The sequence below is a fragment of the Aplidium turbinatum genome, chromosome 4, assembly GCF_918807975.1.
Source record: "Aplidium turbinatum chromosome 4, kaAplTurb1.1, whole genome shotgun sequence".
Taxonomy (NCBI): Eukaryota; Metazoa; Chordata; class Ascidiacea; order Aplousobranchia; family Polyclinidae; genus Aplidium; species Aplidium turbinatum.
In genome coordinates, this window is record NC_137475.1 from 29,554,499 (window position 1) to 29,607,188 (window position 52,690).

The 52,690-nt window shown below is 36.9% G+C and overlaps 2 protein-coding genes across 3 annotated transcripts; one reads left to right on the plus strand and one right to left on the minus strand.

Annotated features, from left to right (window-relative positions):
• Positions 1-13,836: 13,836 nt before the first annotated feature.
• On the plus strand, positions 13,837-40,206 carry LOC145768319 (tyrosine-protein kinase RYK-like). 2 transcript variants are annotated; one of them, XM_082579797.1, is made up of 15 exons: positions 13,837-14,061; positions 25,379-25,545; positions 26,126-26,185; positions 28,740-28,929; positions 31,745-31,810; positions 34,636-34,789; positions 35,244-35,332; positions 35,583-35,679; positions 35,795-35,898; positions 36,016-36,153; positions 36,473-36,606; positions 36,891-36,961; positions 37,405-37,564; positions 37,782-37,918; positions 38,367-40,206. In XM_082579797.1, exons 1-15 carry the CDS (start codon positions 13,986-13,988, stop codon positions 38,476-38,478), a joined length of 1,755 nt encoding a protein of 584 aa, XP_082435923.1. In that variant the 5' UTR covers positions 13,837-13,985; the 3' UTR covers positions 38,479-40,206. The 2 variants fall into 2 exon arrangements, with proteins under 2 accessions (XP_082435923.1, XP_082435922.1); XM_082579796.1 differs by lacking the exon at positions 13,837-14,061 and adding an exon at positions 15,687-15,816.
• On the minus strand, positions 39,880-48,565 carry LOC145768320 (protein D2-like). Its single transcript, XM_082579798.1, has 3 exons — positions 48,416-48,565; positions 43,941-44,145; positions 39,880-40,327 (listed from the first exon to the last, which is right to left on the minus strand). Exons 1-3 carry the CDS (start codon positions 48,539-48,541, stop codon positions 40,119-40,121), a joined length of 540 nt encoding a protein of 179 aa, XP_082435924.1. The 5' UTR covers positions 48,542-48,565; the 3' UTR covers positions 39,880-40,118.
• Positions 48,566-52,690: the final 4,125 nt, after the last annotated feature.

The following is a 52,690-nucleotide window of genomic DNA, read 5'->3' on the forward strand; positions in this document are numbered from 1 at the left end:
CTATCGTTACTTTGGCCTCCAAGCACGCAAATTTGGCCGCCGAGAAGGAGCTTTCGGTAGGCCACGATGGCTGCCGGAAAAAAACACGAGTTTTAAGGCCTGCCTTAGTCAACAATTTGGGTCGATCCTTTCCTGAAAAGCATAGGCTAACAATATATACTGCATCATGTTAGCATCAAAAAAGGTTTTGCCATTTTTTACATCATAATAATAAACCAGTAGAGTAGTAGACTACTATTTCTGGTGCTTTCGTGTGTATCTCTAGTTTTAGAAGCACTGTGAACACAAATCAACACAACACTTCAAAACTAACCGCAGCTATATCTTCTTAAAAACATCGTCCATTTTCTAGGAATAGGTTGAATGCCATTCTTTGCTGCGTTTGTCTGGTTGAATGGCGGTTACCAGGTTTCAGATCCAACTATTATGGACAATTGCCATAGCACCATCCTCTCCATCAAACTCTATTATATGATATTGTTCCATTTCTGTATCTTTCGTCCAAGAAAACCTTGTATCAATAATAGGCTATGAACAAAACTACAGTTAGTTAAGAATAAACCTGTGAACAAAACACATGTAAAACAAATAATTCGTCATATGGTTTGCTCCGATCTTAATTTTGTAATATAATATATACAAAAACTAAATTAGTAATACACAATCTATACAGCAACCAGTATATACCTGTACCACAGACTAACTTCAGACTTAGGTTTTTATTGCATTGTAGCACTAAAGTAATTGCATTACCGAAATCTCTATCAATGTGCCTAAAAACTTGCTGAAAAAACACGATAGCCTAATTTGTTTTGTAGCTATTTCCTTATCTACTTTTGCCTTAAGTTCATTAGTTATAGTTACATCTTAAATGCAATAAAACATGTTCATATAAATTACGTCTCACATTATTTAGTGGTTTACCGCAAGTGACTAGAATACTGAATACCAGACACCATCAAATCAACCACTTAGTGAATTTGTTAGCAACACAATTGCATATCGCAGTAACCTAACGACTAACGAGGTCCCTAACCCTAAGCTTTATTACACAGCAGTCTACCCAATAACTGAGCAAACAGGTTTCCACTCAATCGCGTGTTTGAAATGGCACGTGACTTCAATCAAGCGCAGCTAAAACGGAATGAAGCGCGGCCTTTCGTAAGAAACTCGACAGCGCGTTGTCAGCAGAAAACGAGCAAAAATCGAAAGCGCGTCTCTCGCACGAAAGTCGACCGCGCGAAGCCAGCAGAAAACGATGAACTTTGAAGAAAAAAAGTCATGACGATATTCGCCATGCAGGCGCTGGCCTACCGCTAACGATTTTCGATGTCGCCAATGTGAGCGCTCGCCGCCCTGATGACGCCAGCTGCACGCCAACTATTGCTACCTGGGCTATAGTTCCTCTTGAAGTGATATATAAACTTGGCTATTCCGAGTGTTTTGATACCAATTTTAGCTCTTTGGGACATTCGTAGCCAGAGTTAAACCAAATTTGTGAAATTGGGCCCGATTGTCATGGAAACGGGCCGTGGGGCTTGCTAAAATGACAAAATTTTTCAAAAACTTTTTTGCCACTTTTTCAGTTAGACCATTTGGCATAAGAAAATTACTAATCAAAACAAATTTAAGAAAAAAAGTTAAAAAGTGTTACACCCTAATGTAAGTGCTAGACGTCGTTTTGCGCGTTCAATTGTTATGGAATTTCTTACATAAACATTGACAAAGTTTTCTTTTTCCCATTGCTTAATAGCCGAAGAAAGTGTCTCAAAACTGTAATATAATGCTCCCTTCGTAATCATGATGACGATGGATTCATTGACGTGTAGTTTCGATCAGCAAGACAGCAAAATCAGCAACTACCGCGGTCCACTCTGCGATCAAGTGTGCAGCACAAGCCAATACGCATGCGCGCGAAATTACGTATGAGCGTCGTCGGACGAAACGCCTGAGCGCATTAAGGTCTTGCTCGAGTAAACAACGTCTTGCTTGAGTGGTGCTTGTAAAAATAGCTTCAGAGTCTAGTTTTACAATATGTTGTAAGAATAGCCACTTCGAAATAAAAAACAACAAAATGTTTCCATCTTTCACTTCATTTAAATGTGATTTGGGCTAAAAGTTGGGGCTTTAGCACTACACTGCTTTTGCCAAACTTTTCATCAATCTTTCCTCTACCCGATTAAAAAAAAAATTTTTTTTAAAGTTACGCATCAAGTCAAGTCAAGTCAAGTCAATTTATTTTGTTTTAACAGCGCCATATATTAACAAATAATCAGAGTAAAATGTAATTGTCAAAACAATGCATTGTACAACTGTTGGTTAGATTATGGCGCAATCAGGATGGTAGCGAAAGACCATAAGCAGTCATCTAGTCAGCCACCACCCCATCACAGTAAATCTAACTACACATTCATACACACTAGTGTGCAGAGGCAGGCACACTACTTCATTGAATAAAAAGGGTTCGCCACTGAGATTGAAAAACAACTACTGTTGGTTTGAATCTGCATTCTCAGACTGAGTAAGCCGAAGATGAAGATTCAAACCAACGACCAAGAATTGACCAACCACCAATAATTAGTGATTGTGTGCTATAATAGGCTACAGCACTTGCGAAAGTTTTCCTGAAATAACGAAGAAAAACGTGGATACCACCACCGCATTGCAACAATTTTTATGTGAAGCATACAAAAACAGGGCAATTTGATACTAATAACTGTAGAGAACAAAGATTAATAAGTACGATATGATGATATAGGCCTACTGTAAAGGTAAGTTATCCTTTGTATTGAGCACTTAAGGTACGCATGTATATTCATGTAACAGTTGGTTTTTGAGATTTTTTTTAAAGCAATGGAACGGTAAATCTTTTATATCGTGAGAAATTTCACTCCACACTTGCACACACAAGAAATGGAGTGTTTTTTTGCCAAAGTTTGTTTCAAACCTGGGAAGAAAAAATCTGGTTTTAGCCTTATGTCTTGTATCATGTTGATGTATGTCGTCTAATTTAACAAAGTAGCCAGAGAAACATGCTGGCAAAAAATTATTTTCGTACTTGAACATGAACTGTGCATATGCCAGCTTTGCAAGGTCACTCACTTTTAATACCTGAAATTTGCTGTACATGTAGGTCGTCGAAGTTTTCCTTTCACCAAACAAACACGCTCTAATAAATTTGTTCTGAATCACTTCCACCTTGTGTACTAACGTTTTGTTGGCCCTACCCCAATTAATTATCGAATATTGAAGATTTGATTTAAATAATGAAAAGTAAATTAATCGTAATGTGGATAATGGGACATAGTATCTGATTTTGTAAGCAATGCCACATACTTTACTCAATTTTGTGCAAAGGTCAGAGATATGGGCGTTCCAGTTCAATCTGTGGTCCATCGTTACTCCAAGATATTTTACTTGATCAGTTTTGTTAATGCTTTGGCCGTTTAAGGTGAGAGAGAACGATTTTGCAAGAGGAGGATTTCTACAAATGATCATAAAATTAGTTTTAGTGTAATTAATCGATAATTTATTGGTTCTCATCCATACATCAATCTTTTTTATTTCTTCATTGGCTTGTTGTTCTAGGCAAGTCAAATTATGGTGTGTCATGTTTAGGCTGGTGTCATCCGCAAAAAGAGTAGTCATGAAAGAGGACGCAGTAGGTAGATCGTTCACATATAATAAAAATAACAAAGGACCAAGGACTGACCCTTGGGGGATGCCGCATTTGACCGTCGAAAAGTTTGATGATAATGAGTTAAGTTTGGTGTATTGTTGTCTGTTGGTTAAATAAGACTTCATCAAGTTCCATATTTTTCCACGTAAACCATAACAATATAATTTGTTCAATAAAATTTCATGATCAACAGTGTCAAATGCTTTACTCAGGTCAAGAAAAATGGAGCACGTATAGTTATTGTTATTTAAGTTTTTTAGTAAATGATCATATATGTGAGTTATACTGAGTTCTGTCGAATCGTTTGTCCTAAAACCATGTTGACAGGGAGTTAACATATTATTTTTATCCAGAAATTTAATCATTCGTTCGTACAACAGCTTTTCAAGAATTTTAGAGAAAGTGGGCAAAAGAGATATTGGCCTGAGATCGGTTAAAGCGGTGGGATTGGATACCTTTGGTATTGGGATGATTTTAGACAGCTTCAGTGGATCTGGATAGGTCTCTTGAGCAAAGCAGTTGTTGTATAATCGAGCAAGAATGGGTGAAATAATACAGTTTGCAAGTTTGATGAATTTTGTCGGGATATCGTGTATTCCAGGAGAAGTTTTTGTTTTCAATGTCATTATGATGTTTGAAACCTCACTGGGATTGATGTCTTCAAGTAAAAAACTGGATTGGCATGTTGTTGTTAAAAAATCTGAAGAGGATACGCCAGTCGGTTTAATTTTACTTGCCATATTAGTACCAATATTGGTGAAGTGCTCATTCAATAGGTTTGCAAAGTGGGTTGATTCAGTTTTGTGTAAAATGTTATTTATTTCCATATTGGTGGGAAGCGATGACGTTGACTTGGATTTGCTAGTGATCAATTCGTTAATTACTTTCCATGTTTTCGATGCATCAGCTTTGTTTGCTTCAAATAAATAAGTGTAGTGTTGTCTTTTAGCTATTCTTTTTATATGCACCAAGCGGTTATTGTAAGCTTTATATTTCTTTACTTTCATGTCATCTTTGTGCTTATAGCACGCTCGATATAGTCTGTTCTTTGTCTTTATGGATTTAAGAATTCCTTTTGTGATCCAGGGTTTGTTTTGCAATTTGACTTCTTTACGGGATAATTTCCTTACAGGTGCGTGTTTATTGAGTGTTTTTTGGAACGCATCTATGAATTCACAGAATTGTGTGTTGACGTTGTTTTTTGTGAAATCAAGGGAGTTCATAGCAACATGCATTTCAGATAAAAAGTTTTCATTGTCAAAATGCGGCATACACCGTGTCAATTTCGGAACTTTGGTTTTAAGGAAATTCAAATTAGTTACGCTCAAGAACACTGGTAAATGATCAGAAACATCATATAAACAGATACCGCTGGTTTTGTGTTGTTTTTCAATGTTTGTGTAAATATGGTCCAATAAAGATGGTTCACTAATTTTAGAAAATCTAGTTGGATGGCTTATCACGGAATTACAACCTATGGCCACAAGTGAGTCCAAATATTCTTTTACTTTAGGGGTTTTATTTTCATGCATAAGGTTGATGTTGATGTCTCCGCAAATGATATACTGTGATTTCGTCTTCTCAATTTCCGCAATAGTTGATATTATCCTGTTTTGAAAACTATCAATGTTTGGTCCAGGATGCTTGTAGATGACACCCACGACTGCGCTGTCTTGAGAATTACTTTTTATCTCGATCCAGAGGTCTTCACAATTTGGTACATTTAAACTAATATCATTACGTATAGAATATGCAATGTTATTTTTAATGTAAAGTGCAACGCCACCAGCATTTGTAGGAGAGTTTTTGTGTAAAAATTTGTATTCGATGAGGTTAAAGTTATCAACACAATTGGGTTTTATTTTAGTTTCAGAAATTGCAATAATATCTGGTTGGTGATTAATTTCGGCCAAAAATTCTTCGAGTTTGTCTTTGTTTTTACTTAGACTGCGGGTATTGAAGTGGAACAAAGAGAGCTTTGTTTTTTTACTTTCTTGAAAGAATTTTTTAGTATCTGATGTAGAGAGGTAGTTTTTGGAATCGAAATTGATGTTAGTAGTGGACATTACAACAAACACAATAAAAATGACTGACATATACATGTGCAATGAATAATTACAATATGACTGGTTAGGCTACGGAGTGACTTTCAGTTGATAGACGAAAAACTTTGAAAAATAAACACTATTATTGCGTTCTGAAATATTTAATTTTGCAAGGATTTTACTACTAAACAAATAAGTAAATAAACCACCAACACGTGCATTTATATCTTATAGTCAAAATAACAGAACTGAGAAATTACTTATGGATGACAAGAGAAACAATTCAACAGAAGAACTTGTAATTAATTAAGACTAAATAAAACATATAACAAATCAAGTCGAAGTGGTGTGAGCAAAACTTGGAAATAAAAGCACTATTATTACGCCATAATAAAAATGTTTTACAAGAAAGTTGAAGATTAGCCTTGCACCGTACGCATTAAGTTAATTTTTTTTAAGTAGAAATTTACAACAAAAAGTTAGTGCAGAACTACAAACAATTGGCCAACAAAAGAAAATTAAATCAAAAGCGGAGTTGTAACACAGTCCAAATTCAATCCTTCTTTAGAAATTTGATTTAATAGTCATAAGAACCTTTTTCTGAGTCAATGGTTACTGTACCAAGCCTGGACAGGGGGTGGAAATGAAGGTTGACTACGGTTAGGTGGAATATAAAGAAGTCCAAAAAGATATCTTGTGACTTTTCTTCACTTTGTCTTCAAAATTCAATTATCTATGAGCGATCCAACTGAGAAATGCAAATGACAAAATGACTGTCAAATTCAATGAATAGCTTCTAGCTGGCCTAAATCAAGCTTTCTTCGAATTGTTCTGTCTCTGCGAGTTTTTAATCAATTTTGAAAATTTTTGGACTGAAATGACCGCAATTAAATTTCTTTCTTAATTTGTCAAAATCTAGCTATTCTCCAGGCCTAAGTTTTTCTTTAGTCCAATTTATATATTTAGACCTGGAGAGCAAAATCTTTGCTGCTAACTTTTTCCCCGCGCTTTTTTCTCTCATGGTTTTATTGGTTTTATTGGTGCGTAATCATGGTTTTATTGGTGGTTTACATGGTTCTCATCATGGTTTTATTGGTGCGTAACGACAAGAGGTTAATTTCTTTTTATCTCAAAAAGTATTCGCCAAAACTTGTTTTAATGTTCAATAACAGATAGCCCACCCCAGAAAACATGGGGTAGAGCTAAAAATTATCCAAATATGTTGAGCGGTTCTTGAGATATTGCCATTTTCTATTGCTCCTTATCTATGAAGCCACCTAGTGGCTAAGGTTACTTCACTTATAACCAAGGATGCCAGAGCTTGGTTTTTCCACCTAGATCTGGGTTTTTTTGACCACATCTGGGTTTTAAGTTTTTTTTTTTCAAATTTAGGTGAATCTAGGTTTTTTTTGTTTTTAACTTTGTACAGAGCTTGCACGGTATTAAGGCACTGGGATCCTCGGTAAATGGTCCACACTGCAACACAAAAATGATTTTAAGGTAATGTTTTTTGCATCAATTACTGTAGTCAGTGAGGTACAGCTGGTATACAGTAGTCTAGCGAGTTGTTGTGAGCAGGTTTTAATTGATACATATATTTGTCATCATTTATTACGCTTCTCAGGGGTATTGGTATTAGGCTGCCTAAGCTATAAGACTCAAATACGACTGTTAGTGTAGATCTAATGTTATAAACTTAACTGAACTCTTCTACAGTAACGGTATTCTTACAAAAACGAGTGATAAAAATAAAAAACCCAAAACGAAGCAAAAATTGTGGTATGGACAATCATTCGAAAAGGACTGGCTAAAAGTTCCTGAATTCAAAGATTGGTTGCAAATGAAAGAAGATGCTTCCAATAAAAACAACAGTTATTGTAAATATTGCAAAGCAATACTGAAAAATGCTAATAAATCAATGTTGTTAGCTCACAGCAAGACTGAAAAACACAAACAAAACTACAGTGCTGCTAAGTCTCATGTGAAAATCAATACGCTACCTTTTTAACACAAAATTTAGCCACCCAGTCAGATCAAATTGCTAAAGCAGAAGCATTGCTTGCAGGTTATTTTTCTGAGCATCATGTACCATTCACTCACATTAATCATCTTGTTGATGTTTATAGGAAAGCATTTCCTGATAGTGCGATTGCAAAAAATAGATATGAAATAATGAAACGCAAGTGGTGCTAAAAGCACATCAGGCTTTTTTAACCGCTTTACTACATATTTTCTGGACCTGGGTTTTTTTTACCTCATCTGGGTTTTTTTCAGCACACAATCTAAGTTTATTGGAAATCTGTCGCTGGCATCCCTGCTTATAACTGTTACTTCACTTATTAGCTTGTGTGATTTTCATCAAGTTTGCACCAAATGCACATCAACTGGAACAACCTCTTGACGTTGTACTGGAAAAGGTGTGGAGTGCTGCTCAAAAGTGCCTTTGTTAAGTAGAAAAACAGGACACTGACCAGTGACCACCTGGTCCTAACATGCCCATTAACCAAAATCCCAGGTGGCTTCGAAACTGTACACGAGTGTGGTACTGCATTTAACAACTGGCTCGACCAAAGTACAGACAATACTTGAGATGTGCCAACCATAGGACACTGTTACTACTATTTGAGACAGTGAGAAATCTTTATGGCTCGTGTGTTGAGACTTGGGACCTACAAAATTGCAATGAAAAAATACAATAAAAACAAAAAAACGAGCTCGTTTTTTTTTAAAACAAAAAAAAACGTTTTTTTACATCTCTAGTTGCCACTCACCATCTGGAAGCTCTCTAACTCTCTTTCCCATTCTCGCCTTTTCGTGGCTTGATTTCTATTCTAGCCATTTTGGGAATTGGACATGAGTGCAGTACTGGCCTGCAGTGAGTGAATTAGTTCATTAGTTCTCAATTCTTTTAGTTGAAATTAAGTAATCCGTTGATTTACAGTTGAACTTGAGTAGCAATGACAAAGGTCACTGAGCTGAGCTTTTAAATATATACTTGTTTTTAACTTTTTATCACTTATGGCTACCTTTTGGTGACATTGTAAATCGATTTAAATTAGAAAAAACTTGTTTTATTTGTGATTTTCATAAAGCTTTGGAAATTTTGAATAGAATTTGATTAATCCAACTTTATCTAAAAAAAAAGTAAATAGCACCTATGGTTTTTTTATTACGCTTAATTATATCTCACTTTTTATTATTTTGTTTTTCTGAATTCATATGGTCACACTGAGCCGGTTTTATGTAACTTTTTGTCACTCTGACTCATTCCTTTATGACATCACACTTTCATTTTGTTTATTGTCTTGAGACTTCATAATTTAAAAGCTTGGGAAACTTTTCATGTCTTGAATTTGGTAAAGTTTAAATCGCCCTTGTTGCAAGTGTTAATAACTTAATAAAATTGTACAGTATGCACGTTTTTGTTTTTTTGTAAAACTAAGAAAAAAAAATGTAATAGGGCTATGTAGCCTATGTATTTTTTTAAATATTTAATCGTATTTTTGCTTTTTTTCAAATTTGTGTGGTTACTCTGAGCCGGTTTCCTGTAATTTTGCCTTGCTGAGTCTCTTATAGCGTCACTTTTTTTTAAATGCTTTTGATGACTCACAAAGCGAAAGTTCAGGAAACTTGTCTTCTTTTGAATTTTTTTCTTTGTGTTAAAAAGTTTAATCGCCCTTGCGCTTGTAAGTGGTAATTGTAATTGTAGGACTATTTTCCCGAAAAATAAAGTTTTTTTTTCTATTTTGCTTCTAGGTTTGGTGGCTGTGCAATTTTAAGATAGTGGTAACACTGTTTTATCGATGTATATTTTAAACTTTTGGGTTTTGCCATCTTTCCCTTTTGTTGGTGTCAAATTCGTATGTTTACTTTGCCGTTTTGTACATGTTTGCGCCAGCAGCAAAAAATGAATTGAATTGAATTAAAATTGAGCTTGACGTACAGTTGGGTATGACTATGATAAGCTTAAGCTAGTGGTACGGTATCCTTCCAGTTTAGAAAAGTTAGTTACCGTATAGCCTATGCTAACCTAATATGGTCATAATAATAATAATAGAGCTAGCTAGGCTGTGTATACAACATGTATAGTGTACATAGTCAGACTGAGTCAGTACGGTATCATGAATAGGTCTAGTATCCTGAAGTTTTTCATCAGTCGCAGATGATTGCGAGGACGTTACTGACAAGGAGAAAAAAGAGATGGCCTAGCCTGTAGAGTTAACAAGTTACCACATTAAGGAAAACCAAACTAAATACAAAATAAAATTTTAGATGGATATAATTCGTCACTAGACATTTACCACCTGTAGGCTACATTTTTGGCGTTAAGGATAGGTTAAGGAGTCCGGGTGTAAAAGATGAGAGTAGTAATTGGTAAATGATGTCCAGGACTCCAGGTGGTACCGGTAAATATCCCAGAACCGACTAACTAACAAACAGTTTTTTGCTGGACCGTGAACAATGGAAGTAAACCATGTTATTGTAAAAAATGTACACTTTTGTGTAGCCTACTTGTTCTAATAGATTGGGTATGTCAACTAAATCAGCTACTGCCTACAATGTGTTGTTTTTTGTAGCGATTTGAATACTACCTCTTCTTCAATTCACTGATTTCTTGTTCTTTCAGGTTAAAACGTAACTTAGGTAAGATTAAAATAACTTTAAAGTTGTATTGGCACCTCTTTTAACTAAAATAACGTCAAAAATAACCTTGTATATGAAGGAAATTTTGAAAGATTTCCGACTGAGAAAAAAAGGGATTTTTCAGGACAAAAAAGGAAATTGAAAAGGATTTATCAATTGTCAGAAGTGGAAGCACTGTTTCCAATATAAAGTGAAAAAATGACTCGTTTTTGGAGATTTTTATGGAAACAATGGACGAAAAAATAAAAGCTATAGAATGAGCTATATACCTACTTATCTCAGTGTTGTAAAGCAGGCTGATGACACTTTTAAAATACTGAATTACTTAATATTATGAATCAGTTTGTAACTGTAGTTTTCACAGTTCTGTATGTTAGAAGTGTGGTTAACTGTTTAAATTAACAAATACAATTTTCAGAAGTCCTTGAAAAAAATGATTGCAAATACTCACATTGACTAAATATGCAATGAATGAAAGAAATAAACCAATTTTACAAGAATCTAAGACAAACACCAAAGGAGGTTGACTGTTAACATGTTCATCACTGAGACAGCATTTCTCAGGATTCATCCTCCGAACACTCCTCCTGATCAAATTACACCAAGAGGTTAGACTGTTTTGCAAATGCCAGCATTTGATGGATGCAAAATAGTACTACATCATAGGTATATATCACTTAGGGTCGAATGCAGAAAGGTAGCTCAAACTAAACCTAACTTAACGCCAACCTCTTCTCAGGCAAGCGGAGTTTCAGTCAAGCTCGGTTTAAAACTTGAGCGCGCTGCAGAAACTAATTTGCAAAGTCGCTTGGCCAAGCCACCCTTTGAGCTGCGCTTCATAATAAAACTGGTTTTAAGTAGCAGTGGGCTATACTGGGGTGATTTTTCAAAAACAACAGAACTAGAGTTTAAAGGGTGCCTATGGACATACCTAGGAATGTGCAAAAAAAATTTTTTGATTTCGTGCAAATTCCGGATGGAGTCCGGACTTTATGTGAAAAATACAAAATGGCCGCCATACAAATTGACAAATCTGCAATAAATCTGCTTCCTGTCAAGCTTTTGGGCTGATTTTGGTGTCAAAAGAAGCAGAAAGTTGAGCCTGTTAGTGTAAAAAAACAATAAACACTTAGTGTGTATGGGAACTACAAAACAAGGGGAAAAAAGTGCCTTTTGAAGCTTTTTTCAGCTTGTTTTCTGTCAAATTCTTCAAAAATTTTCACATTTTACTTCATTTCAGACTTTTAGATTTGAGTTATTAGAAATTGCATGTCAAATTCTTCAAAAAAAACGAGAGCCGAGACTGAAGTCATACCTTCGAGTAGGCAAGTCAATTGTCGCCTCAGTTGTAGTCCCGGCTCTAGTGAAGCTTGTGGCTAGGGGTGGTGATGGCAAGACTACTTCCATGGCAGACGAGTTTAGCCTGGTGTTGGAGGAGAGTGGTACTCACAAATCCTTCTCGCTATAAAGACTGCAGATTCACAAGATTGGGTCACACTGCTGGTGCGTTGGTTGATTGTGTTCTCCATTTCAAGAAGCTGCTATCCAGAACTAGCAAGAATAACCTCCTTGTCAGAGCCTGTTCCCTTTACCTGGAGAATGAGTTCATTGTGGCATCACTAAAAGCATTGTCTCACTTCTGTCACAAGGTGACAATCTTCTTCTTCTTCAATTGCCTTGCCTGAACCAGGCATCGACGGCCTCATATGAATAATTAGACCAAATGTTCTTATTATATGTTGCATGGATGATTGTTTCTGTTTTGTCGTTAAATTGTCCCAGATGTGTTTGTCTTTGTCTGCCAGGTGCCCGCTTTCCAAAAATTTTACCAGGTAAAGAGAGATGCTCCAGTTTTTGCTTTCTTATTACATGGCCGAGAAATTTATATTGTCTGGTTTAGAGCATTGCCAACAATCCGACCTCGTCAGGATTCTTCCTAAACTACATAATGATCTTGAGAGGGCTAATCTTGAAACCAAGACACAGAAAGAATTGATGAAAACTAAACTAAAGGAACGCATGAAAAAGAGCAGGAGGGAGGGAGATTTCCTCAATCACCTGGTGGATCAATGTAAAGTACATGGAGGGCCAATTACAAAAGTAGAAGAGCTCCGAGCTCTTCCAACAGCATCACCATCCACGCTGAAAAAAATCCTTCGGATGGAGATTCAGTACCAACGGATGATTCATCCACGCGACAGCCAGGCAAATCCCAGCCTCTACAAAGTAAACAGCTTGAATGTAGATACCATGCTGCTGAACCTAGCTGTCATTCTTGGAACTGAGGATGAGGATGTTGGGACCATCTTCCCAACAGAAGATGAGGTATATGCCATCTTAACCTCTACTGCTGCAACTTCCTCTGGTGACACAGATCAACCAGTGAAAATGTGTATTGCAGCAGCAATTCCTGAACTCCATAAAGAATACCCTATAGGAACGAATGTGGCTGTGGTGTAGGACTGAGAAAACATTCAACGTCAGTGGTTTTTGGCAAGGGTCTGCCATTTAAACAATGATGGCACTGTAGAATGTGACCACTACCAGCGGGTTAATGATAAGAACAATACCATGTGGAAGAGACCAAAAAGAGATGACATTCAGAATGTAAATCCTGTTCAAATCATCCCTGTCACAGTAGAGACGGAATAGGTGTTCCAAGGTGTGACGACCATTGTGTCGTTATCAAAGTGTATAAATGTTTCTCAAATATCTAGTGTATTTCATGACATTTTTATGTGAATTTCATATACCGGTAACAAGTTATGTGTATATAGTGTTGAAATTGTCATTATTATTTTTGGATGCAACCAGTAATCTCAAGTTGCACCAACAAACGTGAAAAAATTATGAAAAATATTGACCAAACTATAATAGTTTCAAAGTTTTAGAGAACATCCAAGCATGCTGGGCGTTTTGTTGCTCTTTTAAAGTAACAGGCTCAATTTGCTGCTTCTTTTGACACCAAAATCAGCTCAAAAGCTTGACTGGAAGCAGATTTATTGCAGATTTGTCAATTTGTATGGCGGCCATTTTGTATTTTTCACATAAAGTCTGGACTCCATCCGGAATTTGAACAAAATCAAAAAATTTTTTTTGCACGTTCCTAGGTATGTCCATAGGCACCTTTTAAACTCTAGTTCTGTTGTGTTACTTGAAAAAAGTCAAAATCACCCCAGTATAGCCCACTGCTATTTTAAGCGACGTTTTTGGCGCAAAATGTGACGTCACTCGACTTGCCATGGTGATTTTTGAAACCTACCCGACAAATAAAGTAATTGTCAGTTTAGGAAGTTGATCGTGTAATTAGGGATGCTTTATTAATGACAATCAAGTTCACAAATACCTTTTGTTACATCACAATTGAATTTGAAATGCAGTTTCCAGTTGGTGGTAGCAAGTTAGCAGCCTGTTACAAGACAAGCATATTGACAGCAACTATAGCAAGCATAAGTAGACAACAATTTGTAGGCTACAAGTAGCAGTTGTTTTTTTTTAACTTTGTAACTGAAAAATGGCAGTGAACCATAATTAAATATCTGGAGGTTTGTCAAGGGGCTAAATAGGGAAGGGTATTAATAAAAACAAAAATTAGAAGTATTATTGAAGTCTACATAATGGCGAGAGAGGGATTATTCTTTACAAGAGCCAAAAAATCATCAAGCAAGTATGAACAAACAGCAACTTGTACAAGTAGAGTTATTTTCTTTTATATCTAGAGAACTTCGTTGATAAAAGATGGTTGTAGAAAGGCAGAGCCTCATCTTACTGAATGTATAGCCATAAAATAGCTCACCTGCATGCTGTACTACAGCCTCTGCAGGTATACTTTGGAAATAGTTTTTACAACAAAAACATAAAATTGCCGAAGTGATAAGCATTGGTTAATCATGCATCCAATATTTTGTTTGCTAGCAAGAAGAGGATAACAAACATTTGTTTATTTTTTACCTGAAAGCGGTTTACTTTTTAGCAATAACATACTTTATGGAGACATTAGACTTTCTTAAAAGATTCATTGAAGATGAAGAACCAACGGTTAACTTATCACGCAGGATGATTAGGGATGCACAAAATCCATTTGATTATTACGATGATGACCAGTTTCATGCACGCTACAGATTTAGCAAAGCTGTTGTAGTAGAACTGTGCCAGCAACTATCCGATAGTTTCACAGAGCGAAGTCAATCCCTCTCACCAATGCTACAGTTGCTTGTTACCTTAAGATTCTATGCAACTGGACATTTTAAACGCAGTGATGGTGACTTGATTCAATGTCACCAAACGACTGTATGCCGTACAGTCAGGCCCGTAGCCAGCCGGGGGCCAGGGGGGCCTTGCCCCCCTGGCAAAATCCAAACATTCTCGAGCAACAGCTACAAACATAATGACTTTTCCCATTTAAATTTTTTTGCCCCCCCCTAAAAAAAAATTTGGCCCCCCTTGCTCTGCAGTCTGGCTACGGCCCTGCGTATAGTAAAAAAAATTTCAGCATATATTGTTGCAAGGAAAAACACATACATAAAGTTTCCATCATTGCCAGCAGAAATTCTAAATACCAAACAGAAGTTTTATGATATTGCCTATTTTCCTTGTGTGATAGATGCAATTGGTGAAAACGCTGAAATTTTCTGGAACAGGAAAGGCTATTTCTCAATAAATACCCAGTGCATTGTTGATGCAGAATTACGCATTACAAATATTTTCGCATCATGGCCAGGAACTCCCACCGAACACACAACTTCACCGGAATCCTTTGAAATCCAGTTTGCAAAAATGCTTAAGTCAAGATCCGCCGCTGTTAAGTCGCCATTTTTGGCGACTTAAATTGGTGGCTCAAAACCTGAAATGAAACGAGTTTTAAGCTAAGCTTAAAATAAGAATAGTTTCTGCAGCGCAAAACTCGACTCAAGCCACTATCTAAGCCCGGCTTGCTTAAAACTAGTTTTGAGCTACCTTTCTGCATTCGACCCTTAAAGTTAGGTGGTTCATTGGTAACCTACTCATTGCTGAGCATGCAGTCACACTTCTAACATACAGAATCGTCAAAACCACAGTAAACTAATTTATAATAAGTTATTCAGCAGCTATAACTTAACCTTTTCTTTTACATTTTCTTTTTTGTATTTAATGAAAACAGTTGTTATAATACTTGAAAAAATCTAAAAAACGATTGAAAATAGTATAAAAAACAACTAATATTATATAAAAAAAAAACTTTTTTTAGCATTCCTAATGACTTGGTCTGTTATCTGCCTACTCCTTTATCAAACCGTGGTCGGTTGTTCTATATTAATAATTATCACTTTTTTTAGTTATTTGTCTCTGATCAATAGGTCCATATTCACAGAATGTTTAGTGTTTTTGTAATCTTGTTAACATTTTGCAAAATATCTTGTGCTAGTGTGGACCTTTATCTACCAAAAGATGAGGTTTATAGATTATTTGGTAAGTTCCTGGTTAATCGGTAAACATTGTTGCAGTAGATGGTATTTATATTATATACAATTATACATGCCACATACATAATAATAATAATAAAACAATGAAAACTATTAATACTACAAAAAGTGCTCAATGCCAAGCAAAAAGGCAAAGCAGAGCAAAACAAAAATAAAAAAGAGCATAAACAAGCATTTTGCTTCTTTGTGATGTCATAGATGTTGCCATCATGTTGCTTGGTTTCCATTGGGACAAATTGATTGAAACTTTATCGTGGCGGATGGAGGCTGTCCTTAGTAATTCTGGAGTTTTTTTCTGCAGATTGGATTACGGTTATAATATTTAATATCTTTTCAGGAATTCAGGTTTAGAGGGTTTTTTTGCAGATTAAATTACAGTTGTAATATTTAATATCTCCTCAGGAAGTACAGGTTTAGAGATTTTTTTTGGCAGATTAAATTACAGTTGTAATATTTAATATCTTTTCAGAATTATCGATTCTTTACTGTTTACATGTTTTTACAGACCTTCTGATGATCCGTTAGGTGAAACAATTTGTAAAGGCTGCAGATAGTAATAACTACATTTGATTTAATAATAATAATATATGAGATGTTGTAAAGCAGAGTGCTTATTCATCTTTCAATCACGTACAGTACACAACTAATAAGGATAATAACAATATTAAGATTCACATAGATATCAACAGTGATACACACGCAAAAGTAAACAGCTATATAAGGTAAAAAGACACGCAAAAACAATACCAAAATTTTTGTTATTGTACTAAAGCAATATTGGTATGCAGGGTTCGATCTTAACGCTAGTCTGCTAGCCAATGGCTAGTGAAAATTTGTGCTGACTAGTAGAAATGTTGCAGTACTAGTCCGATTGGTTAGTGAAAATATTCGCCGGTGAAAAGTTTTGGTTTACAAAATGGCGATTGGCGACGTCACTCTGAAATACTGCAAAAATTTGCTTGCCAGAGGCGAAATTGCATGAAGAAGGCTGCAAAGTCGGTCAACTGAACACGTGACTACTTTTTTCGTTTTTTTCCCTCTTTGGATTGCTACCTTGTCGTAGTTGAAGAGCTCGTGTGCCTCCGTGACCTAAAAAGTTATGCTAAGTGACCCAACAAGCCAGACAGGTCTGATGGTAGAAGCCTAACCAAACCCAATCCATCCAATAATCCACTTCTTTTGACAGTGAACGAATATTATGTATTGTACCACCCTGGCGAGTGGCGTGTCATCTCGTACTACAGATGCACACAATGTAATATTACAACATAAATAAATATTAAGCACACACCGCAACACTGTCACCGCATGCCACATTTAATTTTTACATTTTAAAATTGCATTGTTTGCGTCTGTAGTACGAGAAGGTATTTTTGTGCGTATTGTTGCTCTCTTGTGCGTACTGAAATCTGAAAGCCTTTACTTTAGTTAGTTTCAGTCTAAGCCAAAACACTTATCTTAATACGTCATCAGACAAGTGAAAAGTCAGTAAACTGGTTGGACTAGTGAAAAATCGTGCAGGCTAGTGAAAACGGGGAGCAACTAGTCCGGTGGGCTAGTGAAAAAAAAAGTTAAGATCGACCCCTGGTATGCATCAATTAGGCAGTGACTACTGGAATGCCTAATGCTAACAGTGTAATTGAACACTAGTGTTGGTACAGTAATAACAGTAGGCTACACAATCACAACAATAAATAGTACACTACAGTATTAGACATTGGCAACAACAGTATAAATAGAAGGTAAGCATACAGTAGCATGAAATTGATTAATTGGGAGCATCTTTATCTTCAGACCAGTGAGAAAGTTTTTCCAAGAACTTGACACAGGTCTGGTCATCGAGATTGACAGAGTGAAGTTTTCAATTGTTAAAATGTTGTTTTCTGGGAAATATTCTATCCACTAGATGCCGCTGAATGGAATGTGTTGCTCATGTGCACATTCCGAGAGTCGAACCAGAGGCATTCCATTATAATTCAACAAATTTTAGAAAGAAATGTAACCACTAGGTTTCAAAAGGTGTTGGTTTTGATATATTTTGTTGTGTTCAAAATTTGAACTTGGGCAAAAAAAAAATTTTGAAAATTGGACAAGTGGTTTTTGAGATATCGCGTTTTGAAATTTTGTTGCTGTCACTAGGTGGCGCTGTTGATGTTCCCAATGTTTTTTGATTTTAGGACTATATTTGGGGTAGAAAGTTGGTTGAAGTGTCTATTCCACCATTTCTCATAATGCAGAATTCAAAAATGGTCTTAATTTTAGTCTAAAAGCATTAGCTAAGGAGTTGCGGGGCATTTAAAAAAATTTGGGGGACCAAATGCCAACCCTCAGATTGTCATGTGGGTAACGAGATATCCCGAAAAAAAATTCTGTTCTTGAAAGTTTCTTGCATATACTTCATGATAGTATAATATTTTTTTATGAGACTTTTGTCCTTTTTGCACAATGCAACCTTATATCAAAGATCTATTAATGCAATATTTGAATGATGCTTGCTTATGACGTCACAATAACAAATTACAGATTTCCCAAAAAACTTTTTTTTATTGTGAAAATTGCCTGGGAAAACAAAATTTGACTGCAATTTTGAAACAAGGGCTGGTTTTCCTGAGCAATTTTCACTATGAAAAAAGTTTTTTGGGAAAATCTGTAATTTGTTATTGTGACATCATAAGGTCGCATCATTCAAATATTGCATTAATAGATCATATAACTTCTCATGCAAGTCTTTGATAAGAGGTTGCATTGTGCAAAAAGGACAAAAGTCTCATAAATAAACAGTATATTATCATGAAGTGTACGCAAGAAACTTTAAAGAACAAAAAAAAATTTTGGGATATCTTGTTACCCACATGACAATTTGGGGGTTGGCATTTGGTCCCCTAATCTTTTTTAAAAGCCACACAATTCCTTAGCTAATTCTTGTAGACTAAAATTGACATCATTTTTGAATTCTGCCTCATGAAAAATGGTGGAATAGACACTTCAACCGACTTTCTACCTCAAATATAACCCTAAAATCAAAAAACATTGGGAACATCAACAGCGCCACCTAGTGACAGCCACAAAACTTCAGAACGCGATATCTCGAAAACCGCCGGTCCGATTTTGAAAAATTTTTTTTTGCCGAGATGCATTTTTCGCATACTATGACATATGCTTTAGTCATCAAAATTGAAGACTTAGTGGTTATTTGGATTTGTTGAATTATAATGGAATGCCTCATCAGCGCAGTTTGATCTTGCAGATTCCTTGTTTTTAAAGTCATGTGACTTTATACCAACTGAGCTATCAGGGCAGATTGTATTCTAATCATGGAATGATTCTATTTTAGTACTGATTTGGTTTGGAATCAGCATTGTTTTGGCATTGCTTTTTATAGGGATTAGGACATTCTGTCCCAGCCAACTTGTCGCCGGTCATCACACTGCGATACTACTTGATGCGAATTCTACTGTTCATCTATGATACATTCTGCGTATATAGCTGTATATCGCCTTTTACAGATACTTTTGTTTGCCAATGTGTAATTCCTATTACTGTCTTTTTTACTAGATACCGGTACTTGCTGTAACACAAAACTTATCAAACATGTGCTAGAAACAGTTTGAAGCAAAATATTTCAAAATGCAAGGGCGTCTTTAAATGTAGCAAACCTCGCAAACCACAAGGTTGCCAGATGGTATTTTTTTATTGTATTTTTTTTTTCTAGGCGCTTTATTTATCGGGTGTATGTTTTTTAAAACCCCTTTGAATATGTTATTTGTTTAGTATTAATGTTTTATTTTTATCTATAAAAAGATATCAAAATCTCTGCTTTGGTTATGGTTAGTTTTGATATAAATACGTTTACAGTAATGCTTTTGCGATCAATATTTGTGAGATATTGAAAGGTAATATAAACGCAATATTTGGTAGTCAGCCATTCGGGAATCCGTACTCAATCCCTTAGGGCTTAGACCATGGCGGGGTGAGTTCACAAATCACTGGTTTTCTAAAAAAGAGCTGCAGGGCGCAGGCGATAAATAAAACATAACTTTTGCAGGCGACCGTAGTTCTGCCCTGGGCTACGCCGTGTGACACACAACCAAGAAGTTCCTAATGACAAGTTTTTGTGTGTGTTGAGAAAATAAGGGATATTTTGTGAATGAAACCGGTTTTTCCAAGTTTTGGTCATTTGAAGTGTGTTTAAAATACCTATATGCTTTGGCTCCTTTTTGGGCTACTTGCAAAAAAAATTGGTTTAAAGCGTGTTTTGGCTGGGTAATTTTGTAGAATCTGGCAACTCTGCAAGGCCTACATCTTCAAATGTAGCAAACCTCAAAAGGTTTGTACAATTACAACTTTCACGAAGGTTTGTGCATTTGTCAATTGATAGTTGTGAGGTTTTCTCAGCGGGCATCTTTAAGTGTTGCAAACTCCGAATTCCTCGCAAACAGAAAGGTTTCTGCATTTGAAAGCCTTCCCCAAAAGGTTTTCATAGTCTCCCTAAAGAAGATAGGGAGCTGGTGTACAAGTCTCCCCCCACCCCCCTTGGTAACTCATGACAAAGACAGGACTCAACCAAACATATAGGGTGAAACTACTTTACCTTTGCTTTACTGTTCGTGTTCACACACTTCAATCCACATGTTTTGGTCAATTCCTCTTTGTCATGAGTTGCTAAGGGGGGTGACTTGTATACCAGCTCCGAAGATAGATTTAGACTTGCAGCAAGTAATCGTATGGTTGTCTGTAGAGTAGGCCTATCTATTTAATGCAAACTATGAACAGTTGAAAACCTCATCGGCCATGAATTGTAGAAACCTCTCTCAAGATTTGCGAAGTTTGCTAGGTTTGCTACATTTAAAGAAGCAAGCCTTGCAGAGTTGCCAGATTCTACAAAATTACCCAGCCAAAAACACGTTTCAGAACAATCCCAGAAACACACCAATTTTTTTGCAAGTAGCCCAAAAAGGATCCAAGGCATATAAATATTTTAAACTCACTTCAAATGACCAAAACTTTTGGAAAAACCGGTTTCGTTCACAAAATATCCCTTATTTTCTCAACACACACAAAAACTTGTCATTAGGAACTTCTTGGTTGTGTGTCACACGGCGTAGCCCAGGGCAGAACTACGGTCGCCTGCAAAAGTTATGTTTTATTTATCGTCTGCAGCCCGGTTTTTAGAGAACCAGTGATTAGTGAACTCACCTTACCATGGTCTAACTCTAAGGGATTGAGTACGGATTCCCGAATGTCTGACTACCAAATATTGCGTTCATATTACCTTTCAATATCTCACAAATGTTGATCGCAAAGGCATTGCTTTAAACGTGTTTATATCAAAACTAACCATCACCAACAAAACAGATTTTTATATCTTTTTATTGATGAAAATAGAACATCAACACTAAACAAATAACATATTCAAAAAGGTTTTAAAAAACTTGCACCCGATAAATAAAACGCTAAGAAATTAAAAAAAAAAATACAATTAAAAAAAATACCATCTGGCAACCTTGTGGTTTGCGAGGTTTGCTACATTTGCTAGGTTTGCTACATTTAAAGACGCCCAAATGCAAACAGGTCGTGCTTGAATGATACGTGTGGTATGGCCATATACATAGACATCGAAACAGGGTGGGCCAGGTGGGCGATGCCCTAGTGTTGGGCGATATATCGAATTTTCGATTCGATACGATATCTTTTCAATATCGATATTCATTTCAATATCGTTCGATATTTTAACTATTACAGCCCTAACTCATAACTGCAAACCCCTACAAAAACGTTGCCGATGCCAAACGGCAAAAGTTGAAATTCCCTCGGCAATTGCTGTGAACGTTTATTACGAAAAGATTTTACCAAAACATGTGAAACAAGAAGCAAAAAATATACTAGAGTAGTCTATCACGACCGCACTGTTTGATTTGTTGTGATGTGATAATACCAAAAGTAACGATAAAGCGAACAACGCGATACGCACGCTGTTACTGTAATTCACGTTGAATAACTCACGGAGAGGAAAAGTAAGTTAATTTTGGGTTGATTTAACGTTCGGTCAGCACAAATCGATTTAATTTTCCTGGCCGGTTATATTGCGTAACAACAATGCCCAACAAGAAATTTACGTTTGTTTTACATTAATTCGACATCTAACGACGTTAAATTATCATAAAATAACGTTAATTGCTCAACCAAGCACCGGTAACAAATTAATAGCTCCCTGCGAGAAGATTGCCTCGATTTACGTATGTACTAGCACAATTTCGGCACAATTGGGATACTGCCAACACCACAAAGTCTGTTTGATGAAGACACATCAAGAGGCTCATCGCTTGGCTGTAAATCTACACTGTCTTCGCCGTTCGCAATGAAGCGTCCACGTTTTGCCGCTTTCGTGCTTTGATACCCATCCACATGCCTCTTTTGCAGAGCTCCATCAGGGTGTTGACTAAGGATCAAATCTATGGCTGTGGCATAACGACTGGGAGGAATGTCTAACCCTAACCTTACAAGCGCTCGTTTGGCCTCGGCGTTTTTATTGCCGACGCTAATGCGCCATTCATGCATCTGCGTCGGCAATCACCTCGGCAATTGACGGCACTAATTTTGAAGACTGAGAAACTCTTTTCTTAATTAGAACAAAAATATCGAAAAGTATCGAAATATCGAGTATTTTTTCAAATATCGTATCGTTTTGTTTTTTTCAATATCGCCCAACACTACGATGCCCTGTGTGGGCGATGCCCAGGATGGCGATGCCCACCCTGTTGTGAAACGAGGGTGGGCAAAATATGTTTCGTCCACCCTGTTTTCATGACACTTATGAAGTGTTTGTTACAATTATTTCCGTTTTTGTTAAACGCTGAATTATTATCCACCAACTGCAGCGCAACTGCTTAATTTACACTATGTCTCGAATCGCTAGGTAACCGACAGCACAAAGCAATTCCGCGACAACAACGCTGCGTTGAAAAAAAGGCGGTACTCACTGCATTGTTGTTGCTGCGGCAACTGCCACACGCTGGCACACTGGTGAGAGAAAGCGACATTTGATCTTTTCTCTAAATGGTCTCACTTTCGTTACGTCACAACTCACAATCAAACTTCACTTCCGGGTCAGCGTAAGGGAATATGAACAATGAACATGACATCCTGGTTTTTTTTTTTTGCTGAGACTTTTCGGTCATTTGTCCGAAATGACTTGCAAAAATCCGGCCATTTTTTATTTATTTCGGCCATTTTTTCTGATGAAACTATTTCCTTTCAAGTAGCTGATACAAACCAAAATTTGCACTTCCTGACTAGCTACAACATTAAGTTTCGCTGAGAAATGTTGACTTGTGTTTTATCTGAGAAAAGTTAGAACAGACAAACGTTTCTTCAACGTTCATCAGCGAAACTCAACCTTGCAACACTTTTTTCGGACATTTTGACCGAACTGACTATATTTTTTTTTGGACATTTTGACCGAATTGACTATATTTTTTTCGGACATTTTGCTAAAAAATCGATCAATGACCGAAAAAAAAACCCAGATGACATCCTAATGAACATGACAATAAAATAACCGATACAAACTAAAGACGTACGGAAATAATCGCTTTTTACAAATCAAAATGCGGCAAATCCGAAGGCGCCACTTTAAAGATAACAGGTCATGCACTTTTTAGGTCGCAAAGAAAAACATAAAAGAAGCTTGTTTAGTTTAGCAGCGCTCGTAAGATCGCAAGAAAGCAAATATCAAACCTGTTAAAGCTTAATTGCTGCAGCGATGCTAAGCGCAGTCTTTGTGAGAAAGACTAACCATTGCGAATTTGCAAACATTCAACACATTCAATGAAATCTGTTTGAAAACTCTCGCCCACCCAAAATTCCTCTCTTCTAAGAAAAAATTGACGCCTATGGCCATATACATATATATATTTTTGAACAGTTCTGACTGAATTTCACTTCTGTATCACATTCCTCTTCATTAACAGACATCACCATTCCAATCCACTAGTTTCTATCATATAGGTATAATATGCTACATAGTTGTGAGGGCTGGTCGCATTGTAAAGTGTTGCTGCTCAAATTTGAACACAAGGTCATAATGATCCTGCAATGAGACCCTCTTGATGCCGATTTTGTTGTCATCTAATGGAATAAAATGGTGGAAATTCCTAGTTCTTGGGATGGATTTCTTAGCTAGGTGGTAACGCTGGTTCATTGCTGTGTGAACTGGTTTCATGAATTCCTTGGAAATGAATACGAATTCAATGCCATGTATGTTTTCCCTGCAAAAATCAAACAATTCGGCTGCTGTCAATATTTGATGTTCATAAGGTCGTTGAAGGCTTGCCGTAGTAGCTGTTGGCTTGATGGTTTTTCCGATCCCATCACAGAGAGACTTGCCGTGACTGGTAGCAAAAATACCTTTTCTGCTGTCAGTGGTCAGCTGTCACATTAAAACCTGCTTCATGTTTGCAAAGATTGAAAAAGTTCTTCCGGTTTATGTATTGGGCTATTGTGTACAGTATACAGTACACTCATCTGAAAAATAAATTATCTTCAATAAATGTTCTATTTTCATCTTGACATATTCAATGCTTTTCTGTATCTGGTAAACTAAGGACACATCATGGTCCATATCATCAGATATAATGCAAAAGGAGAGACACTGAAGCCGAAAGTGATTTTTGACACAAAAATACACACACACACAGGATGCAACGTGGCTTGCAATTTATTCCAGTGATAGGATTGGACCTAATCTTGTACTGTAAAGGCAAAATTTTCTGCAAAATCAAACAAAAGAAGCTTAAACTTTTTGCATTCTTCATATTTCTTTGACACCTACAAGTACGGTACGGTATGCCAAATTTCAATAAAATCTACGTCAAGTGGTGTAACTTCCATTCGGCTGACCACAAACTTTCTGCTTCATACGAACGATGACGACCCATTTGCTCATTTGGCATGGAATGACCCTTTTTCCAAAAAAGGCTTTCTCCAAATTGGATTTTCAGTATAGTAGCAGACCACCTATTTTATTAGAGAGAGAGAGAGATGTTTGTTTATTTGCTTTTTTAATGCAAGTCGAGAAAAAGAAACACAATTACATAAAAATCAAAACATAATAATAGAAAGGTCTGGCAGCACCGAACAACCTTGCGGTTAACCAGTCAAGGTGCTGCCTGACATCAGGCATCATACATTGCAGCGTCAGACATATTAGGTTATGGTTCTGTCATTTAAACTGTCTCGTATCCAGGCTGATGCCCAGTAGTTGAAAATTTCGATATAGTAGAGGACAAAGCAAGCAAGCCAATTTCCTTGTCCATTTTTAATTTATCTGTGAGTATTTTGCCAATGACACAGTCAGACACTTCTGCCAGTTGTCAAACCGAGTGCCTTTTCAAGCATCGTGCTGAGGTTCTTTCCTCTCGGTTACAAATTGACATACTCGGTTACATTAAGCTTTAAATTATTGTCTTATTTATTTTTATCTGCTGTACTTGTTATCAATAACATCATTCTTTCAAATTTGATCAATGAGTTTATTTATTTTTTATTAGGTATTCAAAATTCACAGCTTTATTATATACGAGATGGAATTGTCAACTGGAATGCTTTGGATTTTGTAGCACGAGTACAACCAGAGCATAATGTACTTAAATATATGTGGCACACAACTGCTCCAGAGGTGAACGTTTGGTACACCTATAGTGTTCTACCAATTCAGGTGTGTGATTTTGTAATATTGACTCAAATTGAAGTGAACGTGACAAAGTTTAGACATAGTACTTTACAAGAATTTACTGTAATTAACAAATTATTTATACTTTCTTGAATCGATTCTGGAAGAGGAAGAAAAGTCTGTGACAGGGGAAAGTTATATCTGACCCCTTCATTTGTTTTGACAGTATTATTTAAAAAAGCATTAACAACTTTGTCAGAACACAGCCAAGTCTGCATTGTATATGTGAATGCACAAGCAATCTTAGTATAAATTCCTAAAACTAATACCTCTGTTGGGTTACCTAAATGGGTTACCTAAACTAATACCTCTGTTACCTAAAATGTATACCTCTGTTGGGTAAAGTACAAGACAGATTTTTCAAAGTTTGTTCGCTTTTAAGAATAACTATACATATATTTTTGAGAATATTATTGTTCATATTAATGAGTAGAAAGAGTGGCTGTCTGGATAGGCTATGAACGAGTGGACTGTCTGAGTTATATCTTGCTTCAAAGTTCTTTATCTTTGAAGTCAAATTTGCATTCACATTATTTGTATCACTATCATCATATATTTGGTATAGGAAAATGCGAATTTATCATGGAAGGGAGCTGATAACTTTCAACCTTTACTACGTCCAATGGTAAGTTTGTGAATATTAATTTATTAGCGGGCCAGATACGGACTAGAAGGTTTGTCTGAGCCACAGAAGTGTACAAAGAATGGTATACACTATACCAGGAGTTGGCAACCTATGACCCGTGGGCCGGATCCTTACCCGACAAGGATAATCATCCGGCCCGCAGGCCTTTTACAAATAGTTACATATAGCCCAGCTAGTGATATATTATAATCGGATGAGAGCACAAGTACTTTTTCTTTAATTGTTTTGGACTTGGTAGTTGCAAGGGTTTGATTTGCAGCGTTTTTGTATCTGTAAACAAGGAATTCAGCATAAAGCACCATTATGACACGAAACATATTATTTTTTCCAAGTTAATGGATCAAATAAGGAATGACAAACTTAATCGACTCAAAAATAGCTTAAAACAGCAAAGTTCTGTTTTCCAAAGGAAAGGAAAACCAATGAGTCAGAAAATAATACTTTCACTGTCTACAAGTTAGCACAAGTAATAGCAAAAGACAAGAGACCTTTTCCTCATGACAAATTTGCGAAAATTTGTATGATAGATGTTATTGAAACCATATGTCCGGAGTAAAAAGAACTATTTTTCATAGTCTTTCAGCAAGAACCATAACCCGACAAATGTAAGAAATATTTGAGAACGTAAATCTAGCAAAAAAAGATTCTTGAAGATGTGCAGTTCTTAACTAGCGAGCGATAGATGGGACTACAAACACGACTGATACAGCTCAACTGTTTGTGCATGGAGTAAAGAAAGATTTTGATGAAGAAATTGGTCTGCTGATTCCTGCATTAGACTCATCCATGACTTCAATGCTTTGAAGTCATGAGTCTAATTCTATTAAAGCTGGAATTAGTAGGCTACGACCTGCCAAGACATGTAAAGTTTGGTTTTGGCTCATTGTTAGAAAAAGGTTGCCGACCCTTGCACTGTACACTGACTAAAAAGAAAAAAAGATCAAACATTGACACAAAGTGAAGTGTTTAAATAATGAATTTGCCGTTTTTCATCCGTTCTATTAAAACCTTTTGAAAATATCTAATTATCTATGTCTTGAAAAATAAGTATATGTGACTTATGTGATAAAGCAATGTTTTTTTCTTCCCTGAGGCACATTTGCCTGCAACAACCAAATGTGTCAATTCTTGCATACAGCTGAATAGTGAATACTAGGGTGGGTCGATTTTCACATAAAATTGTCGGATTGTCGCATAAATCGGTATTTAGGTGAGGCTTGCCATACTAAACAAAGTGTTAAAATTTCAATGTAATTGTAATGGTGTCGACCACTTACCCCAGGTGGTATGGAAAAATACAAATTTCTACTTCACAGTAAATTATATTCAATAGGTAGGCTACAGTGAAAACGAAACACAATTGAAATGTAATGAGTTTAAGCTACACCTAGATCAGGGCCGGATTTAGCTGATGAGGGGCCCGGGGCACTTTTAGATCGGGAGGCCCACGCGCAAAAAATATAACGCAAACCACCTCTATGTCTACAGTAGCATTAATCCAGCACTGCACTGCACAGCATTTTGAAGAAACTTCAAAGGTTGAAAGAAAAAAAGATAATAACATAAAATCACAGTTTTTCCACGTAGAGGGGCCCTTCAAAGGCCCTTTAATGACTTCATTTGTTTGAGTAAGTTTTTAAAAGTAGTTCTACTTGATGGGGTATGTTTCACAGTCATAAGATTAATCATTATACACTTTTGACGTCGCACCCACTGCATCAGTGCTTGATTTTACTTTAAAAAATCAGTAATTTGCTTGTAACTTTTTTTCTGTACATTTTTAAGAGAAAGTTCTTTGGAAATAAGATAGAAACATGTTACTTCTGCAGCATTTAAGCCAAAAACTAACTTTCTAGTATAAGCGGTTATCGAGATATGGCAAAATTAGCTATTTTCAGCTCGTTTGGTGAAATTGCACGGCCACTAGAGGGTGCAAGAACCCAAAATTATGATAGAATTATTTCATTTGATATTTGGGGCCATATATCAAGACCACTTTATGGCTATCCAGCCTGTGAGAATCTTTTTTCAGTTACCTGGCCCTTACTGAAAAAAGTTTGGTGGCCACTAAACTAGAGGATTGAAAGCTGTATCCTGTATAATATACAGTTGAAATCACTTTGTACATCAGTATGGTCACTAGCAAGTTGGAATCTCACATGAATAAATCAGAATGTGATTTTCAGTTCCTTGCCCAATCAATTTAAGAGTTTTTTTTAGCAAGACACTTTGCACTACTCGCTCTGCCTTCTATGAATGATACTGCTTATCAATTTGCAAAGCAGATCATGCCATGCTAGTGCTAAGACTATCACAATAAAAATGATAAAAACACTAGGTTAATTTTTTTGCAATAAGGGACATCAACAAATTTGTGTAAAAGATTGTATTGGTGTTAATAATATAGTACTGCTATTTTGCATTCATCAAATGCTGGCATTTGCACAACAATCTAACCTCTTAGACTTAGTGTAATTTATTAAGTTAAGAATCGATTTCGCTATAGTAATAGCATCTTATACCTTTTTTTCAGAATGAGACTAAAAATTCGGCCTTAAGTGGGATATTGTCTTCAATTCCTACGCAATTTGAAGTGGAGCTTCAATGCTCGGGGACAAGAGATGGGAATGTGACTGTCCTCACAAAGCTTGAAATTATTCTAGATTCAGATGACTCAGAGAAAATCGAAATAACTATTAAAAGATTGAAGAAATGTGATAAAAGTATATTGATGTATTTTACTTTGTGTTCATTTATCAGAAGGGGTCTGCTACTATTCGCCGAGTCCGATTCGGAGAGTTCCCTATTCGGAGACAGCCTTTTTCGGAGAGTTCCCTATTCGGAGATTTTTTGAATTGTTTTAAAAAAATTATTAGTAATTATTATTAATTTTAAAAATTAATTATTTAAAAATTATTAGTAATTATTATTAATTTTAAAAATTAATTATTTAAAAATTATAGGATTACTCTAAACTGCCACTTACGTTTTAACTTCATCTTTTATGGCAAATACTATTTGGCAACTGTCTTTTTTTAGTTGACACGTTTTCGCTGAGACTTTATCTGATTAACCCCTATTGTTAATCATGAAAACTGTTGTTTTGATGTAAAACACATATTTTGAACAAACCCAGACAACAAAATTCGTCATTTTTACATTGATTCGAACGTCTGCAGACGTTGAATCAATGTAAAAATGACAAATTTTGCCGTCTGGGAAGGCACTCAAAGGTAAACACTGGATAAAATGCAAGAATGCAAAAGAAACGATATTGTGGAATAAAATACAAAATTCTCTAAATGAACAGAAGAATCGGACATACATCTGTCTGTTATCATTTTTAATGTAAAAATTCCTTTTGTGGTCCCTTTGTCTGGAATATATAAAAACTGTGCTGTTGAAATTTCCGATTGTAGTTTTGGTCTCAATCTCATCATCATGATTCGGAGCAAGATGTTTGTTAGGTGATTCACAAGGCTAATTGTTCTGTAGAGTGAGCATTCTGTTGCTCCGGTTTTCTTTGGTAAAGTTATGAATATGGAACGTACCATATCACTAGGGTCTTTCCGGTGTCATAAATATGATTTAAGATCTCAGTGGTTAGGTCTAAACCCCACTCATCTAAAGCTTCGATAATTTCAACTATAAAAGAAACGATATTGTGGAATATCCTAGTATGCGTATCCTAGTCAGCTAAAGTTCTCTTTTCTACACGATTTCAACGTTTAGCGACGTTAAAACGATGTAGAAACGACAATTTCTGCTGGTCGGGATAACTAGGCTACGGTATTTCAACGTTTAGCGACGTTAAAACGATAGACCACACATTTGGTTATCTGATACTACAATGTAAAAATGAACTGTTAGGCTAACTGGGTTCTTGGAACAAATTTTTACTGGTCGGGATGACTAGGCTACGGTACCCGATAATTTCCTTTCAATCCAAGCTGTAGGCCACACATGTGTTGATCCAAAATAATCATTTTAACTATTCAAAAGTACTAACTTATAGACATAAACATGATTTTTTTTTTGTAACATCTTTTTTTATTTTCCCTTCATATCTTAAATTTTTCTGAAGGTGTTGCGGCCGTGCCAAATTTCTTTCAACTCAATCACTTTCTTCGGTCACAAGCACGTTTTAACGTTCGCGTTTTGTCGCTTCTACCTTTTTCTTGACCTTTGCTATGTTGACGTGTATTGTTTTTGATATGATGTCACAAATAAAAGCAACTCAACTGAACTGACATGATGAATCTTCATTTACTTGTTCAAACATTTTATTTCTATTTTCTCTGCACGATTTCAACGTTTAGCGACGTTGAAGCGATGTAAAAACGGCAATAATAAATAGGCTACAATACCCGATAATTTTCTATTTTTTCTGCACGATTTCAACGTTTAGCGACGTTAAAACGATGTAAAAACAGCAATGATAATTAGGCTACGGCACCCGATAATTTTCAAAAAAAATTCAAAAAATCTCCGAATAGGGAACTCTCCGAAAAAGGCTGTCTCCGAATAGGGAACTCTCCGAATCGGACTCGCCGAAACGGACCATTCCGTATCAGAAGAGATGAAGTTTTCAAAAACTTTTAGTGATCTAAACTTTTCGATAATTCTTTAAATTTATTGCAGGTTAGGCTACAAATATTATTTTCGATATTCAAGTATAATCTATAGCCTATAGACTAGAGTAAGCATTTTTTTATTCATTTGTGCTTAGAGTTCTCTATACTGCTACTGTAGTGTAATACTGTTTAAGGTATAATGATATTTACCTGCCCTGCCCAAGTGCCCAGTGCCCACTCCAGTTAGCATTAGTCCTTGACTCCTTATGGTAAGGTTTCATCTTCATAGATGCTACCTTCAATGTTTCCATTTCTCTGCAAATAAAATGGAATTTATTGATTTGATCTTTATCCTTGGACTGGGAAAGCTTTTTTGAGAGCTTAACTGGCAGTTTTGCATACTTGCAGAAGCTTTGAACCACTGACGCAGGATTGGTCACTGAGATTGACAAAGTGGAGTTTTTGATATTTGTTGTTCCCCTGGAATTATTCCATTCACTAGGTGCCGTTGAATAGAGAGCAGTCTTGAGATGTGTTGCTCAAGCGCACACCCTGAGAGCCGAACCAGCATTGCTTGATCTTGAGTCGGGGGCCTAACCACTGAACTAACTGGGCGGATAAAATATGTTTATGGATAAAATAATTTGAAATACAGTGTTAGTCACCGCCAGTATAGTTTGGAAGGTATATTACACTTAATGTAATAATCATGTAAGTTTTCGTTTTGTTCTGTATCTATTGTAGATATGGTTTGTTCTTTAAACTTTACGGTGTAGGTATCTCCAGCACAACCGGATTCAGTGCCTCTTTTGTAAGGTCTTTGAGATAACTTAACACTGACAAACCTACGTTGGTAACTCAAGAGTCAATCACTTAATTCCTTTAGCCATCAGGCCTAATGGATGCAGAGTTTAACGGTTGATTTTCTGCTCGAACGATTTTTAATAAAATATTAATATTTTAGCTTACAGTTATCCAAAAGACAAAGAGAGTGTTGTGCATGACCAACCAATTGAAAACAGTGACCAAGGTATATGTTGTCTTTAAACATCACAGTTCCAATGTTTAAAAAAGTTTCACAAATTGATCTGCAATGGTGAAACTGTCATCCTTTTTTAATTTCTGTTCAGTAGTGTATCTATTTGAATACTAAACACTAAACAGTCTTGAAAGTTGCAGCAAAAACACATAGATTGTATAGTTCTACCAGTTAAGTTAGCTTGTTATTCGTAGGTATGCATTCAGCGTGGAGAGTTGTAACTTGTACACTGCTATCCTGTATATCTGTGTGACGTAAGACACATTGATGTTGTGATAAAAACAGTTGTTAGATATTGCACTTCATATTTAACTAATTATATTATTAAATTAACTAATTATTAAATTATTTTATAATCATATTCATATTTAACAAATTTATGGACTGCTAGTGGGGTGTATGCATTGTTTCTATCTAGATAGCCGTTCAAATATCATATGATCACCTTAGGCTGGAAAACGTCACATACAGTAGTTTTACGATAAACATCATAATTGTGATATTTTAACATCCCCGAATTGATCTGCTTCTGTGAGTAATCGATAAAGAGTATGACTTTATTTCTAAGTATCATGTCGAAACTTTTTTCGTTGTAGAACTTCTTGGAAAGATCACTGTATATTTTGCCATAGCCACTTTCTTCTGTATCCATCGCTCGGCTGTTTATCATCCCCTTACAGATTACACAGTTGGTCAACAAAATAAGAAAAAACATTTTTGACAGGACATCTAAGAGGGTTTTCTGGGGTTTTCAAGGTCGCTGATTACGAATATGACATTGGTTTTGCCAGATTGACTCTAGTTTAGAAGATACCTATACCCCTAGATTAGCCCAAATTAGTGTATTTACCCCCTAAACATCTCACCAAGAAGGACGTAAATCTTATCAATTTTGTTTGATATGACATAATAATTAGTAACAAAAGCTAATTTAAAAATTACTGTAAAGTCCTACATTCCGCATTCCCTTTTTCATTATTCGGACATTGATGTAATAGAAGAGGAGATTCCTTCGTCAGATCAACATGCAGTACCTAGTGATGATAACTGCAGCGATTATGAAGAACCCTCATTTGGTCCTCAGTTATTCAATCAATCTGAACTTAATGACTTAGTCCGAGATCTTTGCTTGTCAAAAGAACAGTTTGAAGTTCTTGCATCGCAACTCCAAGAAAAAAACATGCTGGATTCTGGTACGGTACTAAAGTAACATTTTACAGGACACGGGAAGGCATCTTGCTTAAGTTCTTTTCCAAAGAAGATGATCTTGTTTACTGCAATGATGTTGTTGGACTTCTTGGTCTTATGGGGGTGTCGCTGTGAGGATTGGCGGCTCTTTATAGATAGCTCTAAAGCAAGCCTAAAAATTGTACTATTGCACAACAGAAACAAACTTGCTCCTGTTTGATGAAAGAAGAGTATGATGCCATCAAACTTGTCCTTGAAAAGCTTGACTACAATACCCATAAGTGGCTCATCTGTGTTGACATAAAAATGGTCAATTTTCTAATTGGTCAACAAAGTGGATATACCAAGTATCCTTGCTTCCTGTGTTTGTGGGACACCAGGGCGAGAACCCAGCACTGGCGCAAGAAAAACTGACCAGAACGCACCAGTCTTCAAGTTGGGACAGCCAATGTAATCAATGAACCTTTAGTTCCCAGGGATAGAATTGTATTTCTTCCTCTGCACATCTAATTAGGGTTAATGAAGCAGTTCGTCAAAGCATTAAACAAGGAGGGGAGTTGCTTCAAGTACATTTGCAGTCAATTTCCATGACTCTCCGATGAAAAGCTTAAAGCTGGTGTCTTTATATGGACCTCAGATTCGAACGTAGATGAAAGATTCGGATTCGGATTTCACCAGTCACATGAACAGCAATGAACTCACTGCATGGAACACCTTCAAAGATGTAGTACAAAACTTCTTGGGGAATCACAAAGCACCTAATTACAGAGAATTAGTTCGGAAGATGTTATCTGCATTAGGAAAACTTGGAGCTAACATGAGCAATTGAGCATTGAAGTTCACTTCCTATTCAGCCACCTTGACAGATTTCCTGACAATCTTGGTGATTACAGTGAGGAGCAGGGAGAAAGGTTCCACCAAGACAATGGAAGAAAGATATCAGGGCAGATGGAATGAGCACATGATGGCCGACTATTGCTGGAACCTGTTGAGAAACTGCCCAAAAGTTTCTCACAAGCGAAAATCTTACAAGAGACATTTTTTCGGCGCAAATTAGTTAATAGTTTTAATTTTTTTGTGTTTCATACCATTGTTTTCAATTGACAATGAAAAAGATAATGTGGTTCCTTTTATCTAAACTATATGATACAAGGTTGATTGACTGATTTAATGCAACATTTTTTTAGTGTTTTATGTACTTACACTACTGTATATGATTGTGTATTTTGTGTACATGACATCGGTAACATCAAGTTTTGAAGTATGACAAATCTAATATCCCTAAAAATTTCGTGATGTTGCTGTATTTAAACTTAAAACTGTCTTTATTGTTCACAATTTACCATTAAATTGCATTTCTGAAATATCTAATATGGTTAAACTGTTTTTTGTTTTTTTTGATCTACCGCATAAGGCTCAAATATGGGATTTTGGGCATATTTGAGCCTTATGCTCAAATGACTCAAATGACCCTATCCGATATCTCCAAAACTAGAGCCAATTCGAAAAAACTGAGGCCATATTCGGAATCAGCGCCCTTCAAAACCCCCAAAAACACTCTAACTTTGTCTGCCAAAAACATTGTGTTGACCAGTGTTAGCCTATCATCAGCGTTTTCTTTGCTCCAGAATCCCATCCTTTACATCCCCTCGACGAAGGCACACCTCAAAGCACATTGTCATTTTATATATCCGTGTCAGTTGTGTCTGTAGTACTTATCCTCACCGTCTGTGCGGTCGCTACGTGGCATATTAGAACAAGCAAAAGGCACAGTGGACATGGGTGAGTGAGAGGAGAAAAGCATTCTACCGATATCGCTACACGATTATTCTCAGAATCTGTAAGATACGAGCAACGCAAGCCGCATTTACACGATCTTGTTCAGAAACAGTTTAATTTTTGTTTCTGTGTCTCAACTGTAAAGTTTATTTTCAACAGGAAGTCGAACAGTGCAGTATTTTTTTTACGCTATCGTGCTTGAAATGACAAGTACAGTACTGTATAACAACTCAAATAACAATGACGCTTCTTGAGGGTGTTGTAGTTGTCACAATTCTTTTGCATTGATACAACTTCATGGAGAGGGATTAAAGAAATTGAGGAATATTGCGGCACCTGATATTTAAACAGCTCCTTTATCATGGCAGGCATTGAGCCGTGCTACTCGGTGAATTTAAGAATAAAAATACACTGCAGACTGAAATGTTTGTACGAATGTATGTTGTTTTTTGTTCAGATCGGAATCTTTGCATCGCATGCATGCCAACTCACAAGGAAATCAGTTTCTTCGCCTCGATGTACCAAACAATGCCCAAAAACCACCGTGTAAGTGGTTGCAAAAAAATCAAATGACAATTTTTAGCTTTATGGTTATTTTTGGCGCCTCTCGTCGCAATTGACGCAGCGTATCATCGTTGTGTTATGTGGCTGCCTTCATAATGTTTCGCTATTAACGATTAGCCAATCCTCATGTAACTTCAACACAGTTCGCGTACAATATCGTACTTGTTTTTTCATTAAATCACATATTTTAATTTTGTTTTAATACAAGTTACAGTGTTGTTTATTTCACCAGCTCATTCCAGTTTCGTACAATTTGCCCCGTTAATAAACGATCTAGGGGTGGGTATCAGTGAGATTCAAGGGAAGCTATCCGACCTATCCTTGCCAAGGTACTGACTGAGATTATTGTAACTTAACTTTTTTTTAGAAGCTTCTAATGATCAAACAATTTGCGTTTGTTGAGGCACACGAAGAAGCAGCCTTGTAAACTTATTTTGTTCCCAGATCAGACATTACGCTTGGTGAACTGATCTTAAAGGGAACCTTTGCTCGGATATACAAAGGAGTCTTGGAAGATGGGACAAGCGTGCTCGTAAAAACAATTACAGGTTTCGTGAAGTTTCTTTCAAAGTCCTTTAATTGAAATAACCAAGTTTCTTTAATTTGTTGGCTGAAGTTCAGAAGCTCTCAGCATGTACGCACTGGGACAATTACGATCGTTGCAGACGAAGCCACCGACGAGCAGAAGAGGTTACTGTTGTTCGAGAGCTCGTTGCTGAGAGGAATGCACCACCGTAATTTGCTCACTATCAAACACGTAGTGCTGGACAACGCTCCTTTGGTTCTCTTTCCATATATGGAAGGTGGGCGAAATATTGTAGTTGTCGATCATTTTCATCACACTGGTGCGGTCCAGTTACATAGCTTTCTCTTTTTAATTACCGTAGCAAATTTTAAACCAATTTTTTACCATTTTACTTTCTTGGGGAAATTTCTCCGTACGTGTCCACGTCAAATGTGCTTGCTGACAAATCATGCCATCACCTGATGTATGTCGTCGTGAATGTAGTCTTTTTCTTTTTGATGAGCTTCGTTTCGTCTTTTCATTTGTAATTGAACTCGGCTAGATGTATAATAGAAATGCACATACTTCAGATATTTCTCATTAATTACATTTTTCAGGAGGAAATTTGAAACATTTTCTACAAGGGATTAAACTTAATATGTCGCCTGGCTTAGTGCCGGGTTTGTTCAGTAAGAATCTCAAGAAACACGAACAAGTGTCGACGCAGGATCTGGTTGAAATGGCCATTCAGGTTATTTTTGCATTTATTTTAGCTTTATGAAAACAATGGATGTTTTGATAACAGACTTTCTTAGAGATTATCACGTTTCTTATACTTGTTGGGAAAAGTACAATTGAGGTTTCAAGTCATCCACTCGCCGTTTTGCAATTGACTGTTGTATGCTTTCAGTTGCAATTGTTTCTTCTGAAAATTTATCACAAATGTATATTATAATTTGTTGAAATTGCATATGAAAAACATCAGCTCCAACAAACGTTTAATAATAATTATTGTAATCAGTTTATTGTTTATAGATTGCGTGTGGTATGACCTATCTCTCCAAACGAGGACTTGTACATAAAGACCTTGCTGCTAGAAATTGTGTGTAAGTCATGTCCAACCAGTATTGCGCTATATAGCAATTTAAAATTTTCATTACTTTCTTTGATATGCGGCAACTGCATTAAAACCACCTCTACATTCATAACATTGGTACATATGACAAAGTGTCATCTAATATTTCATCTTCAAAAAAATATATTCTTATTAGCGTCAAATTTAGTGTTAACCACCAATTGCCAAGAACAGTACCGGTATAACGTTTAGTAACACCCACTGCTACATATGGCCCCGTAGATACTATTGAGTGTAAAGCCCATCTCACTTTGCCCACCGACCTAACGTTTATTCGACTTTTTTGGGGGTGATCAGATACTAAATTTCGACGAAGAACTTTGCTATTTTTTACATCGTTTCAACATCTGGCGACGTTCAAACACTGACCAACGACTGAAAGTGTTTTGAAGTATGCGTTCGCAATTTTTCTAGGGTTGACAACAACCTGAAAGTCAAAATTGCCGACTATGCTTTGTCACGTGACGCGTTTCCCGCGGATTATTGCTGCCTTGGTGATTGCGAAAATCGTCCAGTACGTTGGCTAGGTCTGGAGAGCTTAGTCCACAAAGTCTACTCATCTGCAAGTGACGTGGTGAGTGAAAGAAACATTTATGGAAAATTATTACATCACGTTGCATTTTGGCTGGGAAAAAACGAAGCCGGACTAATTAATTTCTTCGTTGCCGTTTTATAACATTTTGTTTATTGTGTTCAAATTTTTTTGGTTATTCTTCCTGAAATATGACTTGCAAAAATATGAAATATGACTTTATCAAAAGATTTCTGCATTATCCCCTGTGTATCTGCAGTGGTCGTTTGGAGTGCTGTTGTGGGAGTTCCAGTCGCTGGCAGCCACTCCATACGCAGATATAGATGACTTTGAAATGGCGGATTACTTAAGCGATGGGTTCAGGTTAAGCCAGCCCATCAATTGCCCGGATCACCTGTGAGTTGTATCAGTTTATTCTAAAGTTTAAAAATTTATCCAAAGCTAGAGAAGTGTGAACAGTGAATTACTACTCTGATTAAATCAGTATGATCACATCAATCACTTTTCTTACCCTGATAAAAGCTAATCGTGTCTGGGACATCTTAAATATGTCTCAGTATCTTGTCCTATTCCCAGACACTGCCGCATGCTCTCAATAGGTACTTTCGAACGTGGTCCAGACACTCTAATCATTCAGTCGCGCAGACGGCTGTAAAAACGTAACACTTCGTAATGTTGCTTACAAAATTACGTGGGGATATGAGATAATACGGTTTACCAACTTCTGGATGTAATTGCGACGCCACTGGTCGTGCAACTTGTTGAATATTTTCTTAACTGGTAGATAAATTGATCTATCTTAAAAATGAGTAGATTGTTGTCAGTTATTTTATTCTTTGCATAGATATACCATCATGGCTGGATGCTGGCATTACTCACCAGATAAGCGACCCTCCTTCACCCACCTTTTCCAGCTATTAACAGAGTTCTATGCCGAACTGGGTGCTTATGTCTGACAAGGTTATTACTACCAAATCATTGGAGCTACTTTGTAGTTTGGTATTTTTTATCGCTGGTTGTAAATGTTGTAATGATTCTAAATGCGGTCTTTGTCGAATTGGTTTATTGTACAATACATCGTGATGTTGTATTGATATGGACCACCGCTTCGGTTAAAGATAGCCAACCAAACGATCTCGTGCATCACATTTTTGTGACAAAAGGTTAAATATTTCTCAAATATTTTTGCTGCAGTCCAGTGATGCATAAATAATTACCGTAAATATGTTTGCAATAGATTTGAGTTTCGCTTTTATCAACATAAATCTTGCTAACTTCACAATGTAAATACTAACGACCTGTTTCAGCCTGATGTTGTGAGTTCGCTGTGGTATTAGCGGTTAGTACTAGCTCTCGGAACACAGTTCTCTTGTCATGTGCTATGATGAAGACCAACACCATTCATCATAGCACATGATTCGGGAACTGTGTTCCGAAAGCTAGTGCTAACTGCTACTACCACAGCGAACTCGCAGCATCAGGTTAAACAGGTCGTTAGTATCTACATTGTAAAAAATATGTTTCTTGTGGATTTATGACTTGACTTCTTCATATATCGTTTCGATATTCATCAAGTACATTGGCAATAGTATTATTCTTATTAGAAATGTTGCAAGTTTTAGAAGGGATTATGATGGTGCCACTCTGCAACTAACTAGGCTACAACTCATCACTGATGTTTTGTGTGTCGTGCCACTCAACGTTATGCAAAACATAGGGGTGTGTTCAAATACCATATGACGCCATTTTGACTTCCCCACTATTGCTGTACCGGTTGCAAACCTATGTGATGGTTCTGCCCCCCCCCCTCACACACATAAGAGCGTCGTGTGATCTTTGAACAACCTATAGCTCAAGTTTTTCTTCACATGAAAAAACTTTAAAAAGACAAACTTTCGGACCAAACCATGTAGCCTACTACTCGTCTCACTGCTTAAATTTTAGTCTGGGTGATTTCGCCTCGACTCAGTAATTTCGTGTTTTCCGTCATGCGAAAAACATATTATTATCGTTGCATTTAGATTCTTGTGGCCTTATCGGGTTGTTTTCAAAGAACAGAATTTTTTGCCGTGGCCTTTGCTTACCAGTAGTGTAGGACTATAGGTTGTAGATTTTAAACAGAAACAATGGTCGGCTGCAAGGATTTGCAATTGCGCGTTATTGATTGCTAGTTAATGCAAATTGTGTTTTTATACTTTCTAAACTCCTTTTTTACTTTTCGTATCATGTATGCATTTGATATTTGCCACTCGCCACGTCATTGTTATTTCGGTGCGAGTCAGTATTGTGATTTGTGAATGCTTCTAACCGAATTTGTACTTTACGTGAAACACGCGACTCTTTATAAACACGCCATGTTGATTCGGTCGTTTATTGAATCAACCAATTAGGCGACTTCGAGTTGGGACCAACAAAAATCTGACGAATTCTTCTGTGTAACAAGAAATGTCTGATCAAGACAAGAGCCCTCACTGCGATCGAATCGACCACGCAGGTGGTGAAATAAAAACATAATCCTGATGTAAGTAAATCTGGCAACATGATCATGAACTTCAAGCACAGTAATCTAAAAATACACGGAAGTTCTGTAGTCCTTTCATTTAAATTTAGCATAAAATTCGGTCACGTATTCATCGAATTCCGCTTGAAAGCAGTTTCCGGCAACAGGAGAACCGAGATTGAAATTTGTAGCAAAATCCTTTACTTTATGACTGAAACGACCTTCGGTTGATACTTTCAAGGGAGGGGCCTGCAACTCCACTTTGTCACGCTGTTCATATATCAAGATCACGTACCTGTGCAAACCTAAAACAATCGGTCATGGTCAGTTTTATACTGGGACTGACTTGTGGATATTACTATATCGTCTAGGTCTGTTTGAAATAAAATTTAACATCACCAATATCGTGTCGAAACGAAACACTTTTGTTCAGAAAATCAATAGCCTGCACGTCAGTTTAAATTTAAAACAAAATTGCTTTTTTTGAAAGCGATATCAAGACAAGAACGTTGCTTTAAAGTGAAACACTTTGTTTAAAACAATTGCGAGGGTTGGACGTCGATCTGGCTTTGACCGCTGCGAGGTTTCCCCTTCCTGAGGACAACCGTCTTGCACGCCACCTGACCACCTATTCATACGCGCCGACTTCCGAGGGGCGGCGCCTCCCGTAAATTTATGATTGAGGCCTTGAGGGGCAACAAAAATGGCTATTGCAAGTAGTGTAGAAAGATAAAATAGTTTGCGAAAGAGATTTAGATCATTTAAACGGACTTAAAGAACGCCGAAAGTAAAAAACAGCCTACGTTGTTCTTGCCCGCAAAACAGCAGCTGGTCGCATGGCTTTCTCTGGAACGTGAATTACTCCTGAGATGCGCAGGGCACGCAGCACGCACGCTCACAGTCACACACTGCTTATCTTCCCGCGCGTGAGGAGCAACTTCAAAGTCAAAACGCGTGGTAGCGAAAAAGCGAATGCGAGGTTGAATGTTTATTCTCATTTCACGAGTTATCCAAACGTCCGTTAGATTTTCTGTGACTTCAAACATGAAATCGATTTTAGCAAACTTTATCAAGTTGAAACTACGACACAACGAACAATTACGTGAACACTGAACAGCGGAAAGAAAAAATGCATTTTTCAAAACTGTTATCCGTGTTTTGCTTCAATAAGCACTGTATTGATGTATTGTATATATTGTGTAAATATATACATCTCATACACTCATTTACTGTATATACACTCCTGCACTGCCGTAGCCTATACTTGAGTATAGGTCCATCTCGTGTATAAATCGAACCCCTACTTTTGAGCTGAAATCGGTGATATTTCCTTCTCCCATGTATAAGTCGAATAGCTTAATACCGACACTATCATTCGATGGTTCATCTATTGGCATTGACATACGGTGAGGAAATTTCAAAGTATAGCGCAGAGTAACTTACGCTGCTGGAATAGCCACGTAACTATTCACAGCAGTAGGATATTACGTAAACCAGCTAAATTAGACGCGCTATTTTCAACGAGGTTTTCCCGCTGTGAAATCAATTATGATTCAACAGAACGCATTGTAATTTGTAAAGGTGTTTAATGGTCTTGGTCGCAGATATTGCTTGCATTAACGACGTCTTTTAACACTATTATCACCTAACCAACCTGACATTATTGTTTTATGCGACCGCTAAGGTTTGACATGCGAGCCCAACGCGCTGACCACTCGGCAGCAGTAGCCGAGTGGTTAGCGCGTTGGGCTCGCAGTCGAGAGCCTGCATGTTCGACTCCAGCCACCCGCACTTGCTGTTGTTTCTCTGGGCAAGAAACTTTACGATAATTGCCTCTACCCAGTGATCGATTTCGAGTAATGGGTAGTAGCCTACCAAATTTAAGTCATAAGTAGAGTAGACAACCGGAAACAGACATTGCCGTCGGCTGCAGCGTGGGTCAGGTGTACGTCGGAAGGCGTACACCGATGCATAGCGCTCAAGTCCGCTTTCCCGCAATGCAGGATAAAGATAAACCAAACCAAACAAACAAACCAAACAAGACTTCAACGATTATGGAATGTGGCGGAATAAGAACGATTATATCCTTACACGCAAAAAAAATAATAATCTTTTAAAACAGCTCTTCCCGCTGTTTTGTCTCGTGAGCTTTGCATATTGCTCAACAAGGGCATAAAGTTTAGAATTAACAAGAAATCATTCAATTTGAAAATTACGTTTGAATCATTGCAAACAAACGTATTCAAAACTTACTTCGGCCGACAACATTTCACACTCCGTAATCTATGTCGGCGATGATTTTGCCGCAGCAAAAATGCGTTCATTTTGAAAACTGCCGAGCTGGAGACAAAAGATTGTTCCGTGTATAAGTTGAACCTGTCTTTTTGAGGTGAAAATCACTTGCGAACATCTTGACCTATACTCGAGTATATACGGTATTCGATAAAAGACCAAGCATGGCCACCTAAAGATACGGCCTGATTTGTCACATTTTGCAGAAATTTCCAAGTTTTTCTAACTTTGGGCGAACGTTTAAATAAATTTTTCTAAAAATTAGATTTTTACGCTTTCTTTATTCTTTTCCCCAGATGACACAATAGGTTTTAACATCCTCACATGTTGAAAAACAAAGAAAATTTGATTTTGTAGATTTTAGTCAGACTGTTAATTTTAAATAACAGTCTGATTTTGCGTTTTTCAACTTAATTTTTCTCATTAGCTACTGCTTCCCTAAGGCAACAAAAAAGTTTTTTGTCATAAGGAAACCGTAAAAAGTATAACCATCTCAAAAAATGTCAGTCAAGCACTAGCAGTAGCTGTAATCAAAATGTGACAAATCAGGCCGCATCTCCAGGTAGCCATGGACCAAGTTACAAAGACTTTCGATAAAAAACAGAAAACACTTCGCCGTTGTTAACGCTTTGAAGGTAAGTAATTAGCAAAACGAGGTTAATAAAACTGAAAGCGGGTTTCCAATCTGCTCGAGATCATGATTTTTTGCATTTTATTTCGATACCGTAACTTCACTGTCTTGATCGTTGTTATTTACTCGCACGAAAAGGAAATGAATCGGCTTGTTTTCCAACTGTTCCAATTACGTATGAGCTAGCAATATCGACTGAGCGTACTGAATGCGCAAAACTAATCGTTTCAAGCAGCGGTTCTAATAAATTCGGTTTGCGATCTAGGTGTCAATATAAACAAGACGGTAAGCTTAATCAAAGACTATTTTAATTGAGTAAAATAGCGTTATGGTTATGACGTCATCACCTTTCTCGCCCCCCAAGGTTTTTTGAAAAGTCGGCGCCTATGCACCTATTCTTCAGTCATCCACGTGAATTATGCACACTGCACATGCTGCAACTTAATTTTTGGTCAGTTCGTTGCTATACCAACGGAGTTCTCTCATAGCATGACCTCATCCGGATGGTGGATGCCAGGCCTTAGTGTCTCACTTGATAGTCTATCCGCCAGTCGCTTTGAGCATATCCACATCATTCATCGAAGCACAGTCATTATACACATTTAAAAATTTTAATGCCATGAGTCATTCTAAATCGTTTTTTATTCCATTATAAACAATTTCTTGGCCAAAATACTATAAAAATACGTTTTCCCTAACGTTAATAAAATAATCTAACGATTATTACACATTTAAAAAGAATAAGTAAGCTCAATGGGGTAGTTTGACCCCAAAATGCTACTGGTAAAAAATCATTCATACATCGCAATTATTACACTTGTAAATTGCACAACAAAAACAATTTGTGAAACAAACAATGCATATATTTCACGGAGATATCTCAATTAAACTAGTATAGCAAATGATAGCCAGAGGAAAGTTAATATTAATGCTGCACCAACGTTTAACAATGTATTAACTGTATACACTAAGCCACAAAGCTAGTGGAAACATACCAGTATTAGCTGGTGGAGCAGCACCAATATACTCTGCCATTGTATCTCCCTGATCTAAGTTAGATCCAGGAATATTCAACAAAGCCCAATGAAACCACTCTCTGTATTTTGGTGCGTTTCTGCTTGGAGCATCTGGGTCCATCATAAACATAGCATAAAATGTATCAGGTTTGCAAGTCCATGAAATTTGAGGCCTATCTTTAACCTACAAAAGCAATCAATGGAGTTTGATTGGTTGTTTTTTTAGCCTAAAATTTGCAATACAGTAGGCTATCATCACAGCAATTATAGGTGGAAATTTAGGCTAATTCCCAATCATGCTAATTCTATCAAAACCAAGAACAAAAAAAATAGCTAAATATGACTTTTTTCATAACTTCTGAACAAGTTCACATCAATTTTGCAAGAAAACCCAAAATTTTGTATCTATTTGGTATAATATATAACTCAAATTTAAGCACAACGTTTTTGGGCATTTATATAACGGTTTAATCATCATTATTTGACACTGATGTTCTGTAAATTGCTTGATTTTGCTTTTTTTCAATTGGTTTTGCATCATATTATTTCTATATAGGCTACTGTATATATATATATATGGAATCAAATATAGTTATTACTATCTGAAGCCTTTACAAATTGTTTCACCTAACGGATCATCAGAAGGTCTGAAAAACATGCAAAAAAGTAAAAAATTGATATATATATACAGTAGAACTCGGTTAATCCGGATTCGATTTGACCGGCGATTCCATCCGGATTAGGCAAAGATCCGGATTAACCAATGACGGTTCTATCAAGACTTGTTCATTTGTACTTCCAGTTTTATCCGGATTAGGCAAAGATCCGGATTAACCGAGTTCTACTGTATATGGAATATTTTTTTCGTTTTTGTAACCTAAGTAAAAATCAAAGTCTGCTAACAAGTGACAATAATATATTAAAAATTTTGTGCACATACAAGGGCTGGACAAAAATAATACGAGCTTTTGATAAGTAAGTCTACATCATCGTAAATATTACACATATATATTATATATATATGCTACATACAAGCAAAAATTCAATTTTATAAATTTATTACAATTCACAATAGGGTCATTCCACATCAAATCACCCAAAAAAAATGAAATTTTTAACACCACCACCTCAGATTTTCTTCAAATTTGGTTTGTGTGTGAGTTCTGGGTAAAAAAGCAGGAATTTTAAATTTTATCAAAATCCGGCCAGTGGTTTTGGAGATATGGGCCTGTGAAATTTCGTATTTTGGGGGAAAATGAGGGTACCCGGCTTATTTCAAAATGTCATTTCTCCGCAACCACTGGGTGTATTTCAATGAAATTGGTGTCATTTTGCAGGAAATTGGTCAAGGATTTCATTTCTGTGGTTAATTTTCAAAAATAAGCATGTTTGGGGGTAATGACCTTTTGACCTTTGCTTTGACCTTGACTTTGACCCTGTGGATCACGTGATACAAAAAACTTGTCTACATGAAAAATATTCTTTGACACTATCTCTATAACATATGAAAAAATGGGAGAGGTAATATTTCTATTTTCACCATAGTTTTCACTCAAAGTTTGCAAGTTTCATGATTTTTCAACAAATTTTCTTAAAATTATTTTTAAAAATAGTATGGTAATGGTATGTACAAATGGAACGATATGCACATTGCATCATCAGAAAGAATGGGTCCAAAATGATGATGAGGGGTGTTTGTTTTTTTGTAAAATACATGAAAAATATTCTTTGACACTATCTCTATAACATATGAAAAAATGGGAGAGGTAATATTTCTATTTTCACCATAGTTTTCACTCAAAGTTTGCAAGTTTCATGATTTTTCAACAAATTTTCTTAAAATTATTTTCAAAAATAGTATGGTAATGGTATGTACAAATGGAACGATATGCACATTGCATCATCAGAAAGAATGGGTCCAAAATGATGATGAGGGGTGTTTGTTTTTTTGTAAAATAAGCTTATAACATTGGGAAATGATGGCAAATGGGGGAGGAGGTAAAATATCTCATATTCTGATGATGTAATACATAAACGCTCCCAATTAATACTGCACAAAAATAAGTTAAATGACATAGTTTAGTCAAGACACAACAGACAAAATGTTAGGTTCTGAAAGTTTTCCATAGACAGCAATCACTGAGCTGACCGGTTTTTACACAATCTGCCAGATGCAATCATGGAAGGAGTTTCAATGATAAAGAGTTTCATAAGATATAAGGAGTTTCAAAAAAGTGCCATTCTGCCCTGATGCCAAAATCTTTGACATGATTACATAAATTGATGAAATTTGGCTTGCTCTTGTAGTGGCCAGCACAGCCGTCTGTAAAATAATAAATTTTTTCAAGTTCAGGAAATTCACCTTTCAAATAATCAATAAATACTTGTAAAAAAGCATAAACTGTGTAGGTGCTGTGTTCCATGATATCGCTTATGATGCATACATTTCTGTGTTCAAGTGATCCATCTGCCAGTCGACGATATGCAATAAACGGATGTAAAGTGGCCTGCCTATTATCCCAGTGGAAGCTTTGCACTTCATCTTGTGCTACATAAGAGTAATTTTCTGCAAAGTCACCTTGAACAATGATTTCGGTTTTATGGTTGTCTTCAAATTGTTCATATACTTATGTTGTGCCTTAGCAGTGTAACTATGTCTTGTCAATTTCATAATCTGATATGACAGCTTTTCTGGGAGTTCAGTTTTTGATTCAACTAATGCGATCAATTTAGCCCGATCTGTACTAATCCATTGCTGGTATGTTACATCTTCTGGTATTTCATCACAGCTAAGGAGATGCTGCATAAGTACATCTTGTCCAGGACCAAAATGCTCTAAATTTGTCATCTCAATCATCACAGTTGCGTCTGTTACGTCACTGATATTAAACTCGCAAGTTTCGTCCCGCAACCCGCACACACCAATCACAAAAAATATGCGGAACTGCATTACCAGGACCAGACGTTGTTGCGTACCAATTATATTTATTACTTGTTTCCAAATCGTGTTAGAAGATCATCATCATCATAATCCATCGTCGGTTTGTTCCCCACTAGTGGGGGTGGCCGATTGTTTCCGCGCAGCAATTGTTTTAATCCCTTTTCTCCATTTCACCCTGTCCCTTGCATCTTCCTCCTTCAGTCCGACTTTTTTAAATTCATCCTTCACTTGTTGTTTCCACGTTCTTCTTGGACGACCGCGTTTCCTCTTCCCATCCACCTTTAGATCTAATGCCTTTCTAAGAAAACTTCCTTCCTCCCTCCTTATCACATGTCCATACCATCTTACTCCATTTGCCCTTGCCAGTTGGTCTATGGTCTCTCTCATCTCTAGCATATCCAACAATTCTTCAGTCCTTTTTTCCCTTCTCGTTTTCACCCCACACATTGCTCTCACCATTGACTTTTACATAGACTACAATGTATTACAATGTAAAGATACATAGACTTAAATGTAAAACTAGGCTAGCCCAACAACCTAGCAAAATCGCCCTTTTGAAAAATGCACAAAATAACCTTTATGACATGACAGTATGTGTTCGCACGCCCAGCTATTTTGAAAACTCAGCGCCTATGGATAACGATATACTTTATTAGACTGACCATGCTATAACAGTATGGCGAAATCAATTTCTGATTATTAAAAATGAAGCTGGTACACAGTTGTTGCAAGAGCAGCAAGACTTATTCTACAATATAAGGTTTAAGCTAACCGGATTTTATGAAAATTTCACAGATATTGTCCTCTTTGAATGAAAACTATGGCTAAACTAAAAATATTACCTCTCCCATTTTTTCATATGTTATAGAGATGGTATCAAGGAATATTTTTTATGTAGACAAGTTTTTTGTATCACGTGATCCACAGGGTCAAGGTCAAAGCAAAGGTCATTACCCCCAAACATGCTTATTTTTGAAAATTAACCACAGAAATGAAATCCTTGACCAATTTCCTGCAAAATGACACCAATTTCATTAAAATACACCCAGTGGTTGCTGAGAAATGGCATTTTGAAATAAGTCGGGTAACCCCATTTCCCCCCAAAATACGAAATTTCACAGGGCCATATCTCCAAAACCATTGGCCGGATTTTGATAAAATTTAAAATTTGTGTGTTTTTGCCCAAAACCTAACCACAAACCAAATTTGATGTAAATCGGTGATGGTGGTGTTAACAGCACTGGGTGAATTGAGCTGGAATGACCCAATAGGGAACGTTCAAATATTACATAACGCCTTCGAGGGGGAGGGTTATGCAAAGCGTTACGTTAGCGTCACATCGGGGGGGAGGGGGTTCAAGCAAAACGTTACGTAACGCTTTCGAGTACGGAATGGTAGTTTTTTGTGCTGAATTCGTAGTAAAAAAGCATTACATGGGGGAGGGGGGGGGGTCAAAAATTCGGAAAAAAAGCGTTACGTAATATTTGAACGTTCCCATACTGTAGTTTACAACCTGGAAAGGTGTAAAAACTTGTCCAAGTTTAGTGATAGTTACACTTCCATATACTACAGCTGCTTCTTCTCTAGGACAAACTTCCACATCTTCCAATTCATTTTCAGACCACTGAGAACTCAACATTTTGCACAGAATAATAGAATAGCCAAATGCTGAAATGAAAAGTCTGATTAGTTATAAGTACGTACCTACTTATGTCATTTAAGCTTAATGATTAAAACACATCCCTAAAACCCAGGATAATGGCATATGATATTATATGCTTTGTACAAGGTTTGTTCAAATAATATCCGAATTTTGGCATAAAAGTATAACATACCGTACAGTACGATGAATTTCATAAATTTTATTTAGTCTCCAACAGTGAACACAACTACTGTAGACTGCACATTTAAATGTAAACAGCACAACTTACAACAATTAAACATGTTTAAATGTAAACAGCACATTATAAATAACTACCGGTACTGAATTGCAATATATTATACAGTATACACATAGCTAAATTCCTTGAAAATGATAACCACGGTCAGAAATTCAAGATGAAACATCTACAATTCCACTAGTCCCACAACCGCAAGAAGCTTTTTCTACACCTTTGGTATGTTGACATGAACTGCTTTAGCTGTGATGATCGAAAACAACTAACTGATCAACTGAAGCATAGATGACTTACGGTACTATATAAGTCATCTATGGTCAATGCTGCCACAGAAAATTTGGAAAAAGCACAAGATTTAAGTCAAAAAGCACAAGATTGCAAAATTGAACCTTTGTGGCTCATTTTGTGCCAATTTGAAGAATAACATTCTAAAATCAACAGTTTAGAGAAAATACATGCTTACTAAATCACTGTTTCAACATTTAAATTTGTGGTCTTTAATTTAATAGGCCCCGGTATCACAAATCTTACAAAAAGCTACATATCGATCAGTTTTGTCTTCTTGTATCAAACTTTTAAAATCGGGATGTGTTCATTGACGATTAAAAGGCTGTTTATACCACTTTTTTGTTTTGGGATTTGGTGAATAATTGTCATTATTTGATGCTGAATGGTGATGTACTCTTTTTGCTGCTCTTGTTATCTAGCAACACAACCTCTGAGTCTGGCATACTTTCTTCAGATCAAATTTTTTGCTCATCTTTTCAGGCTTGATAACTTAATGTATAAAATTGGTCAATATGCTTAAGTACGGTACTAGAAGCCTAGTCGGCAGCCGTGGCCAAGTGGTTAGCGCGTTGGGCTCGCAGTCGAGAGCCTGCATGTTCGACTCCAGCCACCCGCACTTGCTGTTGTTTCTCTGGGCAAGAAACTTTACGATAATTGCTTCTACCTAGTGATCGATTTCGAGTAATAGGTAGTACCAAATTTAAGTCATAAGTAGAGTAGACAACCGGAAACAGACATTGCCGTCGGCTGCAGCGTGGGTCAGGTGTACGTCGGAAGGCGTACACCGATGCATAGCGCTCACGTCCGCTTTCCCGCAATGCAGGATAAAGATAAACAAACAAACAAGTTGCCAAAACCTTTTAGTGCCAGTCCTTAATTCTCTACCAAACTCAAACCATGGTAGCAACGATTAATTTGACTTTGATTAAAAAACACAAGATTTAGTAAAAATCGATCGGAAAGCACAAAATCAAAAACACAAGACCTTGGGCTAAAACACAAGCCGTGACACCACTGTCTATGATGATTCATGGATGATTTGATGACTGAACTGCAAGGAGATCGTCTTGACTGAAGCTGAAGCCTACATGATTATGTCCACAACAACTCATGCGTGCAAGTTTCAATGTTGTCAAAGTCAACTTTTACAAAATTAAAATTTGAAAAAAGGATAACTCAGCCATTATCAGTTTAGTTATTTTTATTTCTGGCCATCACAGCAAAAAAATGTATGTTAACATAGCAAAGGTTTGAAAAATAATAGAACGTGCTTGAGACACGTTCTAGATCGAAATAAGTTGCAACGTGTGCGGCTTCCGAAGCGGATGCACTAATGATAAGCCAGGTTACAAATTTCATTTTGTAAGGAACAAAAAATATAAACCTGAAAAGTGTAACCTCCGGGTTATCGACCTTGAGCTCTGAGCGTTATGAAAATAGAAGAAAATATGACTTGTATAAAGCGCCGTTTGTTCTTGAGTCGGGCTGTCCCTACTCCTTGGAGATCAGGAAAGAACCCTCCCTTGGTTGTTTCGTTTTGCACTGGCTGATGGCTGTAATTTCTTACAAAAAATGGCATTTTTTTATGAAAGTTTTCACTTTGCTGACTGCTTTGCGCGAATTTTTATCTTTAGTCTACTTTTGGGATTTTTTTAACTTATTATAATGGACCGACCTGTAAAAACAATTGGTTAGCGCGTCACTTCTGGAACGAAGAAACTTCAAGATCAAGCGGCGCTGGTTCGACTCTCGGGGTGTGCGCTTGAGCAACGCACGTTAAGGACTGCTCTCCATTCAGCGGCATCTAATGGATGGAATAGTTCCCCGGCAACAAGACTTCAACAATCGGAAACTTCACTCTGTCAATCTCGGTGACCGGGCCTGCGTCAGTGATTCAAAGCCTCTACAAGTATGCGAAACTGCCAGGATTAAGCTCTTCAAGAAGCTTTCCCAGTCCGAGGATAAAGATTCAATCAATCAATCAATCAATCAATCAATCAAACTGAGCTGACCTGGTCTGGTTGTTGATGATGCTGAAAATTTTAAAAATGTCTGGCAATACTGCTGCCAAGCTCTACCAAAGTTTTTTTGTATTTTTGTTGAGGAGTTGGTTAGTTAATTGCTGTGCTGATAGCCTCGCCAGGGGCGCCGGAAGCGGGGGGGCAGGGGAGGCAATGGTGCCCTTTTAAAGTCTTTTTTTTAAATATATTTTTTGTTTGTCGATCCAGGTTTACACCTGGTGGTTGAAGATTCCCTGAGATGTATATTAAGTGGACGGAAAGGCAAGGAAGCCAATCTTCGTGTCCACCTTCAGGCATGCCTTTAAGTGTCCTGCCAAAGACACAGCCGCATGCTCTTGAGCGGTGCTGAACCGGCGCCCTTTCGATTGCCGTTCCAGGGCTCTCACCACTCGGCTATGCAGCCGACGTTTAAAGTCATGTAAGCAACTGCACATTTTGCAATATAACAATTTCTGCTATTCGCTTTTAGCCTAATTATAATCTTTCATTTTTGCCTCAAAATAATATTTACAGCACAAAATGTTGCAACACAGTACAGGCCATAAAACTCGTTTTTTTTTCGGCAGCCATCGTGGCCTACCGGGAGCTCCTTCTTGGCGGCCAAATCTGCGTGCTTGGAGGCCAAAATAAAAATAACGATAGCACAAGTGAATAGAATTAAACTTGCAACAATGCTAAAATGATCACTTAGCGTTGTTGAAGTCTGGGCCTGGGCGACGTCCTACAAGAGAATCGCTGCACCACGCAATACTGCTTTATCGGGATTGTAATCCAGTAGGCTACTATTCAAACGGTCTGCAATGTGGCTGATTTTATAGAAGTTTGCCACTCCCCTAGAATTCTTTTTAGCAACGAAAAACAACATTCGACATGTGTTGACGATGACGGCAAGGTAATAAAATAAGTATTTCAATGATTAAAACATTACTTGTAAGCTTTAACTGCCTTTTATCAGAACTGACGATGCACTAGCAAGTGCGAAATATTTTTTCTGTTTCATCTACTGACATCTGATCCCTGTTGCCTTAGCAATTGAGGTTTTAGCTATTTCAATGATGTACATTACTAAAAGAAGCATATAATTTTTGCAAAATATGATCAAAAAATGTTTTCCCCATTGATGTCAAATAGCTTAGTTCTCCTTTTTAACAACGGTTCAATGTCCGACAACATCGAATCGACATAAAAACGACAATATTGCCAGCCGATGTAAATTAGCACTTCGGATTAAGACTTTGTTAAAATAAACGTCGGGAGTTACAAACAAGACTTACAGCGCTGGCGATCGCAGATGGATATATTCCATCAATAACAAATATTCCCCGCACAATGCAACAGTGGCGATTATGACGCGCTAACCTAATTTTGCGTCACTCTTTGATACTGCATATTTTCGACAGTTAATCCACGATCATTCTATTGCGAAATTAAATAATTGGCTAGAAGAGATCGGCGGCCAAACTTCGCCGATTGAGGAGGTAGCACTGGCGGTTCATTCAACCACTACTTAGCGGCCATGGCCACAGGCTACTTTAAGGCTTGACAGTAGGTTACATCATTATAACATAGGATGGTGCCCTT

Excerpts from the sequence above, each read along its gene's own strand:
- LOC145768319 (XM_082579796.1), top strand. The coding sequence starts at position 15,720 with ATGTTTAGTGTTTTTGTAATCTTGTTAACATTTTGCAAAATATCTTGT. Across the intron at positions 25,546-26,125 it reads ATAGTGTTCTACCAATTCAG|GAAAATGCGAATTTATCATG; the intron begins GTGTGTGATTTT and ends TATTTGGTATAG. Across the intron at positions 35,333-35,582 it reads CAATGCCCAAAAACCACCGT|CTCATTCCAGTTTCGTACAA; the intron begins GTAAGTGGTTGC and ends TTATTTCACCAG.
- LOC145768320 (XM_082579798.1), bottom strand. The coding sequence starts at position 48,541 with ATGTTGAGTTCTCAGTGGTCTGAAAATGAATTGGAAGATGTGGAAGTT. Across the intron at positions 44,146-48,415 it reads AAGTTTTTACACCTTTCCAG|GTTAAAGATAGGCCTCAAAT; the intron begins GTTGTAAACTAC and ends TTGCTTTTGTAG. Across the intron at positions 40,328-43,940 it reads TGCTCCACCAGCTAATACTG|GTTTGCACAGGTACGTGATC; the intron begins GTATGTTTCCAC and ends CGATTGTTTTAG.